The 72,089-nt window shown below is 43.1% G+C and overlaps 1 protein-coding gene across 3 annotated transcripts; it reads right to left on the bottom strand.

Moving 5' to 3' along the window:
* Positions 1 to 55,955: 55,955 nt before the first annotated feature.
* On the bottom strand, positions 55,956 to 69,275 carry Gp2 (glycoprotein 2). Of its 3 annotated transcripts, none has more exons than XM_035441313.1 (10): positions 69,185 to 69,275; positions 66,852 to 67,286; positions 65,687 to 65,806; positions 64,975 to 65,186; positions 64,331 to 64,479; positions 62,617 to 62,862; positions 61,883 to 62,045; positions 60,264 to 60,348; positions 58,594 to 58,638; positions 55,956 to 56,014 (listed from the first exon to the last, which is right to left on the bottom strand). In XM_035441313.1, exons 1-10 carry the CDS (start codon positions 69,270 to 69,272, stop codon positions 55,956 to 55,958), a joined length of 1,602 nt encoding a protein of 533 aa, XP_035297204.1. In that variant the 5' UTR covers positions 69,273 to 69,275. The 3 variants fall into 3 exon arrangements, with proteins under 3 accessions (XP_035297204.1, XP_035297205.1, XP_035297206.1); XM_035441314.1 differs by having other exon boundaries at positions 65,687 to 65,797; XM_035441315.1 differs by lacking the exon at positions 66,852 to 67,286 and having other exon boundaries at positions 65,687 to 65,797.
* Positions 69,276 to 72,089: the final 2,814 nt, after the last annotated feature.

The raw sequence follows: 72,089 nt of genomic DNA, 5'->3' as shown, positions 1-72,089 counted from the left end.
TTTCAATCAATAACTCCGTGTTCTGAAACTTCCGGGCCTAGTGTAATTATGTGCCTGAATCAGAACCAATTATGGTAGCTCTGAGGTGTCTAGCCTGTCTGGTGTGAGTAGATGACAGATTAAAGTCAACTTCTGCTTATAACTGCTTCTGCCTCCAAACCATCATGGAGGTGGCAAACTGTGGGTGTATGAAGCTTAACACAGTTCACTTAGTTCTCAGAGTGATACAATAGACACTGGAGGGGTGTCCATTTTAATGCTGAAATCAAGACTAAGTGAAATGAGATTATCCCTTAGCTCACATGGACTCAAGTCTGAGCCCATCTGGCTCCACAACCTGTTTCTCCTGCTGAATAACACCTTTTCTCTGTGTCTCCTTAGCTTTCTGTGTTTCAATACCCTCATTTATAAAATAGAAAGTGTTATGGCTTGAATCTGACTTGTTCCCCCATAGACTCTGTTGGAGGAGGCTGTAGGACCTTTAGGTCAGGAAGTATGGCTGGCAGGGGTAGGACTGAGGGCATGTGTCTTTTAGGTTATAGCCCAGTCACTTCCTTTCTTAGCTTATGCTTCCAGATCTTCCAAGACACAAGAAACAGCAATCACAGGCTCCCACTGCCATATACCGGGCTGCTCCACCCCTCCTCCCTGGCAGTGATAGATGAGGTCCCCCTAACTGGTGAGCCACAATAAAGGCCTCTGCCCTTAAGTTGCTTCCGCTAGGTATTTGTCTCAGAGAGAGAAAAGTTAACGAATGCAGAGATCTTGCACACTGGGCTCCTGTGAGTGTGGAATGGTGTGTAGTCACAAGTGACAGCTGTCACTATCAGCTGTGCCTGGGCTCTCAAGGAAGCCCACTGGAAGCATGTCTTTCAGCCACCCCAGAAATCTCACAAAGGGGTCAGAGAAGGCTCCTACTGGCAGCTCCCAGGCTTTCTTGTCCTCTATAGACCTTCCACGATTGAAGTATTCTAGAGAAGCCATCAGCTTGCAGGGTTCTGAGAATTCCACTCCGACATCTAGAATGTTGCCTTGTCTAATTTATAGGAGGGGCCACTTGAATACTAAGGACAGCTGACCGGGCTTTGAGGCCTCCAGCTGCCCAGGGAAGTACTGATCGCTAGTTCCACTCTAGTTCCTCCTCCACCTATCCTCTAGGGAGGTGGCCGGCTGTGCTGGAGATTGGCAAATTCTGTCTGCATCTGCCGAACTGAAACAGCATATTGATGACGGCCTGCAAATGTGAATTAGATGGGAGCTGCTTTGCACTTCAATAGAATAACAGGTGTTAGTTCTCTGTGGATGGCAGAGTGGAACTGAGGCTTTTCTTCCCTTGGGATGCAGGGGAGGTGAAGGGCGTGGCCTCCTCACCTGTGCCACTGATGATTTCCCAGCACCTGTTGTGTTATCTACCGCCTGCCTGACATTTTACTTACGGTGCCTTATGAGTCCTTTTCATAGACACACCCTCCAGGAAAGATTTTGTTCTCTTAAGTGCGCTAATCAGCTTTTGTTACCACCATAAAATATCTGGCCCCAGCTTGACCCGCTTATAACAGCTTCTCGGAGCAATTCAAAGGGGGAGCCGATGGTGGTGGAAGATGGCTGTAATCCCAGCTGTCCAGGAAGCTGGAGCAGGGGAATCAGGAGTGAGTCCAGCATGGGCTACCCAGTGAGATTCTATCTCAAATTTTAAATATTTTTTTTAAAAAGCACAGGGCTGTGACTTAGTTGTGGAATGTTCCCTGGTATTTGCAAGGCCCTGGTTTTATTCTTCAGTACAAGAAACAAACAACCTTAAGAAATTTTGTGAGAACAAGCTTCAACAGCATTTGTCTAAAGATTCCCTACTGGGTCCCAGCCCCAAAGAATCTACCAATTCCAAACAGCATCACCTCAAGGATCAAACCTCCAATCACAGTGGGAAATGGGGACAGAAGCCATAGCCAACCCCAGCATACTGTTACAGATCAAGACTGCTGTGTTCCACACCAAGGCAGCTTCTCAGATCAAGAGCTTCAGTGCAGATCTGTTTGATGCAGGGACTGCACTCGGTGCTTGATATTGCTCCATCTGGGCTTTGGGAGATTTTTGAAAAGGAAAACACTGAGTTTGTTCTGGGTCTTCAGCAGGGTTTGGCCAGTATTTCCTGTGAAAGAGCGGGTAGTGAGTAGTTAGGATTGGGGTGTCACATCTCCATTTTCTTCCACTCTTATCCTTACTATTGGAGCAGTAAAGAACCCACAGACCAGTGAACAGACAGCCTGACAGGGTTACAGAAACATACACAGGCACCACCGCCTTTTCCAATGAGCAGATATGAGCCTCCGTTTCCTCATCTGCAAAGGGAACTATGGTACCCCTCAATGCCAGTTCTAAGTGTGGCACTTGACACACTGCCAAGACTGGTAGAGTTTATGCATGAAGAGCTCTAGTAAAACAGTGTCTGCCATAGAAAGAGGGTCAGTGCCAGTTGGCTCCATCTCACTCATTGTCAGCGTCTTCAGTATCGTCCACCTAGAGCTGCTGGATACAATCACAGTTAAAAACTGCTTCACAAGGGTGTTACTACAGTTAGAAAACAGGTGCACAGGCAGTACTCAGTGACCTATGAGGCAACTCCTCCCACTTTTATTGAGATTAAAAAGGGGGAATGACACAGTCACATGCATGTCCTCAGTATACCTGAGACGGTTGGAAATACAGGGCAGTAGAAAAGGTCCATCTCAGAATAGAAAGCCAATACTGCATAGAAGAGAAACCATGAGACTTAAGTGCAAAGGGTAGTTCCTAGCTGGGTTCCCTATAGAAACTAGGTTAGGGGGACAGGAGAAAAGTGCAATGACCGTTTCCTATAGAGACAGTTACATACAATGCCAGTTTGACCCCGAAAAGAGAAGCACCACAAGGAGGAATTGGTGTTCCTTACTGCATAGCCTCTCCTGGGTTTCCTGCAGGTGACCTACACACTGTGAATTTCAATGGGTCAGCTAAAGTCCACAGACTTCAGAGGCGCTTAGTGTATACCGAGTTTATGTCTTCCACCTACCTGGCCTGCTTGAATGTGATGAGAGAGGCACAGAATGAATTTAATGCCTTCTGTAGACATAATCTGCCAAGATGTCTGCATGTGAGTTTAAGCTGGTGCCAGACAGATGGTTAGCTGGGTCTCCAGAGTCAAAGACTGGGTTCTAGCACAGCTATGGTCTTCTGAGAGACCACTGGCAGCCTGTCCCATCAGAATCTGTTTCCTCGCCTGTATGACATGGAGTCCCACAGGATGTGGGTGGGGTGGGGGGGTGACAAGCAGGTGGAAATGCAAAGCATGGTGCCTGACGCACAGGAAGCTGTTACAGTGCGAGACATGACTGGATCTGAGGAAACAGAGAAAAAGGGACCTGGATTTAGTCCTTCCATGCTTGGCCATGCCACTGACTAAGAACGGGAGAACCTGTGGGATGAATACAATGACTGGGAATACAAAGGTTTTCTAGCATACTGGGTTCAAAACTTGACACTAGGAGAGCAGTAGTCATTTGTTTTATTGTCATGGTCCCACTGTTTGTAATCACAGTGGATGGCAGAGTGTGGGAATTTGAAGATGGGGGAGTCCTGCCTCAGGTCTGGCTGATCAGAAGCATCAAAAGCAATAGGAAATGACCTCAACTTCCAGCCTAGGCTTTAAGGCTCTGAAATCAGGGTACTGTCAAGGTCACATTCACTCCAGAATTTTTCTTTGCAGCAGCTCTCGGCTTACAGCTATGTCTCTGCTTCCATGGCCATGCCACCTTTCCCATCATCTACCTGTGTCTTCATCTACCTTGTCTTCACCATGTATCTCTTTGCTTCTCTTGTAAGGACACTAGGATACCTCTTCGGGCATGTAGTAGTTGGCCTTTTTGTCACTGTGATAAAACACCACAACTGAAAGCAACCTGGGAAAGAACAGGTTTATTTGTCAGGTCATACTCCATCACTGAGGGAAACCAAAGCAACTAATGGTAGGGACTCAGAGACAGGAACTGAAGCAGAAGCCATGGGGGAAAGTGGCTTACTGACTTGCTCCTTCTGGCTTGCTCAGCCTTCTTTCTTATAGCATCCGGGACCATCTGATCAGAGGTAGAACAGCCCACAGATGGGTGGACCCTCCCACACCAATGCTCAATCAAGATAATACCCATAACACCCACAGACCAATATAATGGGGCAATTCCTCAGTTAAGGTTGCCTCTTCCAAAGTGTCTCTATTTTGTATCAAGTTGACAAAAACTGACCAGAACAGGGTCCAGCCAGATAATCTGGAAAAACTCTCCTTGTCTCAAGGTCTTAAACTACATCTGCAAAAATGTTACCATGCCAGGCAACATTAGAAGGTTGTAGGAATGGATTCTTATTATCTTTGGGAACCTCCATTCAGCCTATTTCATTTTATGGATCTCTGTAGCACGAATTCTAATTGGTCTTAATAATAAAAATCCTGAATCTCTGAAAGATCAGAGAAGCCAGCCACTAGTTATTACCTCTACTAAATCCTCAGACGGAATGGGTGATCCTGTCTCTAGGCATCCTTAGACTGAATGCTCTGAGCTACTGTCTCCTCCCACCTTATATTCCTCTCTCTACTCAGTCATATCACTACTGTCTCCACTCCCCCAGTGCTGGGATTAAAAGTGTGTGATCCCAAGTGCTGGGACCAAAGGTGTGAATTCTGTTTCTCTTTGGGACTAGATCAATCTAGTGTAGCCCGGGTGGCCTCTAACTCACAGAGATCCACCTGCCTCTGCCTCCAGAATGCTGGGACTAAAGGTGTATGCTAATACTGCCTGGCCTTTGTGGCTAACTAGTGTGGCTGCTAGGATTAAAGGTGTATGCCACCACTGCCTGTCCTCTGTGGCTAACTAGTGTGGCTAGCTCTGCACTCTGATCTTCAGGCAAGCTTTATTTGTTAGATCACAAACAAAATATCACCACAGATCTCACGGAAAGCATTGCACATGGCTCTGGGTCTGTGCACTGAATGTGCACTATGCTACTTCCTCTAAACTGCTGTTCATGGATGGTTTTAAGGAGTTAATGAGGCAGTATGGAGAAAGCACTTAGCCTGCTGGGGAGAAGGAAAGGTGCCATAGAGGAATAGTGGGGAGACCCAGGGCACTAGGAAGGGAGGTACAGTGAGTCTTGAGGATGCTTATTGTGCACGACAAACCGGGACCAAAGAAACTGTTGCTTTTGAGGTTTAATCAGAAAATCCCCATGGTCAAGTCCAAACCACATCTGAGTGATGTGAGCTGTGGCGACCCTTTCTCTCTGGAACTCTTAGAGCTCATCGATTATTGTTCATCCAAAAGCCCCAAACCAGCCAAGTCACATGACATCACTCAGCCCTCCTGACTGACCCCTGGCCTGGGGGGTGCCCTGCTCTGGCCTCTGGTGTCCTCAGCCTTTTACAGGGAGGAAATGACTTCAGCTATAGGTGCTAAGCCACACAAATGAGACTGGCACCTTAGCACAGGAAGTCCCTCTTGGCCTCTTAATCTGCTCCACCATATGCTCTGCAGGCTCTGGACCTGGCGTCCTTAGCAGAGGGCAATGTCCTTTCTGATGTGATTTTGTGGCTATGTCTCCAATGACTAAGGGCTCCTTGAGGTCAAACATAAACCAAAGGCTTTGGGGTCCTTGACTTCCGGGCCAGATGTTTCCTTCACATTAATGCATAGCATTTCAGCAGAGGGATTTTCTGTCCTGCTCACTGTTTAGTCACTGTTTAGTGTTGCCGCTGCAGCCACCCAGGGAGGCTCGTGCTCCAGATATCAGGGGCAGTGTCGAGCTTCGGATCCATTCCTAGGGTTAGCACTTGGGACTACTTGGACTCATAATGACTTTGTGAACCTCAGGTCCTTGAGACAATGAATTCGAGTGGACTGATGGATGGCTCTGAGCTGGCTGGGGAACACAGCTGTTCTGGTAAAAGAATCTGGCTTAGTCTCAGAGAACACCTGCTAGTCTGAATAATATGGAACACTCAATTGCAGATTGTGTAGCAAAGTACATCTAGCAGCACAAGTGTGTTCTCCTCCACCAGCGAATATGAACTATTCTTTTAAACTATGTTAGGGTGTATGAGTGTAGGGGGTGCTTAATATATAGAATTCATTGTGTTGGGCATTATTAGTTATTTTCCTAAATACAACATTAATTCTTATGTATTGAGGTGGAGCCATGGTAGGCTTTCCAGACCAAGTACAACATGGAACACATCAGCAGGTATCTTGAACAAGCAGGAAAGGGACCAATAGTGTTGGCTATTAAGAAAGTACATACAATATATGCCACCCATAGTGTTATGAATATTTATTAATGACTTGTTGAAGTAAGAAGACTTCCTACAAACAGCCAGCCAGGGAACAAGTCAATGCCAGGATGTGAATGGACACTATATTAAAAGGGGAGCAGAGCAGCCAAAAGTCAAGCAGATACTGGGCTGGAGATGTAGCTAAGTGATAGAGCACTTGATGGCATCAATGGGGTAGTGGGTTCAATCTCTAACAGCAAGAAAAAAATGCACATTCATTGGGCATGTTGGTGCATGCCTATAATCCTAGCAGTGGGGAGGTGGAGGCAGGAGGGTCAAAAATTCAAGGTCATGGCTGGAGAAAATGGCTGAGCTGTGAGATCAACAGCTGCTCCTCCAGAGGACCAGGGCACCATTTCAAGCACCCACATGACAGCTCACAACCACAACTATCTGTAACTTCAGTCCCAGGGAATCCAACACCCTTTTCTGGCATTGGTAGCACCAGGCACGCATGTATTGCATAGACATACATGGAGGCAAAACACCCATGCACATAAAATAAAGTTGTTGTTTTTCTTTTCAAAAAAAGAACCCAAGGTCACAAAGCATTGTAAGGTCACAAAACATCAACAACAAACAAACAAAAACAAATAAAACCTCCAAAAATACCACTGAGTTCATTTCATGTTGGCTATCTACAGCTGGGCATGTGGTCTGCCCCTTATGCATGGTTTATATACATAGTGAGACTCCACTGGAGAAAACTGTTTTCTTTTGTAAGCTGTTTCAATTGTAGATAGCTTTTGGGATATGGATGGGGGCTTGAGTATGTTTCACCTCTCAGAACACATAGAAAAGCCATAAAAATAAAATTGCAAACCATAATATTTAAGGAAATGCTCTGTAAGGTAAATAGTAGTAACAACAACAACAATAATAATAACAATCCAAAGTGGTTCTCAGTGATAGTGAGTTTGAGCTAGCCTTCAATACATGAGATTCTGTCTCAACAACTGCCTCTCACAAAAAGCAGGCAGACATGGCTTCAAATAATAGCCATGTTACTTTTCAGATGAGTGGTCTTGAGTGAGACTTGGTTTTCTGAGTCTCCATTTTCTAAACTGTGACTGCTGTTGCTTATTCACAGACTTGCTTTGGGGCTTACATAAGGTTGTGACTATGCATTCATTTTTTAAAATTTCATTTCGTGATTAGGATTTTTATGAAAACGCATATTAGCTCTATCTAAGGCAAGCAGAAAGCAAACTCCAGATAAATGGCAGGTGCATATAGAGAGTCACTACATGGGCTCTCTTTTTCCTTTCACCACACAAGAGCAGAGAGGGAGAAGATTCTGAGGTCTGTTCAAGAACTATAGAGTCAGTGTCTCCAAGCCATGGCACCAGATGTGGTATTGGGATGAAATTCAGGCCTTGCAAGAACTCTATTACTGTGTACCCCTGAGCTTATGAGGTAGCTTTGGAGGAGGAGGAGGATGGGAGATGGAACTCAAATGGCAGATCACTTGCCTTGCATGTTGAACTAGGCCACACCCCTAGTGACTATGCTCCTGTAACTCACCTGATAGCTCGGGATTGCTTTCTGGTGAGTTACATGGTGTACTGGGTAGTGAGTCTACTGAGTCTACTCAGTTCATAGGACTCTGTACTGAGTCTACTCAGTTCATAGGACTCTGACTCCTGAGGACCCTGATGGGAAACGTCATTTGTAATGTAAATCCCCTGTGTATTCTTATTCCCCTCTACATCTCAGAATCCAAAGGTGGACCAGGGTGATGCTTTCAGGGACTCTGCATGGTAGCTAGGCCCCTAAAGGACTTTCATAGCTGACAAGATAAAGGAAAAGATAAGGGAAAAGGTGGTTCACCATGTTGAGAGTGAAGACTTTGTACTTGAATTCATGCAAGTTTGAATCCCAGTTGTTTAGTTACCTACCAGCTTAGTGAATTTCAGCAAGTCCTCCCATTCAGAGACCCCACCTCAGAGACAGAGAGTATCTGAGGATTTAGGATACTGGCATAAAATCACAGCCAGCAAGCCAAGAAGTTTAACTGAATGAAACTCAAGACTATCTGACACCAAAGCCTAGGACTGGCTGCCTCCTCTAACAGTTTATTCTGGATGTTTATAGAGCTACGGTTTTTAAATGCAGGCTATGTTGTTAGAGAGGTTTAGAACACTTCTACTCACAGTTTCCAAAAGGAGTGGCAGTTCCATGCATTTGGGGATTATAGGAGGAAGCATGCACCCCACAAACATTCAGTGTTGGCTAGCAGATACTACAGGACAGGAGGAAAGCCAGGAAAAGAGCATACTGAGGCTTCCATTGGGAGAAATGGTAAGGCAGGATGATTACCCATGCTTAGGACTGGCTGGTTGAATAACTATAGTAAAGTGTGGTGTGGGGCTCCCCTGGTTTGCCTGGCACATGGTCTGATGGTGACAGGGACAAGGGAAAGTTGGCCTATAGTGTTCAAGCCTGTTAAGGAAGGCACACGAGTGTAGTAGGTTGGCTTGCACATGAAAAGCTGTTGATAGGGTTTGAGGTCTCAGGTATCTAGATATCTCCAGAAAGTCTATTTCCTGCTTGGTTAGCAAGGTCTTAAGGTGTCAAACATCATAAAATATAAAAACATAAACCAAGAAACAACAGCAAAGCCCCCAAATGAAATTAATACCCTCATCTGATACCCCATATGGTTCTTATATCTGTCTAGATGAATCTGCATGGCCAATGCCCTTTCTTCTGAGCTGAGATCAAGCCCAGGCCTTGCAAGAGTTCTTCCACTGTGCAGCCCCAGGCTTACAAAGTAGTTTTGGAGGGAGTGGGCTGCAGATGGAGAAAAATGGTAGAGTGCTTTCCAGCATGCAAGAAGCTGCTGGATCTCAGGTTTGATCTCAGAATAAACTGGGCATGGTGGTATATGCCTGTAATCTCAGCACCAAGAAGCAGTGGCATGAGGATCTGAAGTTTGCATAGTAAATATGTAATAAACACATAATAAATTCAAGACCGGCTTGAGATACATAAGATCTTATAGGGTTTTGTTTTGTTTTATTTTGTTTCTCTGTTCTGTGTAATGCTGGGGATCCAACTCTGGGCCTCACACGTGCTAGCAAGTGTTGTACCACTGCCCAAACCCCATCCACAGATTTTCTTCCTGTTTGTGATACAAGCAAATGACTATGAAGTATAGTTTCCACTATACTTTGAGCTCCATCTTAGCCAAAGGCCAGGAAGTGATGCAATGGCATTGGCTATAGCTGCCAAATAATCTTCAAACACAATGCCAAAGCAAACACAGAACACACAAGAATGACGGTTTTGCTGTGGATCAATGACTGTCAACAATAAAGTAAAATTATAACGACACTCTGATCACACTGAAGATATAGGTTACCCAGGGATAAATAACTAAAAATGTGTATATGCTGTGCTGTGTCGAAATACAAGTATTTACTGAGGGACATAAAAGATGAATAGGTGCTGGATATCCACCAATTTATCCAAAGTTAAGTGATGTTATGTATTTCTCATTAAAATATCTTCAGTTTTCTTTGCTGCTTAGTGAAATACTAAATTCCATCCATTAGAATTTGTATTTGACAATAGTCAGAGATTTTTCTGAGAAGGAGATGAACAAAAACCAAAGAATAAATCCATCGAATGTGGTACAAAAGCTGGGCGTGGCTGCAAGTGGCTGTACATGCTTACAGTTCCAAGGTATGACAGCAGAGGCAGCAAGAACAAAATACAAAGCCAGCCTTGGATACAGAGAGCATCTGAGCCAAACTAGTCTATCAGAGACCCTGACTCAAAAACAAACAACAACAAAAAGCAAAACAAAACACAATAACAACAAACTAGCCTAGACTTTCTAAGTGTGGCATTTCAAATCAGCAAGGAAACTGAATCATACATTTAACACTGTTGGGTAGAGAAACTAGCTTTATGTGACAAATCAAAGTGAGATTCCCTACCTCAGAGTTTAGAACAAATTTCACGTTGTTTGAATGTGTGTATAAATAGTAAACAAATTGAAACCTTTGTATAACTATACACATGAAGTTTCTTTTCTCTTTGGAAAATGGAAACAGAAGAAATCACCTGGGGGAAAAACACTGATGGATTTTATTACATAAAATTGTAAATCCCCACAGCAGAAGAGCACAACATTAAAGGATGAAAGATGCAGTGAGCGATGTTTGCAGCATTACTTTTACCATTTAAAATGTCAGCATCCCTAAGTGTGCCAGTGGAGATGATGGGCAAGACATCTGAATATGCACATTGGTAAAACAGAAAGGGAATGTTTAATAAACATTCAAGCTTAATATTAATGGGATATATTGTTGAAATGAGACAGCAAGATAGTAACTGTTTTTTTCTCCCTCTGCTATCCAGTGGTTGAAAATTTAGAGTCCCAGTGCTCAGAACTAGTGATGTGATACAGATATTGACTTTGGCATTGCTTATGTGTCCTTCTTTTTGCTAAAATGAGTCAAAGTTTTTTGTTTTTTTGTTTTTTAAAAAGGTTCGTATCTATGTGTCCTTAGTTGATCTGCATCAAGAAATTTAAACAAAAGAAATTAGACAGGGGCATCTGTCTGGAGAAGAGTCCCCAAGCCTTTAAGATTTTAAAACATTTTATTATGTTGCTTATTATGGTATGAGGGAGGCATGTGTTCAATAGTGTAACTGACAACCTGTAGGAATCTTTGTACCATGCAGATCACAGGGACTGAACTCAAATCACCCGACTTGGAAACAAGTGTCTTACCTGCTGGATCATCTCACCAGCCCTTTTAAGTTATTTTTAAAGAGAATAACAAACTAGTGGAAATAGCTTAGATGCCTAGTGATAGTGCATTGGTTAACTATCTTGTACTTAAATACAACAGGATTTGACAAGGCCAATAAAAATTATGGCACAAGAAAAAATACACATATACACTCTTGAAGACAAGGAAGATCCCACAATTCAATTACTGTTAGGTAGCTTGATGGATGTCAGCAGGGTTAGAGGACATTGAGGATGGACCCTGCCCTCCTAATCAGTAGCTTGTAAAATAAGAGTCAGAACAACAAGAAAGACTGTAATTACTGGGCAGAGGAAACAGACTTGGGTCCTGTCTCTAACCCTGGTGGGAGACTTTATATCCTGCCCTGCCCAGAAGGTCATAAATGGATAACTCTATAAACCTAGTTCCCAGATCATGGCTCTGAAATGATTGTATAGTAGGACTTCTGGTAAAACACGAGGGTGTCCCATAACCCATGCCCGTAAGAGTTCATCCAAAAGAGCCTGTCAACAATCCAGACAGGAAAATGCCACCAGGAAAGCTGTCAGTTCCAGATACTTACAATTTACAGGTCTATAAAGCCCATATGCATTGTAGATAGATAAAATGGTCTTTGTGGCCAGTGTCCACTCTTGCCCCTTGAGGATATGCCCTCCTCTCCTCTCTCCCTTACACTCTGTGTCTTAACCACAAGGACAAGGCAGCTGGAGAGAATCCAGAGCAAGGTCCCAGTGACATTATAATTAGAAAAAGAAGTTTTCAGAAGGGTATGTGAAATATAACCCTGATGTAGCATGTATGTTATATATAATCTCTTTTTGTAAGAAAGTCCTAAAACTTAGACACCAGCCTGCAAAATGTGGTTATCTGGATGGCTGGTGAAGTATGGCCTCTATTTCTTCTGAATGTTTTTACATATTATTCTGAAGTTGCTGCACACTTGTTTTTTTATATCCATAAAAGCAATGCAATGTAATGTAACGCTCCATATACTATCCTCTATTTGGGAGTGGTTTCTGGACTGTTTACTGTGTAAAAAGGAACATGTGGAGGATTGTGGGGAGGGGCTCAGAGGCTGAAGTTGGGTTAAAGGATTCCATCCTTGATGCTACTGAAAATGAGGAGAGAATTGTTCCTGCAGAGAGTGTTTGCTGTTCTGACCTTCACTGCGAAATGAAATCAGAAAGCCACTTGAAAAGAGAATGTTTTCTCTCCAAGTTTGCTATAAATATTTAAAGTGGAAAATATGGATTATGGCAAATGTAGTTGAGGAACACAACACAGAAAGCTGGGTTTATACTTGGACGTAAGTGTGGGAAGGAATGCAGCTGAGCAGGGAGCTGGCCATCAGAAAGCTCAGCTGACTTGGGGTGACTTGGACAGATCGATGATGCTGATGTAGTTGGAGGAATGACAAAGATTTCTGGACAGCCCACATCTTGTTATGTTCCAAGCTCTGAGCTAATGAAGGCATGCACGATTTATTATGTTTGAAATGCAACCAGAAGGCAGACATTTCCACTGGCTACAATCACATTCTAAGGCCCGTAAGGAGGCAGGCTCATTAAGTGACATTTGCTCCCTTCAATAAAAGTCTTCATGGCCCCCTTTTTTTAGACATATCAGAATATCCATGGGGTCTCCTTCTCCTGATCCAGATAAACACAGAGATGTTAAATAGCTCTCTTCTACCCCAATTCATACAGGGAAGTCTGTACATTAAACACTTATTGAAACATGCAGTCAGATAGGACCCTAGAACTCTGGATCTGATCACTTAACTAACTCATATCCTTTGACACAACCACTATGTACTAGGGAAAAGAAATGATAAGAGAAGAACCTTTGTCTGCAGAGGGCGTCTCCAAGTATTTAAACTATTTGTTAATATAGCAAATATGCAGAATCATCCTAAATGACCAGTCATAGGGAACTGCTGAACTATTTATATGTATATACAAAAGCAGTTTTTCAGCCATGAAAAATTATTAAACAAAATAGGCATGGTGGCTCATGACTATAATCCCAGCTTTCAGGAAGCTGAGGCCAGTCTGGACTATATAAAAAGTGTTATGTCACCCTGGGCTACAAAGTTTGGCCCTGCCTCCAAAAAATGTAACAATAACAAATGGTGGGGTAATATAAAAACGTAAAATACCATAAAGAGGTACAAAATATAATTTAAAAATAAGGTTGCAATTGTTATGCATAACTTTCCAATTTTAGGAAGAAATTACATAATCTCTTTTGAAAGAAAGATCTAGGACAGACATGGAATTATTTTAAATGGTTTAATAATTTTTGGAGAGCTAAGGTTCTGGGATGTTGGATGCAAAATAGGGAATAATAACAAGATTGAACAAACATCACTCCCTCCCTCATTCAGCATGCATGTACTGGACACAGACTGTGAACTGGGCACTTAAGTCCCCGGACACACTGGGGGACTGAAGAATGACCCCCCACCTCAGAAGAGGCATAGTCTAGTGAAGGAGAGGAATGTGTGAGAGATACCAGCTGCTCCATAGACAAAGAAATTCAGCCTGTCATAAGCACAGAGAAAAAGGGGGGTGAATGTGTTTTGGTGAAAAGGGTGTATCAGAAAGGTGTTCTTGTAGAAAGGATTTTGATTGGCTCTCAGCAGGTAAAATTGAGGGCTGGAGGCAAGGCAACAGGAAGAAGTTCTGGCAACAGTTTGAAACTTCTGTGTCTCCAATAAGCTTCAAAGACCCCAAGAACCTGGAAGACATTTGCTGAATGAGTGAATGGGCAAATGGGGAATCCAACAGGGGAAAAAGGAGATGAGTGGCGTCAAAGCATGGGGGAAATGTGCAGATTCGAGTCTGAAAGGAAGCTTAAGAACATGTTTGAAATGATTTGTTTTCATAGTAAATTAGGCTTAACTTTTTTATAGCTTTGTTAACTCTTGTTTTAAACAAGAGTAAATGGAAAATCTGATGTTAAAGGAACTACAGTTTCCGTTTCCCTCCTTGCCCTTGTGTTCCAGGTTATCCAAGCAAGATCTCAAGACTTCCATATCATCTTTGGAGGTTCTAGACTAGAGTCTGTATCTGTTAGGATGAGCTAGGCTATGTTGTGGAAACAAAGAGCTCAGAATCTTTTGTCATGATGGTGGTGCTGTGGTTTTGTTTTGTTCTTCTTTGTTTTATACAGGGTCTCCCTATGTGGCCTAGGCTGGCCTTGAACTTGCAATTCACTTGCCTCAGCCTCACAAGTGCTGCTATTACAGGTGTGCATCACCAGGATTGGCTGTCTCTGGAGCTCAGTGCTGAAAATGACAGATTTACTTCCCACTCATGTTCCATGACCTTTCTGAAGCACTGTCTTCATTTATAGTTACAGGTGGAAGGATCCTCTACCCTTGGAGGGTGGGAAGGACATAATTAATCTGTCACTCAGGAGTGTGTAAAGGCTTCTACCTGGAAATGCTTTGGTACACTCCCACTTGGCCACAGAAAATCATGTGACTCTAAGGACAAAGAGATGAACAATTCTACTTTGTACCCAGGAGTGTGAACATCATCAATGACTACCCCAGAGGCAAGAGAGAGTCACCCACTTATTGGCTGTGTTAATTTAGGGAAGTCACTAAAGCTTTCTGAGCTATTTCTCTTCTGTCTTTTTCAGTAAGACATACAGAACATGAACAATTCTAGAATATTCTCTATATATTTCTTGTTGTCTACTTCCCCCTCCCTCCTCCCATCTCTATATACATCTTTACCCCCCTCTTTAAAATACCAGTGTGGGATGGGACACACCTAGGTACAAAAAGGTCATGTACTTTCTTAGAGTCCAAGCCAACATTCTGATGAATGTGGAAACAGGGGACAGAATTTAACCTCAGAGTCCATAAAAAATTTACAGAACTGCAAAGTGCCAAGCAAAAAAAAATACAAAAGAGTTCTCTGCACTACGGGAAATTATTGAAGCCATAAAGATCCCAGCTCTTGCAGATGAGGCTGTTGGTGAGTGGAGCAGAGCAAATCAATAATGTCATACTCCTTGCCTGGATCAAAATGCTCAAGGAAATCGCTGCAAATAAGAAGGGGACAAGGTTCGCCTCAGTCAATCACTGCACCAGCTGATGCCATGGCAGGGCATAGCCTAATTGGCTGGCCCGGAATGTTAAAAGCCAGGAAAGTATTTAATCAAAACTTGGAGGCATTGTAGATTCTAGAAGATAATTACTCAGCACTGTGGTAGAAGAGCAGCCTGAAGGAAGGGTCTGGCATAATGAAATAAATGCTAGTTTCATAATTCTAGAGAATTCTCAGGTAAGACAAGGCCCAGGAGAATTATTCTGTGGGGAATAAGAAGAAAAGGTACCAGAAAGCAATGACACAAAAGATGTGTGTCTCACTGTGCCATTTTCTGCTGTGGGTAGCATGGTGCAGGGCATATCTATCCACTTCTTCATTCACATAGTTATTTATTCATTTACTTTTATTTCCATGCTGGGGTGGCCCAGAGATTTGCATATGCTAGGCAAGAGTTCTATTACTGAGCTACACTCCCAACCCCTACTATTTTAATTTAGGGTCTCAACTGTGTAGCCCAGGTTAGCCTTAGGTTTGCGGTCTTCCTACCTCAGCCTCCTGAGTGCTGGGGTTAAAAGGGTGCACCACATTGCCTGGCTTTTACAAGAATTTATTAAATGTCCACTCTATAATGGGCATAGTTTTAAAAGGTGAAGTTCTATCAGGAGCTAGAAAAACTGGGTCTCTGTTCTTGTGGAGGTGACACTGAGTAGAGAAAACAATGGAAATAAGAAGAAGAATTTAATTGTGTCAGCTCATGCTCATGAGTAAGTCAATGGACAGACATACAGAAGGTTCAGGAAGTCTTAAGCTGTTCAGCCTCTTCTGAGTGGAGATATTGGAAAGAAGCCTGGACAGACAGGAGGACTTCTTGAAGGAAGTACCAAGGCCAAACAGGAGCACACTTGGTATACTAGGGACTTCCAAAAGGCTAGTGTCAGGATGAAGGAGGAGCAGAGTTGGGAAGTGGACATGGTAGAGCCTTACAAGCCACAGAAAGAACTCATAGGCTCTGAATGACTAACCAGATGGTCCAAGTGGCTGAACATAGTGATTCATTGTAGGTTAGCATATACTGATCTCCAGTAGCTGGATTTACCCAGGACCTGAGCAGCTTTGTGATCCTGTGGAGCATCCTGGTGCCCTGGAGTAGCAGCAATGAGATTCTGATGTGATGAACATGTAGGTATCAAGCCCTCATATGCTGACTTCAGCCTCATGTTTGACCTGGACACATCTCTGTTCTTTGCTATTATTACCCTCTTGTGTTTATACACATTGTGTATGTATGTGTGGAAAACTTCCAGATATTATGTAATAAATATCAACAGTAATTTTTTAAATCACATTTCTTTTAAATTTAAAATATTCTATGTAGGGAGAGCAAAACAGCTCAGTGGGTAAAGGGTAAAGGGATTTCCTGATAAGGTTAATGACCTGAGTTCAATCCCTAGGAACCACATGGTAGAAGGAGAGAGCAAACTTTTGCAGTTGTCTTCTGAGATCCACACACACTGAATGAAAAAATAAACAAATGTAGTAAAATTATATATGCTTGTGGCATAGATCATACTGTTTTGATATATGTACACACAGGAGAATGACTAAACAACTGTTTTATGCATACATCACTGATTTTATTGATTCTTTTTTTGCATGAAAATATATTTGAAGTATCCTGCATGCCTAGCAATTTTCAAGAATAAATATATGGTTAATAACTGAAGTTGTTTTTAATAGATTAATAAACTGAGGCTTGGGAAGTCTGAAACATTGGTTTCAGTGACCACCAGCTGTTACTGTTTTGGTGGAAAGTATTTCCAAAGTCCCATTGGGCTAATGGCTGGATCCTTGGGCTTGTCCTGTCAGGAGATAGTATATCCTATAAGATGTGTGGCTGAAGTAGGAGGCCTGAAGAGCACTGGGGTCACATTCCTAAAGATGATCACAGGACCTGCTGTCTCTCCTTTCCCTTCTCTTTTCTAGCTTTAAGGAATGTAGCTGGCTCTGCCATATACTCTCTGCTGTTGCCATCAGCAGCCTCCTCCCCCACAGAGACTGAGAACAGTGATCTGCCCCATACCAATCTGAAAACTACAAAATAGTGGATCCAAGTAAACCTTCCCTCCTTATAATGTGATTATCTGGGGTATTTCATTAGAGAGATAGAAATCTAGCTACCATTCCAAGACAGAGTGGTCCATGGGCTGGTGGTGATAACCTAATAAACTGTGTTTGTTTTGTTCATTACTTGGTCCTCAGCTTTGAGCATGACACTTGAAAAATAGCAGTCACTCAGTAAATTCCAACCACTGTTGAAAACTAACAACAATGCACGTTGTCAACAGAATAAATGAATCTTATTTTAACAGAAGTAAAATTGCAATACACGATTTGTTCCCGAATTTAGTTTTTCTCATTATGGAGATTTTCATTATCGGAGAAAGGCTAAAATTGTTCTTTCTTTGGGTGTGCATGTGGGTATACATATGCATGTGTGTATGCATATTAAGGCCAGAGGATAACCTCAGGTGCCATTCCTCCAGATTTGTCCATTTTAGGTAGTTTGGTTTGGTTTGGTTTGGTTTGGTTTGGTTTGGTTTCTCACTTGGTCTGGAGCCCACCTTTTTTATAGGCTGAAAAACTCCAGGGATCTGCCAGTCTCCACCTTCCTAGTGTTGAGATCACAAGATCACTCAGGTGTGGGGAAAGTTGGTTTTCCATTTTATTTCCAACTGCATTGTTCCTGTCCTTGTGGTGCTCACAGATGCAGATCAAACAATAAAACAGAGTGTGTATAATAGCAAAGCATAAATGCAATGAGCAGGGAGTTCCTCTTTTGGATGCAGTTTGTCCCCAGAGCATCAGGTTTTGAAAGCTTGGACTTCCTCAGAGGTGGAGCCTGGTGGGAGAACCTTAAGCCATTGGAGATATGCCTTCCAAAGAGACCATAGGAGCTCACATTCGTTGGCTTCTTACTTCATAATGTCATCTTTCCTCCAAGATATGTCTCCACTGTGAAGTAATAAAAATAAAGAGAATCTATTTCAGAACCTCTTTGGGCATTCAACATCTAAAACTGTAAGCTAAATAAACTTCTGTTATTTATAAAATTACCTGGCCTCGAGGAGTTTGTTACAACAGCGAAAAGGACTAATAGAGGAGTTTTAGAAGGAATAACTTACTAGAGTGAGCCTTAGAGAGACTTACATGGTTACTGTAGATCTAGAAGATTCCTAAAGATGAGCCGAAGAGTCCAGGCAAAGGTGGTAGAGGGAGGTGCTACAGGAAAAAGGTGTGTGTAAAGACCCTGGGATAGCAGAGGATGTAACATATTTAAAGATTGAAGGAAGTCCTGAGCAGCATGTCCACTTCATCCTAAGAATGGCACATGGACTCTGCCTTAATCTCCAACATGAAGATAGCCACTAAAATTTAGGTTTCAAATTCTTGGGCTGGAGAGAGGGCTCAGCCATTAAAGCCTAGGCTCACACCCCAAAATATAAGAGTTCGGTTCCCAAATTCTTACTAGTAACTTGAGGCTGGTTTCTATAGACCCAAAGCAGAATATTTCTCTGTGGCTAGACAGGAGCAGTGCATCCTCTGCTTGTCTACCTGCTTAGCTTCAGGTTTCTCTCAGCCAGCTTCTCCACCGCCAGGCCTGAGGACCATCCTTCCCTCACAAAGAGTAGTTTTGGCCTTTCTGCACTGTGGAGTTCAGGTCAAGCCACTTACTAACAGTGTGGAGACAGCTTCCTCCTTCTCATTTAAGGTTCATTTTTGTAACCTTTATCTCCTGCCCAGGCCTGACCACCCTCCAGGGGGTTTTGCTAGGAGAATCTCCCTTCCCTTCATAGAAGCCACATCTGTACCCATGGGGTGTCATCTTCCCTGCCACACAGATAGGACATTCCAAGTATTTGAAGCTGTTTCATATTAAGGTATGACCAAGGTAGAGACCCTTGGTTTAGATGAAACTATGTCTCACTCTGACAATTTGATTTTCATCTTATTTCTTGTTTTTAACATAGTTACAAAAGCCTTGGAATCTGGTCTCATTTAGGATCACCTTTTTGTATTGTGGTGGCATGTGTTGCTGGTGGTGCCCAAATGATTCCTTTCCTCTCCTTATAGTGATAAAACATCTGATTTCTGAATTCATGTCTCTTGGACTAAAGATTACATTTCCCAGCTTCCCTTGCAGATAGGTAAGGGCAGTCCTATAAGTTCTGACTCTTTGGTTGGGGGTAGATGGTATATAGCTGTGCTTCCTATAACTTCCTTAAAGGAAAGTAGCATTCCTTATCTTCATTCCTTTCACAGCTGGCTGCAATGCCATGATACAGCATTTTACATATGAGTGAAGGCTCAAGATGGCAGAGCAACGAGACAGAAGGAACCTGGGATTTATGACACTGTGAGCCTCCATGTCACCTCTGTTACTGCCACACTGTTAAATCAGAGATTAAAATGCACTTAACCACCATTAAATGTTTCAGCAACCAACTTGTCTTCTAAATCACATAATTTGCCATCACATATGTTACAGTGCACATAGTAGGCACTCATGAAGTTGTCACTATTCTAAATTTTTGGAGTTTCCCAGCTGAAAGTGGGGATGAAACTGAAGCCACTTAGGGAGTGTTCTATAGAGACAGTCTTTAAAGGAGGTGCCTTAATGGAGGTGGGGCAATATTGGATTAAGATAGATCTTTACAGAAAAGACACACGCAAAATCCAGTAATACATTTGGTAAATCGGTGTGGATGCAAGAGACATATTTAATGATGCAGTGGGGATTTAAATGTGATGTCCAATTCCAGCAAGAAAGAAAGCATTGATTCTCTTGAAGGGGAATGGGACTGGGAGATGGGCATGGTAGACTTTCTGGAATTTTAAAACTTGAAGAAAGTCAGCCTTTTTTGTGCCATATCTGATGTCAAAGCCCACTGCCTTCCCTGTTTGAGGCAAATAATTGTAGCTATGAAGTGATGTTTTGTTTGCCCCAGACTCTGCTCCTCAGTATAGGAGAAGAATATGGTGAGACCTAGGTTTTCCTTACAGACCATCGCCTCCAAGAGAAGGAAAGAGGAAGGGAGGTTGGGAAGGGATTGAGGTCCTCACATTTCTCTAAGCAATCAAACACACCAAAGCATTCTTGGTAAAGAGAAGGCAGGCACAAAGGCCCCATGGTGTCAGGAATGTAAGGTGTCAGAAGAACTGATGGAAAACAGGGTGGCATGCCTACCTTACCCTAAGGATGAGGCAGGTATTGTGCCTTTATCCCAGAGGAGATTTCTTCTGAAGCAAAGGAGTATTCTCCCTCCAGAACTTCCTGGACAGTGGTCAGTCCTGGTCAGGAGCTGAAGATTCTAAAACTAAACTTTAAACATGACCATGGGAAGTTGTCCCCGGTCCTAGCTAGTAACTGGTTTGGCCCGGACTCCACAGTATAGCAAGGCCAGAACTACTTCCTGGTGAGGGAAGGATGGGAGTTGGGCTTGGCCATGGAGAAGCAGGCTGAAGGAGACCTGAAGCTAAGCACTTAGGCAAGCAGAGGATGCAGGAGTCCTGCCCAGTCATCTTAAACCAGCCCAAGTCACCAGTAAAAATGTGAGTTATATTTTAGTTTCTATTCTCATAGCAACTTGGTAGGGAGCCTTGAAAACTACTGAGTTGTCCCCTCACCCAAACTAAAACTTTCAGTCTAAGAGGCCATCTTAGAGGCAGAACACAAGACCTCCAATGGGTCACTGCTTCCTAAGCAAAGCCTTATAATACCCCAAATCCCTTTTTGGTGGGTAAGTGCATGGGGTTGAGATTCCAGAAGACTGTTGCACTCTATGATTTTCTTGTCAGGTCTGTGAACACAAGTAAGTTTATCTGTTGGAGGATCAGTTTCCTAACTTATATGTAAGACTTTTCTTCATTTGTATGTAGGATTCATATCATCTCCAAGCTACCCTTGGAGTGTTGTTTATCAGCCCCTGCTTTGTTTTAGAAGAATGATGTCTTGAAATGAATTGATCAGCTCCTTGAAGATGAATATGCGCGCTTGATGGAGGATGTGCAGTCAGCCACACAGCAAAATTCTTCATTGATCTGCCCTCTGAGAACTCTAGTGGAAAGGGGGTACTGGATTTAGCAGAGAAAATGGTTTCCAGCCTGATTCTATTGATAACTTAATATTTGATGTTGACAGTGTCTTTTCCCTTCTTCTGCTGGCCCAGCGGATGCTGGGCATTGATGGCACAACCTGGCCGGGGTCCCGGAGCTGATCAACAGAAGCCCAAGAGAACCCGAGTCTTGATCTGGAGAGTGTCTGCCTCTTCCAACATTCTATAAACACCAGCTGAGTGCTCTTCCAGTGGGGAATGGTAGAATGTGCTGTGAGTACAGAGGTGAAAAACTAAGTCCCCACTCTCAGAGTGTACAAGTGACTGACTTGAGACAACACAGACAAGACCATTTACATATGTTCCACATGTCCCTCTTACTCATCATTGTCCCATCTGTGAATGGACCCTGAGTCACCCAGAAGCTCTTTAGTTCTCAGCACTATATCCTGACACCATGACTCCCTGCTGGTTCCTGGGGCTCTATCCTCTACTCCCTGCCCCTGAGCCTTTGCACATCACACTCCTTCATACAGGACCCTCTGCCTCCTAATCTGACATACTGGTTAATTGCTGGTCTATTTGAGGACTTAGTCTGATATCTCAATCACCATGAAGGCTTCTTTGGTGCCATAGAGCCAGGTTACGGTCCACTTTGGGTGCCCCCCAAGTCCCAGCATACCCTTAGGTCACCCCTTACTGCAAACAACGGTAGCTGCCTGACTCCTGAATTTGACTCCTTACTGAAGATCTGTAAAAACTGTGCTTGCTTACTACATGAAGTGCCGGACTTTGAGAAGTGGGTAGGAATAGATGAGAAGGCCAGAAATAGTAAGGGTCCTCTGTCTGAAGATGTGCACATGTGCTTACATGTATGTATAGTTGTGTTTCAGCAAATGTACAAGAATTGCAGGGGCAGGTGGCAGGAAATGAGCAAGATGCAGGATGAAGCTGTCATTCACTGCACAGACCCTCCAAGTCAATTTCCATTTGCTCATAGTCATTAAGAGGTTCAGATTTGTTACGATAAATCTTTCCACCAAAAGCCACCCAAACCCTACAACCATGTGGGTGCTTTCCACCAGCCACCCAAGTTCTGCCCTCCGAGTTAGGGCCCCAAATAATATACAGAGACTTCTATTAGGTACAAATGCTGCTTGGCCAATGACTAGAATTTCTCATCTGCTAGCTCAGTCTTAATTATCATAAATATATATATTTTATAAGATTTATCTTATTTAGGATGCCTTCCACTGGCATCCTCATCCCAGGATCACATGGTGTCTCTGGAGGAAGAGAGAAGGGGCCCACTTCCTTCTTGCCCTTGTTTATATATGAGTCTCCCTGCTATGTCACTTCCTGCAGATTACCACTTCTTTACTACATTTCCCAGAATCCTCCTTGACTCCTAGTCACACCTAACTTGCTGCCTCATTGGCCAAACAGTACTTTATTTATCATCCAATAAGACAAACACATACTCAGAAGCACTTCCCCCCATCATCTCCTCTTTTGTATCTAAATAAAAAGGGTAACTTATCTTTTATAATAACTGAAGAAAACTATAAGCATAAATGGAGGCAGAATGTTGTATACATAATAAATAAATAAATCTTTTTAAAAAAGAAAGAAAAGAAAATTGTTTTAAAAAAAAGGTTGGGTATCTAAGCCAGAGTCTATTAAGAAACTCCAAAAGGAAATTAATTGACATTCTACTCTGAACACTTACGTAGAATGCTTACTATTCTTACAAATCAAGTTGTAGACTTTAAATGTCATCACACAATCATTTGACTGAGATCTTTTCTTTTTGAGGCAGGGTCTTGCTCCGTAGCCCAGGCTGGCCTCAAACACATGATCCTCCTGCCTCTGTCTCCTTTAGCAAATCCTACCAGCGTGTACCACCAAAACTGGTTACTCTATTTCTTCCTGTTATTTTTTCTCTCACAAGCCTACATATATTTTTTAATGCAGTGTAAACCTTTAGAGGTTTTTCTTTATCTGAATCTGTCTTTATCATCTCAGGAGTGCAGAGTCCATCCCCCAAGAGTGCCGGGACGGTGCAAGCATATGGAAGCTGCTCCAATGCCTCTTAGCAGCCCGACAGGGCCGGTTGTGGCAGCAGGTTTCCTTCTTCCTCTGGGAACCTTGGGGCATGTGGTCTTCCCACTTCTGACACCATTCTGTTATGATAAATCTTTCTGCCAAAAACCACCCAAGCCCAACCGCCACGTGGGCACTTTCCACCAGCCGCCTTAGTTCTGCCCGCCAAGTTAGGGCCCCAAATAATATACAGAGACTTCTATTAGGTACAAATGCTGCTTGGCCAATGACTAGGATTCTCATCTGCTAGCTCAGTCTTAATTATCATAAATCTATATATTTTATAAGACTTATCTTATGTAGGATGCCTTCCATTGGCGTCCTCATCCCAGGATCACATGGTGTCTCTGGAGGAAGAGAGAAGGGGCCCACTTCCTTCTTGCCCTTGTTTATATATGAGTCTCCCTGCTACAGATTGCCCACAAGAAGGCCGAGTCACAGTATTCAAAAGGTCCCACACCAGTAACCTCCTACACTCATTTCTTGAGAAGTCTACTGTGCATCCACCTTCTGAAAGCTGTGTGACCAGACTTCCTTGGGGCTTCATCCTTTAGAAGAGGAGGCAAACTCCTCGGCAAAGGCCTAGCATGCTTTCCTGGCCCCCAGTTTTGAAGCCATTGCATTTTGGTAGTGACTACATAATGCTATCATTATAATGGGAATGCTGCTAGAGATGAGCTATAGACAAATGGGTGTGGTTATGTTCCAATAATACTTTATTGGCAGCACAAACACCAGAATCTTTTCCATTGTGCCCAATATTAGCGTAATGAGCTTATTCAGATGGGGGACTCTCAACAGCTGCAGGACTGTGTTTGAGCACCAGATAGCCCAATGTAGGTGTAGTAGGGGACTCACTCGTTCCCAGCCCACTTCTCCTTTTTATTCATCTTGGGACCTCAACCCATGGGGTGACTCTGCCTACATTTAGGGTGGGAATTTCCTGCTCCTTTCTGGAGATAGCCTCACAGCTAAGGCTACATGTATGTTTCCAGGTGCCCCAACTCTCATCAAGTTGACAATCAAGACGACCTGCCACTTGAGGCCTCTAATCAAGAGCTTTCAGCCTCGAAAACTAAGCTAGTAGACTCTCTTTCCCTTACACATTAGCCAGCGTCAGGAATCTGTCACTATAGCACATGATGTAGAGGCAGTCCTTGGGGCCTCAGAGCAGTATTGCCAAAACCCCTTCCCCTGGGCAGTCCCTTCCTCAGGACTCAACCCCACAGCTACCAGGCCCCTTTCCCCAATGCTCCCAACTCTCATCAATCAATTCCCACAATGAGTCATCAAGAAGTTGCAAGCCTCCCAACCCATCACCTCTGCAAGGCAGCCTCAATTACCATGTTCTTAGCTAGAACCTCTATTACATTTCTATTCTGAAATGTCAGTCCACCTGGCCAATCATTTTCTCAGTGTTCCTTTTCTTTGTAGAGGAGGTGGGAGCCCACAGCAAGGACTGTTTATTTACTCCAATTGCTGAGAAGCTCTGCCTGCAATCTGAGTTTTTTACTTGTTTGGGCTTTCTTGTTTGTTTGCTTGCTTGTTTGCTTTTTTCCCCCCTTCAAATTCGGCTTTGTTCAGCCAGGAACATCAGGGATTGACTGTTGAAGCCAAAATTATACCCTGAGACTGATACCGATTTCATGCTGCAAAAGGTTTCTAAGGGCAGAACCATAGTTCGTTCCTTATTTTCTCATGTGGATGAGGAAGTGGGGCTGAGAGAGTCCACTTCTGGAGATCGACCCTCAGTAAGTGAAGGTTTTTACAGGCAGAGCAAAGTAGAATGCTAGGAGCAAGCAGGATGCTCTCCCTAAAGGATGCTCAAGGCCATGGGGTGGGGGGGCGGGGTGAGCTTCATTATTGTAAACAAGATTTGAAATCCGAAGTCAGGACTTCCCAGGATGATCTGAGCTATTAGGTGCGGGGGTCCTCAGGACCTCTGCTGTTGAAGATGGTGACAGAGAAAGAGGAACCTTGGCAGGAGCCAGGAAGCTCTCTCCCACCCTTTGAATGAGTTCACTGGCTGTTAGTCTCTCACCTTTGGGTGGCGACTATCAATCAGTAGAGAACATGTTCCTCCTCACATAATCAATTTCATCAACTGCTTCTCATTCAAATCATTGTTCAAGAAGGAACTTCTTCAGAGTCATTGGGTGAAGACTTAGGCTCAGGTGGTAGTTTGAAGCCTGGAAGATTTCACTGCCTCCCCACAGACAACACTCCATGCAGCCATCAAACAGTGTTATAGTGAATTGGCGATGCACTTAAGACTTGGAGACAAGTTTTCTGCTCAGAGTTTTATCTACATTTTCTTATATCCATTTGGAGCATTTTCTTACCTCACTTGGGAAACTCCAAAAATATTCTAAGGATATAAAATGTTTCATATAGTTATCATATGACTTACAATTTCTCTCCTAGATATCTACTCCAAAGATCTGAGAACCTATTTTCTCACCAAGCCATACATATGAAAACATGCTTAATACCCCCAAATTGGAGACAATACAGATACCTATCAACTTAAGAATGAACAATTGAGATGTAGTATATCCATAAAAATGGAATACTGTCCAACAACAAAAATGAACAATGGCTGCTAAAGCATGTGATGACATGGATATACCTACAAAGAGCATGGCAGACATTGTGGTGATGACTGACAGGAAGGAAAATGTAACATATGATCGATTTAAATTAAAATTTTAAAATGTAAAGTTATGGTCAGGAAGTTGACTAGAGGTCACTGGGGACTGGTGCTTTGAGGAGGGATGCGCACCAGCTTAGAGAGAACGTCAACAGGGAAATATGTTGGATCATGGTAGTAGTTATGCAGCTGTAAAATTTTACCAAAATTTACAGATGTGTATGATTACATATTCTATGCCATGTTAATTATACTACAGCAAGGAAACATGAGACCTAAAATTGATCCTCCTGGCTTCCTTTTTCCTTCCCTTCCACCCTCTTGCCTCTTCTTTCAAATGCTCTCCAAATGTGTTGAACCATCTAGGTATCCCTAACCCTACAATTTTAGCTCTTCATTTACCACCCAGGAAATGTTTCTGCTTGCCTGTTTATGTTTGTCTGTTTGTCTATCCTGGATGATGCATGCATCCCAGAACATGTGTATGGAGATCAGAGGAAAGGTTTCAGGACTGAAATTTCTTTTTCCACCAAGCAGGTTCCAGGGATCAACTGGAGTGAGCAGGCTTGGCAGCAAATGCCCCTACCTGCTGAGCCGTCTTGCTGACCATGCACCCAGAAAATAGTTTTGAGTACTTACTATATACAGACCCAGTTCTGGGACCAGGGATACACTGTAAATAATGTTTCTGTCCTTATGAGACACAGTTTGGCAGAGGAGTGAGACAAAAATAGACAATGAATATTCTTGTTTTTTAATTGAAATTTATTTATTTTTTATAAAATACATCAAAATTTTATTGCTTGGAGAATACAGCATAAGAAATCACAAGAACATCAAAATGAAAAGTCACTAGGCTTCGAACACATAATATATTACCAGATGCACTAAAATATTAATTAACCTGAAGTCTACATCAGAAAGAAACAGGTATGGAAAAATACCTAATTGTTTACTTGAGAAACATATACTTAAAACAAAGTAAAAGAATGTTCCAGTACAAATTAAAAAAGCCAACAATGACTAACTTATTTTTTGTATTTATATATATATATCTATATATATATATATGTATATCAATAATGGCAGTATGTTATGCATCAATAGCAGCAACAGCTTTTCCAGGTTCTGCAGTCATTTGAACAAAATTGTAGAGACATCCAGCACTCTCCATTAAAAAAAAAAAGTAAAAAACAAAACCCAGAAAAACAGCATAGTTCTGTTACTCTTGTAGTACCTGGCACCATTTTTTTTAAATTAGCTTGTCAATCATCATCTGGAAGGAAACCATTCTGAACAACATCATTAAAAACAGCTCTGATAAAGCATGGTCACTACTATGTATCATAAAGCAGGTCCACATATGAGTGAGTACATATCATGTTTGTCTTTTTGTGATTGAGTTACCTCACTCAGAATGGTTTCTTCGAGTTCCATCCATTTTCCTGCAAATTTCAAGATTCCATTGTTTTTTTCTGCTGAGTAGTACTCCATTGTGTAAATGTACCACATTTTCTGTATCCATTCTTCAGTTGAGGGGCATCTAGGCTGCTTCCAGTTTCTGGCTATTACAAATAATGCTGCTATGAACATGGTTGAACAGATGTCCTTGTTATATGAATGTGCTTCTTTTGGGTATATGCCTAGGAGTGGAATTGCTGGATCTTGTGGTAGACTCATTCCCATTTTCTTGAGGAGTCACCATACTGATTTCCAAAGTGGCTGTACAAGTTGGCACTCCCACCAGCAGTGGAGGAGTGTTCCTCTTTCTCCGCATCCTCTCCAGCATAAACTGTCATTGGTGTTTTTGATTTTAGCCATTCTGACAGGAGTAAAATGGTATCTCAGAGTTGTTTTGATTTGCATTTACCTGATGGCTAAGGATGTTGAATACTTTCTCATGTTCGACAATGAATTTTAATGGCACATGTTCTTTGAATGGAGAGGGACATTAAAGCAATGGTCATATAGGATGGAGCAATGGTCATATAGGAGTCAGAGAAAACCAGAAGATATGGAAAGTGAGCAGTACTTAAATGGGAAACCATTGATGACCTGGCAGAAGAGGGGACAGAGGGTCTGGCTAGTACAGAGCTCTGTGGGGAAGCTATGTTTTATATTCCTGGAGAGTGGCAAGGACAGTGTGGCTGGAGAAGCAGTTACAAAAGGAAAGCCAGAGGCAAGGGTTTCTCTGGGGCCTCCTTCACCAAGCAGGAATTTGGGGTTCAAGTTGGAAATGAAGACAGGGCTGGAAAGAGTGTTAAGGGTGCACGTGCTAGCCGTGCAAGCATGAGAATTTGTGTTCGAACCTCCACACCTATGTTCCAAGCTGAGCATGGTCACACATACAACTGTGTGGACGTGGAGACAGGAAGATTGAAGGATTTTTAGGACTTTCTGGATGCCAGTTTAGCTTAAAGTTCAGTGAGAGTGCCTGTCATAAGGGAACAGGTGGAAAGTGACTGCAGGACCTGACATCCTCTGGTTTCCATGTACCTATATGGATGAACACCATACACACACACACACCATATTTGCACACATACACATAAAATTTATTAGTTGATCTTTTTCATAAAAAATAAGGGATGAATCTTGGCAGACCAGCAGGTAGAAAGATGTGGAGACATTGGTTCAATGATATGCAATTATAGTTGGATACCTGACAACAAAAACTATATGTCGACCAACATAGAGGCAGGGTGGCAGGGTACAGACAAGTGATTGTCTGAGGCTTGTGGATGGAGAGGTAGATGGAAGAGAAATTGGGACTGGAGTTTGCATCATAGGTGGTGTATATGCATGTGTATGTACACTGTGTGGAAAGATAGTTAAGTCACTGACAATGGTGGTTCTTTCCAGAAATGAGACCTGATTGGTAGGGTAGGTGGAAGAGATTGGCTCTACAAATACTTCTCTAAATCTACTACAGGTTGAAAATGTTAGGTTGAAATGTATTTAACACACCTAACCTATGGAGCATTTTGCATGGCAACATAGTACACAGTAGAACATTGGAGATCAGGTGATTCACTGGGGCCTGCAGCTGGGACCACTGCCCAGCATCTCTGGAGAGTGCTAGGCTACAGAACACTAGCCTGGGGGAAAGATGAAAAACATTGAAGCATATGGGCCTGATAAGGATACCCTTCAGTATGTATGTTTCTCTTATTGGTTGATGAATGAAACACTGATTGCCCAGTAGCCAGGCAGGAAGTATAGGTGGGGCTATGAGAGGAAGGAGAGAGGAGAGAGAAGCCACAGGGAGAGATGCCATGTAGAGACCAGGAAGATAGGATGCACCAGGCATTCTCTGGTAAGATAAGGCCATGTAGAAATACATAGATTAGTAGTTATGGGTTAATAATTAAGAGACAGCTAGCCACTAAGAAGCCCTAGCCATCAACCAACAGTTTAATAATTAATAAAGTGTCTGTGCATTTATTTGGGGCTAATCAGCTATGGGACCAGGTGGGACAGAAACCTCCATCTTCAGGGGCCAACAAAATGTCTCAGTGAGTAAAGGCACTTTCCACCATGCTTGATGACCTGGATTTGATCCCCAGAACCCACATAGTGAAAGGAAAGAACTGACTTCTTCAAGTTGTCCTCTGCACAAATACACTGTGGCAATTCAGGTACACACACACACACACACACACACACACACACAGAGAGAGAGAGAGAGAGAGAGAGAGAGAGAGAGAGAGAGAGAGAGAGAGAGAGAGATACACACAGGAACATTTACACACGCATACCCAAGAAAGGAAGAAAGGAGAGAGAGAGGGAGGGAGGGGAGGGAGGAGGGAGGGAGGGAGGGAGGGAGGGAGGGAGGGAGGGAGGGAGGGAGGGAGGGAGGGAGGGAAGACGTTTTTAAATGAAGTGTGCTTTCTGGTGAAGGCAAATTGTTTTGACATCATTACAAGAACTTGTGAATTGAACTGTACTGTGTCACTTTCCTCCTTCATAGTTCTTGCATTTTCTTATGTGTACATAACTTCAAAATAAAATCTAATTCTTTGATATCAATCACCATATGAGTAACATACAGCAAAGCTTATCATGGCAGCACGTGAAAAGTGAGTGTTTGGTCCACAATGAGTGTCACTGTCGAGTGGAAGGAGTGAGAAGTATTGTGTGATAAAACTTCACTAAGTTAACTGGCAGTCCATGGTACTTGCCATCATCTCCTTCCTCCAGTTTTTCACTTTTAAGTCCTTATTTTCTTCTTAAAAAAGTGCTTTGGCATGGGCTCCCTCTGAGGAAGTGAGCATTGTCCTTCTGAATAGATGTCTGTGGCTCAGGTCTGAAAAAGGTTTGCAGTGTAAAAGGAGTTCTTACTTGGTCTAAATAATAAAAAGCTGGAATCAGATATGGAGGAAAATGCTGAGAGATCAGAGAGGAGAGGCAAGCCACACCACACCTTGCCTTTTTAGTGTCTCAGCAGACAAGAGAGCGATTTCCTGTTTCTGACCTGCTTATATCCTCTTTCGCCCCAGGCATCTCACTATCTGTCTCTAGACCTCCAGACCTCTATGGTAAGCAAGTGGAAAGCTCCATTCTCTGACCTTTAGACAGGCTTTATTTGAACAAGCAAGATATCACCACATTGCAGTGTCTGGATGCTGAGTTGTTTGCTGCAGCCATTAGCTTTTGAGCATGGAATAAGACCACAGCGAGGAACAGCAGTGCCTAGATGTGAGTTCAAGCCTCAGCCCTGCCTCTTCCTTTCTGTACAAACCTCTTCAAGTTTTTGCTGCCCTGTCTTCACCCTCAGTCTTTTCTGCAGAATTGAAAGAACAAGACTACCTCTGTCCCCAGAGGTGTCATAGTGAGAATTCAAGGAAGAAAAACATGAAGAGCACTTAGCAGAGAGCAAAGACAAGATTAAGGACTGGATAGATCCCAGCGCTTGTGGTACACAGGCATGTGAGTTAATGAACCTTCCTTCTAAGAGCTATGTGAACAGCTGCTGTGAGTGCTACAGAGGTGGCGGTGCTTTGCCCCAAGAGACTTTGCAGTTTTGTCAGCCCTGGCACCCTCCCCAAAGCAACAGCAACAACAACAAAATGTAGCCCTCACAAGCCACAGCCACACAAAAATGTAGTGTACCCTGGAGGATCGTGATATTATTTAAGATGCTACACAGACAGCAAGAGAAGCCAATGAGACAAAGTATTTCATATTCCCTCATCTCATGTGTTTTGGAGGGCTTCTCAGTTCTGACACACCTTTCATACCCTTCTGCAACTCACTCACTTGTCTCCTTTTATTGAGACAGGCTCTCACCATATAGCCATGGCTGGCATTGAACTCACAGAGATCCACCTTACTCTGCCTCCCAAGTGCTAAGATCAAAGGTGTGCACCTCCAAGCCTGGCAGAAGCAGTTGCCCTGCTAGCTACCATTTACCTAGGGCATACTTATGGCATTGTTTGCATATGGCTTTCCTATAAAAAGTTGAATAAAATCTCCCCTTAAAATACAGTTCTTGGCAGGTGTGGAGGCCCACACCTACAATCTCAGCATTCAAGAGGCAGAGGCAGGAAGATATGAAATATAAGGCCAGCCTCAGCTATATAGTAAGTTGGAGGCCAATCTGGACCACATAAGATGGTCTTAAAATAAAATAAATTTTGTAAATACAATCAGAAGCATATAATCAAGCCATGTCTGGTGTCTCCATTCCCTGGGTATAAGAGGCTTGTAGGTGGGACCCAAATGACAGAAATCAGAAGTTGGTCATTACAATAGGTGCTGAACCATGGACGTTCAGAAGGTGAATAGGTCAAAGGGGTCAGGATGGGCCAGATATGCATCCCTAACATGCATCTCCAGTTAGAGTTCAGATGGCATTTCCCCCAAAATGTTCTTTCTAACCTGACCGTAGGCTTAGTCCCATTGCCTGCTCTTATATCCTTTGCTCTTCATGACACTTGTTAGAACACTTCATCTTACTACTACAAATTTATCCATGTGATAGTTGGGCCAATGTCCCAGCCTGTCCATGGCCCTTCCCCCACCACACACATATGAAGCTGTAAGCTTTGACATGGCAAAAACACGCATTTTTCAGGAATTTCTTTGGACTTAGTAATAGGTTTGGCATAGGTATGAGCTCAACCATTTGCCTCATCCATCAAGCAATTGATGAATTAGTCAGTTCATTAATTTACTCATTAAAGGCCATGTTTTCCACTGAGGAGTCCACAGGGTGAGGAGAGGGCCTTGGGACCAAGGGTGTAATCCAGAACTCCCAAATTTAAGTATAAAGTGCTTCTGAAACCTTTCTCTTGTCTAAGCAGTATATAAGCAGGTGGTGTTCTGTGTCCTAATACATCTGTGGGTTTTAATCTAACTGTCATGTTTCCTACTCCTCATTGGCACCGTAATTTAACTTTTTTCCTCCTAAAACACCTTCTGGTAAATTGACTTTTCAAGAAGACACACCATTCTTATTCTGTGCTATCAACCCTTCCTGCTGCACTCCTTGATTTGACCCACGGAAGACTCTAAATTGTTTGTGTATGTGTGTGTGGGGGGGGGGTGGATACACATGTGTCCACATCAGGGGTCAGTCTCCAATGTTGCTTTCTCCTCACTGATCTGGAGCTTTCTCAATGGGCTGGGGTAACTGGCCAGGTTCTGCCTGTCTCCACTTCCCTAGTGTAGAGATTACAAGTGTGTACCATATATCACACCTGTTTTTTTTTTTTTTCATGTAGGCTTTGGGGATCAAACTGAGTTCCTTGTGCTTATGCAGGAAGCAGTTTATAGATTGGATTTTCTTCCCAGTACCAAGCCTTTCATTTCTTAAAAGCAGGTTTCATAGCATGCCAAGCCAACACACTTGGAGAGACCACGATCTTGGCTGGTTCTTTGGATCTTCTCCACCTCCCTTGTTTTTCTGTTCTGTGCACAACTTCTCCTGTGCTTGCACAGTTCCTTTATTTTGCTTCTCCAATGCCTATGACCTAAAAAGTAATTGAATTTAGGGTTGAATTCTGTGGTCCAAGAGCCCCCAAATTTGGATACACACCATATGTACAGAGCTTGTCTGGAAAGATTGCTTTTATCATTCTGATTTTTAAGAAATTTCTAAATGCCCAAAGATGTGTCATTTCTAGAAAATTCCAAGGTGGTGCTGCTACTGCTGGTTAAGGAACCCTTCTCTTGTGGCATTTTGACTCCGAATGTATATCCAGTGTATCTAATGAGCTGAAAAGAAAACAGATGTGCAGGCCTCCTCCCAACAAACCAAATGGAAATCTCCAGATGGGAGGCTCATGTGTTTCCCTAGTAATTCTGATGCTCTAAAGCCCAGAGATGCTGTGGCTTAGCCAGGATTAATGTCTTAGTGTTGTTTCCCATTACTGTGATAAAGTATTCTGACAAAAGTAACTTAAGTGGAGAAAGGGTTTACTTTGGCTCACAACTCCAGATTACAGTCCATCATAGCAATCAATCAAAAGCAGTAACTGGTTACCTGTTCATCATCAGAAGAAGGGACCAGTAAATGCATGCTCAGCTCCCATCCTTATACAGTTCTACCCGATGCTTAGGGAATGATGCCACCCGCAGTGAACAGATTTTTCCCATATCAGGTACCATATGTAAGATAACCGCTCACAGATGTTCTCAGAAGCACTTCTTTCAGGTGTTTCTAGAGTGTTTCAACTTAATAATTAAGACTAATCATAACAGCCACATAGCAAGCCCAGTCAGAGATAAGACTGGAATTCAAGCTCTCTAAAATGTATGTTGCCAACACCTGACATTGGGAGGGTCTCTTCCATACATTATCACATCCAATCCTCAGTTTCCAGGTGAAGAAGCAGACACAGATAGGTAAAGTCTCTTGCCTGGGGATACAAAGGTAGATCTAGTCTCTAGCAATGCCTGTCCTCAGCAGCTGCCCTCCCTGGGGGTATTATCTATCACACACCCCTCCTCTCAAGGCTCTGAGATCATTTCAGAAGAGCAGGTGGAAAGACTGTAAGAGCTGGAGACAGCAGATAACAACAAGAAAATGTGTTTTCCAGACACAGCAGGGGAGTTGCACATATGAACTCACAGTGTCTTTGGCAGCATGGACAAGGTATGAGTAAACTCAAGCCAAATAAAATCCCAGCATGGAGTGGGCAGGGACAGGGAAGTGACATGCAGTCCATTCCTAGCTGAAGATCTATGATAATTTTTGGTTTCAGGAAGAGGATGAGATAGTTTCCTTGAAGAGTACAGCTCCCAGTAGGTCTAACATGCTCCATTGATAGCCACACACTTAAGACTATATTAGGCAGCACTAATGGAACTTTATGGATTAAAAAAAATGACATAAAGTTGGGTGAGTATAGGATGGGGTGGATCTGAGAGAGGATGGAGGAAGAGGATAAAAATGTTCAAACTACAATGTATAAAATTTTCAAAAAAAAAGCAATAGAAACATTTAAAAAAAAACTGTAGGACTAGAAAGTGAAATGCCCACCCTTGCAATCTAGTTACACTGCCTGGTTCAACTTATGGAGCAGATGAACTTGAGTAGTTCAGTTGGTTTTCTATTTCAGTGTCCCTCATCTGTAAAAATAGAGCTAATATCATCTTACCCATGGAAAGGGAACATTGCTCTTGCAGGATGCCACACCTACTACCATCTCTTTGCCGTCTTTTCTTCCCGGCCTTAATGGTGTGTCTTTGAATGCCACAGAGCCTATTCCTTGCCTAGGAAACACAGTATCCTAGTAGAAACCTCACAGAGCATTTCGAATGCCAGAGATGTCATTAGTTGTTTCCTGCTCACACTTTATGTCCTTTTCCCTATAGTCATCCAAGGAGGAAGTTCCTACTGCACACTTTTTTTACTTTATTTTTGAGGATAATTCCAATGCCTGGGGTTTAAACAGCTAACAATAGAATGGGTCTGGAAGCAACCACAGGATTGCTTCTAATTCAGTTTCAAAGTAAAAATAAACCCTCATTATTTTTTTTAAAAAAAGCTGCATTTAGGGCTGAGAAGATGACTCAGTGAGTAAGAGCATGAGGACACCAGTTCAAATCCACAGCACCCATGTAAAAAGAGGGCATGGCTGTGTATACACTGAGGGAAAAGCAGAGACAGTAAGCTCTCTGGCCAGTCAGCCAGCCTAGACAAATGACAAGCTTTCTTCTGGTTTAATGAGAATTCCTGTCCTGGGAAAATAAGGTAAAGTGACAGTGGAAGAAACCAGACATACTTCCCTAGCCTTCACAGGTTCACATACCTACACACTCATGAACATGCACAACACACACACACACACACACACACACACACACACACACACACACACACTCCACATGTACTCATGCTAAATTAATTGACTAATTAAAACTATATTCATTTTCAAGACAAAGCAGACAGCAGAATGCTGAATTTCCAGCACTATTAGCAGAACTCACTGTCTTCTTGGTGGTAGCCCTGTTCCTAAAGTTCCCTACTCTTTCCCCTCAGGGCCAGGGCCTGCCCATAGCTTCCTGTGCGTTGTTCCAGGCTGGCAGCTGGAGAGTCTCTACTTGGCAGCTTTGCCCTTCCTGGAATTTCCTAGGTCCCCTGGCACGTGTGTGTTCATTCTGGCAGGAGATCATACTCCCTCCCCACCCAGAAAAGCCTTATTCTCTGTCAGCTTCTTGCCTGGCTGAGAAATGCTCTCCTTACCTGGCACTCCATGAAGACAGACCGTGGCAAGTTGGAAGTGACTGGTGGGAAGTGGTTTGTCTCCGATTGCTCACATGGGACTATTGGAGAAAGTCTGTTGGCCTTGGAGTAGATAATGGAGAGGCTTGTTGCTCTGGAGCAGGCTGTCTGTTTCATCTACCTTTCTCTTCTTTCTTTAGCTGAAGTCAGTAGCAAACTGCTCATGGGTATTTAACCAGAGTTTGTGTGTCCCGTGAACTTGAGTTCAATGAGAATTTGTATTAATGGAGGCCCTGCAGGGGAGATGGATAGAATCAGTTTCAGTGCCTCCCTGGCCTGTTCTCTACTACCTTCCTTGATGAAACTTACATCTTTATGCCAAGATGGTCCTGAAGCCTAACCCTTCATGGGCAGGAACATGTGCTCTGCAACTGTACTTTCAATGAACAAGCTGGAGTCAGAGAGACCTGAGATCACTCAAATCTTAGGCCCATTCCTAGCCTTCAGTGTGACCTTGGCAATAAATACACTTAGTCTCTCCAAGACTCAATTTCCTCATCTGAAAAATGAGGGAGACATGCTTTCCAGGACTGCAGAGGAACACAAACCAGATGATGCTAGTACAGGGCCTGGTGCCCGATGGCACCCTAGCCTTTCTTCTGTCTTTCAGAAAATTTTTCCCAGGCAAGTCCACTTCATTCAGGTGTGACTGATAAGTTTCCATTACTTACAGAATGAGAGCTGCCTTTAAACATATTCTTACTTCTAACTCATGTAATGCTGACAGTAACCCCTGTATTAATATTCTTCCAACCTACTTGGCATAGGAATAAATATAAAAGCCCCATAATTTAACCTTGGCATGGTAATTCGTGCCTGTAATCCCAGCACTCTTGGGGCTGAGGCAGGAGAATCACCATGAATTCCAGGCCATGATAAGTGTCAAGAACACCTGGGCTACAAAGACCCTATCTCAGAAAGTCAAAACCAAACCAAATCAAAACAAGGTGCAAACACAAACAAACCGGAAGTCCAATATCATGCCAAGGCTAAAGAAAGGAGCACTCAGATTCCTTTCCCTGAACTCCAGCCTGCCTTCCTGTCATCTGGGTAAGATGTCAACATGCAATCTTGCCTTGCAGTACTTGTACTTTTATAAGCTCAAAAACATGACCATTGAATGGAGGTTTGCTTGTTGAGGCAAGCAGGGGCTAACACGGGATCCTTCCTGTGACCCTGTCTCCTGAGGCTGATGGAAGACATCCTTGCTATGTTCCAAAATGTTCCCCTCCTACCAGAGAAAGTCTCCTTGCTGCAGTTTTCCAGGTGGAGGAGTCCTATAAAGGTTTCAGAATTTGTCTTGCATCCCTTAGCAGTTCTCTTTGCATGACTAAGAGAAGAAAGGTAATGCTTGGCTCCTGTGACCTCCAAACTTAGTGACAGCAGCCAGGAGGTTTCCCAGCTCTCAGGGTCTGGGGAACTGTTCTCCATCTCATCTCTCTCGAGCCAGAGGGCCAGGAGGCAAGAGGATCACATCTCAGACCTCCTAACTCTAGAGAGAGGGTGAGTATTCCTTAGCCAGGGCTGCAAAGACCCACATCGCGGCTCCATAGGACTCTGGGAATTGTGGTTTCCCCCTCCTGCACGCTCACTCTCACACTCTGCACTTCGGGGAGAGAAGAGGGAGTTGGCAGTGACTGAGAGCTCCATCCAAAGCCAAGCATCGATCTGCCTCTTGATGTTGTCATAGCAACAGCTCTTCCACATGGGGAGAAAATCAGCTGGGCACCACTGGGCTCTCTTTACCCCCTAGCTCCCTGCCCCCTCCCAATCCCAGATGCCTTTCCTTCTGTTCCTGACAGTTGTCCAGAGCTGTCACTGGCCCCTCCTCCCTCACCCCTCCTCTTTATTCCTGTCCTTCTGCTTGACAAGCCCCCATTGCTCACTCTTTCTGCATTCTGCCAGTCACCACTTTCCAGGCCATGATGTCTCAGGCCCCTGTAGCAGCAGCCTGCTTGCTGTCTCCTGGACACACACAGAGATTCAGGATTCGGGGAATGGGGAGGATGGGATCTCCTCCTGAGCCTGGCTACACAAGTCAGGCCCTTTCCCTAACTCACAAGAAGTCCATTTATTCCTCATTCCCCATACCCAAGTCTCTTCGGGGAGAGGGCACAATGTCACTGAGCCACTTGGCCTGAAGGAAACTGGCGAGGGAGGAGCTCAGATCCTGGGTCCTGCTCTCCCAGTTGACACTTAATTAGCCGTGTATCACCCTGCAAAGCAAAGATTTCTGGGGACAGATTCTTCTTTTAAAATGGAAAATACAGAAATAGTGATCACTTTACTAGGTTATGGTGAGGGCAAAATATGATGCTAATAGCAGCTTACATGAGCTAGGAACTGGTGTCTTGTGTGCATAATTCAGTCCTATGATGTCATCACATGGTTATCTCCAATTACAGACAAGGAAAGGGTGCTCAGAGAGGGCAATGGCTTGCTGGAGGTAACTGCATGGTGTTCCCTGGGCATGCTTTGATCACAGCAGGAAAACTATAAGGGTTCTTGGACTTGAGCTCTGTAGTTTCTTGTCTTAGGAGAGAGTAGTATGTCTGGCACATAGTGGGTCAATATATATATATATATATATATATATATATATATATATATATCCTGATGGTCAGTTAAATTATTATCATTTTTCCTCAAGGATTAGAATCACAATGATAAATTGGATACCATTCTTTGCTCTTAAAAACCATGAAGTTGAAAAGCTCTCTCTCTCTCCTCCCTTCCTTTCCTCTCTCCTTTCATTCAAGGTGAGAGAGAATCAGAAACATCATTAGAGAAAGTGGTGGTGGATGGACAGGTCACAGGTGAGATGTGACACATAGGTGCTAGGAGACAGACATGCAGGCAGACAATATTATCTGCTCAGTGACACTTGGACCCAGAGGAAGAAGTGGTCAGTTCTGTTAGAAAAGACTGAGAAAGGACTTCTCCAAACTTTCAAGCCTCCTAAAGAGGCTTTGAGGGACAAATGTTGGGAGAGATATGTCATTTAAGGCAAAGGATTGATCTGAAAGAGAGATGTTAGACAGGCCAGTGGTGTGTGTGTGTGTGTGTGTGTGTGTGTGTGGTGTGTGTTTGTGTGTGCATGCTTGTGTGCATGGATGCATACTTAGCTGCATGCAAGTCCCCGCTGTGGCTCAAAGTCCAGAGGCTGTCTATCCTGGCTGCACATTAGAAAGATCTGCAGAGATTTCTTCACTCTCTTTTGATATGAGTGCTGGGTTGCAGCCTGGAAGATTCTTACATAAGTGGTCTGGGGTGGCCCAGCCATTGGTATGTTTTATAAAGTCCTCGGGGGATGCTGACATGGATCCAGCATGACATTCTGGATTAGGTGTTTTAGGAGCACTAATTCATTTAATTTCCATGGCAACTCCATAAAGTCAATGCCAATGCTAAGACTTATGGATCATATGGCAAGAAGTTGTAAGGTTGGGACAAGATAGCTCTCTCTCTCTCTCTCTCTCTCTCTCTCTCTCTCTGTGTGTGTGTGTGTGTGTGTGTGTGTGTGTGTGTGTACATATGTCTCTACGTATGTCTGTATGTTTGGTTATATGTATGATGCATGCAGGTATGTGTGTATGTCTCTTCTACCAAGGTAGAGAGGAAGTCATTAATAGGGAAAACAGAAAGAGCAGAGAAGGTTGTGGATGGACAGACTGGTTACAGGTGACATGTACCATCCCACGAAAGGGGCTTTGAGAATGGAGCAGACATGGATCAAGTGGGCTTCATGTAATAGAAAATCCAAATGACATTGGCTTGTTAAAAACAGAATCTAGGTGGTGCTGGTTGTATAAAATGCATAAAATGGTAGGTGGTGCAGAGGTGAGTGGTGCAGTGCTGGGTTGTACAGACCAAGGGAAGAGCTTATGGTAGGTTTCAGATGTCACTAGTATTCCAGACTCTAAATTTGGCATCCCACTCTCTCTAACACCCATCATTGGCTTCTGTCATCACCATTGCTTTAGGGGCACAGAATGACCACCATAGCTTTGGTCTCCAGGATTGCATTACAGAAGCATGAAGGGAAGGGGTGCAAAGGGTCTGCTTCCAAAGTCAGAATATCTCTAAAGGAGATAGTCTGGAAGCTGCCTCTACCCAAAGCTTTCTCACACATTCATCCCTCCCTGAAAAGGATGAAGAAATGAGGTTTTGTTAACTTATTTTTTCTTTATTTTAATGTTTAAAATATTTTATTTTTATGTTAATGTCCAGGGATGCCCATAGGAATCAGGTCCATTGAATCTAGAAGTATAGACAGTCGGGAGCTGTTAGATCTAGGTGTTATTTTTTAAACCTGGACCTATCACCACCAACAACAAAATATGGCTCCTGCTTTTAAGAATAATGAAGAAAATGGTGATTGATGATGTAACCAGTTGTTTCTTCCACCCAGGCACTTCCACTCTCATTTTGTTATTTCTCCAAAATGAATTGAATTTATTGATCAGAGAGATCATAACCAACTCCCAGATTATCAGACTTCATGATTCTGTAGCTGAAGGTATCCATAGGTGATGCTCATTGACGGGAGAGAGGCCAAGCTGTGGCCCGTGCTGCACTCCAACTGTGTTTCATCATACCTTGATGACATCAGAACATACCATACCTTCATTCATCCAACCATCCATTCATCCAACCACCTGCTAAACATGAAGTATATCCTAAGTACCAAGGATACATCGATGAGCAAGACAGACATGATCCTGCTGTCCTGCCTTCTTCATGCTTACCGAACAATCATGAAGATAGCCACTGACAAATAATGTTGCAAATGTTCAAGTGAGTGCTGTAATAGTGTAGAGAGGCACAGAAGGGCTGTGGAGAAGATGAGAAGGATATGGCTTAGATGGAAGATGTGGGAAGAAGCTCCCCCAAGAATTTATTTCTTTGAAACTGAACTACAAAGAAGGAAAAAGGACACTATTTGAAGTCAAAGGAATTGCACCCTAGACAGAGAACAGGAGATTTAAATGGGTATGGAGGCAGGGGAAAACTGGACTCATTATGGAAAATGAAAGATGGCTATGATGCCTGAAGACCTTTAGTAAGGAGAAAGGTGGCATACATTAAGGCTGAAATACTCAAAAGATACCACACTTTGCTGGGCTTTGGAAGCTTTGGAAAAGAACTTGGATTTTATTATAAAAGTGATGAGAAGTAACAGAGATGGGGCATAGCTGACATAATATGAATCTTTGGATAGTTACCTGGAATAATCACTTGCCTATCCATTCATCATCTCATGAATCCATCCACATACCTATATATCATCTATCCACCTATTCATCCACCCACATATCCTCTCAGCCATCCACCCACCACTCCTTTCCCACTTACCCACCATCCACTTATCCATGCATTCACCTATTTATTGATGCACCTCTAATCCACCTATCTATATACCTACCTCTCTGCCCATCCTTTCCCCACCCATTTATTCATAGATCTATCCATTTGCCCATCCATCTATGCACACACCTACCCATCTAATTACCTGTTCGTTCTTTATCCAACTATCTACAGAGCATCCACCCATCTCATCCATATACCCATTTAATTATCCACAGATCTATCTATGAAATTATACTTGTCATTTTTTAAATCAGCTTAACACAAAACAGAGTCACCTGAGAAGACAGAACCTCAGGTGAAGAATTGCCTCCATTACTGACCTATGGAAATGTCTGTGGGAAATTATCTTGATTGATATGGGAGGGCTCTGTACTAATTAGGCAGATCTGGGCTGCATAAGAAAGCAAGCTAAGGAACCCAGAGGTAGCAAATAAGTAAGCAGCATTCCTTCTTAGTCTCTGCTTTAAGCTCCTGCCTTAGGTTCCTGCCTTGGCCTCCTTCAATGATGAACTGTTAAGATGTAAGATGAAACCCTTTCCTACTCAAGTTGATTTGGGTCATGGTGTTTACCATGGCAACAACAAAAAAAAATAACTGGAAAATCACACCCATCCCTTACCTGCCTATCCTTGTATGTTCATCTATCTGTTTAACCATCTACCTTCCCACCAGTCAATCTCCCTATCCTTCCAAGCATTTATATAGTATCTTTAAGTGTCAGATTCTATAGTAGATGCTTGAGGGGAAAGATGGTTCACTCTCTATTAGAGATTGTAATTTACAGGGATAAGAAGATGCATAGACATCACCTCCGTTTAGTGCAGAACATAGCAGTGAATTTTAAGAGTGTGGAGCACTCACCCATGGTGATCAACAGATATAAAGTGCTGGGAGAAAGTGAAAATCCAATGAGTTATTTATGGCTCTGGCTGTTGAGGCTGAGGACTTCTGGCCACAGGGATCATGTTTGCAAGGAAGAGCAAGACAAGGGGAAGTGACAGCCTTGGGATTTAGCTTGGGCACAGAAAAACTCTCCAGAAGATACCAGGAAGTAGACACATAAATATAACCAGAATGAATGGAGCTCTCCCATGAGGCTGTCCTCCAGGATCCCTCTGCATGAGTTTGAAGACTCCCTGGCAGCACATTGGTAATTTTTCATCTGGATTCCAGGACTGTCAGTGAGAGCAGGGTAGGCTGTTCCAGGCATGAAAACAAATCATAGTACAACATCTGGGGATTTAGGACCAGGCTTTCCTCAAACTGTGTCCAGGTATGAGAAAACAGTGCAACCTCTTTGAGGCTTGGCTGCTTCCGCTATAACATGGTGGGTAATGCTGAGCTTGAGGTACCCTAGTATAAAGGTAGCTGAGATCCAAATTCAATGGTTTGTCTATTGTAACTAGATCAGAGAAGTTGAGGGAACACATGTAATTAATTTTTTAAAGGTAATGGTCAACAACAATGTGGATGCTGGAACACATCTCCTGGAATTGAGTCTTCCCATTTGCCTTGATTCCATTTGTGTCTAGAAAACCATGACTTCATGGTAGGGGTAATGTCAATATACTCTCCTTGCTCCCCTCTCAGTACTTCAGATCATTTGGTAGAGGGGTGCTGGGAATTGAACCAATGCCTTACTCATGTTAAGTATAGACTGCCTCACAGAATCCTATCTGAAGCTCTCCTCAGAGCACTTGACTCTTCTTCCAACAGATGAAACGGATCCTTCTCTCTTGGGTTTATTTCCCAGAGACCAAAGCAATCAAGAGCTAGCTAGGGCTAAGCTCTTTACACTTTACAAACTTTACACACTTTACAGAGGGAGGGAGAACAGCTTCTGGGAATAATCAGAGGCCATATTGCTGGTAAGCACACAGTAAGTTGGAGTTTGAACTCGGGCTTGTCTAATTCAGATTCTTAATCCATAGAATTTGGAGCTGACTTAAAAGACAAGCATTGGAGCATGTCACATAAAGGCAGATGAGTAAATAAGTAGAGTGATTGTAAAAATAAGCCTAGAGCTGTAAAATGGTAGGGGCTATAAAATGGGTGATGGGGACAGGAAATGGCAGAGGTCTGTGAATTTGGAGGCCAGAAGATTCTTAGAAAAGAAATAATCAAGTCTCAAAAATCACTCTACCCAGCACAGTACTGGGACCTTAAATGTTCCCCCATAATAAAAATAAATAAATAAACAAAACTCTTTCTAAAAAATCATGGAACCAAAGAGGCAGGGTCTGCCCTGTCCCGACTCCAGCATCTAGCTCCTTTCCCTGCTGGACTAGGAGGAAGGTGAACACTTTGGCATTGGGGGCTTGGAAACAGGCTGTGGCAGGCTCAAGGCTGCAGCTCCAGGGCAGCTGTCTCACTAGGTGCTTGGCAACTCCTCCTCAGAGTGGAGAATGCCAAGGGACTAAGAATCATCGCCACTCTCCACACAGTAGCCATATGACCTTGGGCAAATCATGTCTCCTGTCTGAGTATCTGTTTGCTCATCTGTAAAATGAAGGCTTGGAACTAGATAGATTTTGCAAACCCCTTCTGGCAATAGTTGTTGTGGAACTGGTACCAAGACTGTGCTCCTCCTGTGGCCGTGATCTCACAGTGCCCTCTATTGAGCATTCAGTAGAGTGGGGTGAACAGACCTCAGAAGTTCTCTGCTGGAGGCCTGTGGAAAATCAGCTTGGCAGCTCCCCCCTCCTGTTGGGGGTGTTTAGAACCCCTGTATCAGAGTTGGGAAAAATGACTTCCAGGAATCACAGGAGTTTAGGGAAAGAGACTTAGGACCATTGCATCAAAGCATTTGCTTTGCAACATTTGCTTAGGGATAAAGAACTCCCAGACTAGCTGCTGTCTATAAAGTGGCGTGTATAAAGACCCCAGGGCCTGCTTGAGAGAGGTCGTGTCTATAGGAGGCTACAGAATGAAGACTTGTTCATGTGATAACACAAAGAAAAAGGCATGGAGTCTGCAGTTATTACTGGGTGCTGATTAATCTTGGAATGCTCAGGTTATCATGTCTAGCAAACATTTGGGCGAATGACTTGGCAACAGATTTAAAGCTGAATATACACACCACAACATAAACAAGTCTGATGAGTCCCTATAGCTGAAAGCTGGAAATAACATACATTACCATCAACAATAGAACAGATCAATAAACATCAGTAAAGTGAGCTCTATTCTTCCAATAAAGATGTCAGCAATTAGAATGATCAAAGTGTAATTAAACACAACAAACAGTACAACACTTACAAAGGTAACTTTGAACGTAAAAAGCTGGCTCAATGATCCCTATTGTATGATTCCTTTTGTAGAAATTTCAAAAATAGACAAAGCTGTAGTAGGAGAAAATGGTTATCTTGGGGAGGTGTAAAGATGAGAGGAGTAAAGGATAGCTCCTGGGGAGCATCTGCTCTATTTCACTTTCTGTGAGACAGGGCTTTGCTATGTAGCCCTGACTGACTTTGGATTCAAGATCCTCCTGTTTCACTGGGATAGGGTTATAAATGTGAATCACTGCATCTGCCTGATTTCAGAAAATCAGTGACAGGAGTGTTCACTTCATAGAGAGACATGGGCATGTGATGTGTATTATTGCCAATAAAATAGAGCAAAGGTATTTCGTGGCTGTAGACTGACCTCGCTTTGTTCATCACAGCCATGCCTGCTTCACCACCAGCAGGAATAACACAGGCATGGATGTTTTGAAAATGAGATCCTAAATGCTTATCTTCTACCTCATGAGCCTCAGCTGGACAGGAGAACATAGCAGGGCAAACCAGTTGCCCTGAGCACCTAAGGAGTGAACTGCCTCACTGGGTTCCTCAATTAGGGCCAGAAAGAATCAAAGAAGGTCAAGTCCTCTTTCTATTTCCCTTTGACCTTTATCGTCCTTTCTGCCTGGGCTTTTCAGGATTATAGAAGTATTCTTTCAGGTTCTGATCTAACTGGAGGGGTCTGAGGCCAAGGTTATCAGAGGGAGTTTGTCTTAGGACAGCCCTGGACCAAATTAAAGGGAGCTGTACTGGAGAGGAGAGTTTGAAATGCACAGCTTATCAATGGTAGAGTCATATTGTCAAGCATCTTCATTTACAGTGACTCCACGCAAGGCAAGCAGGGTGCTTGAACTTTTACATTATTGGAAATAATACCGAGTGTGAGTCGCTGTGTTGCAGTCCCATTTCACTCAGGGTGTCACTTTCCTTGGGTACAGAGAGGAGGTTGGATTAGATCATTAGTGACTTTCTTCTGGGTTACTGAGGTCCAAGGTCTCTTGGAGTGAAGGAGTGCTTGGAGTGAAGGTATCTTAACTATGTCTCAGAAAGAGTGGTTTTAATATTCTTCAGCCTTGTCAGAACGGGTGACTGTTGCCACACACATTCACAAGCACATGGGCACACATATACATGCATGCAAACATGTATGTATGTGTATCTGCACATGTGCATGTACACAGACAACTTGGCAAAACTCAGAGGCAGGGTTTTGCTATCATAGACCATCAAGGGACATGCAGGGAGGTAATATGTCAAGGAAGATCAACTGAGTTACATCTTTATAGTTGGTCTCCTATGAACTGTGCTGCCTTGGGCAAGTGAAATCATGCTCCTGAACCTGCATCTCAGCTGCAAAGTGTGACCTTTTATGTACTGTCCCACATACAAGCACCAAATAAATGGCAGGCATGTGATATTTGTACGACAACGGGGATATTCCTTAAGTTTCTCTGTCACTCTAATTCTTCCTATATAAAAATGGAATAACAGCCCCATGGTAAAGGACTATTTTGAGGACTGAGTTAAAGACTCAATCAAACAATATGTAATATGTAACACACTTGTTTTTACATGCTAAGCATTCACAAACTATATGACATGTGTTAAATGATTGCAAATGTGATTTTTAAAATTCAAAGCATAATAATCAAATGCCATGCTTTCCTAAGAAGCTTCCATCTACTAATGAAAAGACTGGAAGTCTCTTGGGGGAGGGAGGGAACATTGTGACTTATATTAAAAGGAAAGTCAGTCTGCGCAGTGTGTCAGTGTAGAGTGACACAAACCCCTCACAACCAGAACGCCCTTTGTTGTATAACACCATGTCTTAGAGAAGGTAAGAAGCAGCCACCCTGGGAAGTAAAGCACCACAAGCATCACCTGAAGAGCTTTCCTGAGCCAGCAATTAACTCACCCTTTGTCCTCTAGAAATAGGTCCAATGTAGATTCTGTAGCTTTCTGGTTTTAACCAAGTTCAGGAGGAGGGGCAGTTTAATTGGCATGTATGATGGTTAGTGTTGATTGTCAAAAAAAAAAAAAAAAACCTGGGATCACCTGGGAAGACAGTTGCAATGAAGGGTTATCTGGATCAGATTGGCCTGTGGTCCTGTCTGCAGGGCTGGGGATTGTCTCAATTATACTAGTTACTGTGGGAAAGCCCAGAAGACTTTGGGTGCCACTAGTCCCTAGGCAGGGGGTCCTAGACTATGTAAATGTAAAGAGTAATAGAGAGTGAGTTGAGCACCAGCAAGTGAGCATATATTCATTTCTTTCTCTGCTTGACTGTGAATATGATGTGATCAGTAGCTTCAAGTTCCTGCTTGACTTCCCCAGAATGATGGTCTGTGACTACAGTCGAATAAATCCTTTCTTAAAGATGCTTTTGTCGGGTATTTTTATCACCACAACAGAAATGAAACTACAATGTGCATAATGTTAGACTCATAAAGGATATTCAATGTACATGATGATGGGCTCATAAAGGATATTCAAAGTATGTAATAATGGGCTTATAAAGGATATTTAATGTACATAATAATGGGCTCATAAAGCCTTCTTCATTTGATCTCTCCTCTTGCTAGCCCCATGTCTTTTCCTACAAAGTTTCACTTCCATTTTTATATCACATTTATAAATGATTTACAGGACCATTTGTGAGAGAAAATATGTGATATTTGTCTTTCTGGCCCTAGCTTATTTTGTTTACACAATGATCTCCAGTGCCATCCACTTTCGTGAAAACAGCACAACTTTATCTTTATGGCTCAATAAAACTCTTATACATACCACATAGCCTTCATTTAGTCAACTGCTGATAGCTTGGCTAGTGTGCATAGTACATAGCACAGCAACAAACACTGGTTTGCAGATAGCATTCTGTGGTGTGCTGACTTTGATTCCTTTCTGACCTAAAAACCCTATTTTCTTTTTTTTTATTTACAAGGTTTTTTCCATTTTATATACCAATTACAGTTCCTCTTCCCTCCCCTCTCCCACCTTTCCCCTATCCAACTCCCTATTCACTCCTCAGGAAGGGTAAGGCCTCCCAAGGGTACACAACAAAGTCTGGCATATCCAGTTGAGGAAGGACCAAGCCCCTTTCCCCTGTATCTAGGCTGAGCAAGGCATCCCTCCATAGGTAATTGGATCCAAAATGTCAGTTCATGTATTAGGGATAATCCTGGTCCCACTGCCAGTAGCCCCACAGACTGCCCAAGTCCTAGAACTGTCACCCGTATTCATAGGGCCTAGTTCTGTCCTATGCAGGTTCCCCAGCTATCAATCCATGGTCACTGAGCTCCCACTAGCTCCAGTCAGCTGTTTCTGTGGGTTTCCCCATCATGATCTTGATCCCTTTACTCAAATAATCCCTCCTCCCTCTCTTCAACTGAACTCCAGGAGCTCTGCCCAGTGCTTAGTTGTGGATCTCTGCATTTGCTTCCATCAATTACTGGTTGAAGGTTTTATGATAACAATTAGGTTGATCACCAATCTGATTACAGGGGGAGGCCAGTTCAGGCACCCTCTCCACTATTGCTAGGAGTCTTAGGTGGAGTCATCCTTGTGGATTCCTGAGAGTTTCCCTAGCACCAGATTTCTCCCTAATCCCATAATGGTTCCTTCCCTCTAACAGATTTCTCTTTCCTTGTTCTCACTCTCTGTCCCTCCCCCAACTCAACCATCCCATTCCCTCATATTCTCTTCCCCATTTCCCTTCCTCCTGCCTGCCCTCCCCCCACCACCATGAGCTCCCAATTTACTCAGAAGATCTTATCTATTTCCCCTTCCCAGGGGTATACATGCATGTCTCTCTTAGGGTCCTCCTTGTTACCTAGTTTTTCAGGGGTTATGGATTGCAGTCTGGTTATCCTTTTCTTTACATCTAATATCCACTTATGAGTGAGTACATACCATGTTTATCTTTCTAGTTCTGGGTTACCTCACTCAGGATGGTTTTTTCTAGTTCTATCCATTTGTCTGCAAATTTCAAGATGCCATTGCTTTTTTTACTGCTAAGTAATACTTCATTGTGCAAATGTACTAAATGTTCTTTATCCATTCTTTGGTTGAGCGGCATCTAGGCTGTTTCCATGTTCTGGCTTTATCCATAAGGGCGCTATGAACATAGCTGAGCAAATGTCCTTGTGGTGCATCCTTTGGGTATATGCCCAAGAGTGGTATTGCTGGGTTTTTAGGTAGAATGATTCCCAATTTTCTGAGAAACTGCCACACTGATTTTCAACGTGTCTGTACAAGTTTGCACTCCCACCAGCAGTGGAGGAGTGTTCCCTTTACTCCACATCCATGCATGTCCTCAGTGTTTTTGATACTGAGCTGTCCTTAATATTTTTTACCTTAACCATTCTGACAGGTGTAAGATGGTATCTCAGAGTCATTTTGATTTGTATTTCCCTAATGGCTAAGGATGCTGGGCAATTCCTTAAATGTCTTCTGGCCATTTGAATTTCTTCTGTTGAGAATTCTCTGTTTTTTAATGGGATTGTTTGGTATTTTGATGCCTAGTTTCTTGAGTTCTTTGTATATTTTGAAGATCATCATTCTGTCAGATGTGGTGTTGGTGAAGATCTTTTTCTATTCTGTAGGTTGCCATTTTATCTTATTTAACTTGTCCTCTGCCTTACAGAAGTTTCTCAGTTTCAATAGGTCCCATTTATTAACTGTTACTCTCAGTGTCTGTGCTACTGTTGTTATATTTAGGAAGCAGTCCCCTGTGTCAGTGTGTTCAAGGCTACTTCACACTTTCTCTTCTATGAGGTTCAGTGTGATTGGTTTTGTATTGAGGATTTGTATACATTTGGACTTGAGTTTTGTGCATGGTAATAAATATGGATCGATTTGCATTCTTCTACATGTTGACATCCAGTTATTCTAGCACCATTTGCTGAATATGCTTTCTTTTATCCATTGTATAATTTTGGCTTCTTTGTCAAAATTCAGGTGTTCATAGGCCTGCGAATTATTGTCAGGGTCTTCAATTTGATTCCATTGGTCCACCTGTCTGTTTTTATGCCAACACCAAGCTGTTTTTATTAATATAGCTCTATAGTATAGTATAGTATAGTATAGTATAGAATAAGTATAGCTTGAAGTCAAGGATAGTGATGTTTCCAGAGGTTCCTTTATTATATAGGATTGTTTTGACTATCCTAGCCTTTTTTTTTTTTCATATGAAGTTGAGTATTCTTCTTTCAAGGTCTGTGGAGACTTGTGCTGGGATTTTGATGGGGATTGCATTGAATCTGTATATTGCTTTAGGTAAGATTGCTATTTTTACTATGTTGATCCTATCTATCCAAGAACATGGGAAATCTTTTCATTTTCAAATATCTTCTTCAATTTCTTTCTTCAAAGACTTAAAGTTCTTGTCATAGAGGCCTTTCACTTGTTTGGCTAGAGTTACCCCAAGATATTTTATGGTATTTGTGGGTACTGTGAAAACCTGATTTTCAAGGATGGCCTTTTGATCATATATAGGGGATAAGAGGGTAAATAAAGAGTCTTGAGAAGCTGCTGTCACTCATTCTAATGAGAATTACAATAGTCATGATGATTGATGGTGGTGATGCTGCAAATTGTCTTGTCTTCCTCATGATACATTGCAAAATTACATCATAGTTTTTGTCTCTGGCAACCTTCTAGTTGTAGCTAGCTCCTTTTTATGTGTAAGAAAGGGAGCATTTGCATGGATAGCCTGGGGACTGGAGGACAAAGGTTCAGTCCCTTAAAATTAGCTCTTCTCAATCAACCTAGAGCCAATTTAGAAAGTGGATAAAACATATTCAAACAGGCCTATTTACCCCTTGCCAGCATGGTCAACTCACAAGATATTTTATGAAAATAAAGCTAGTTTTGCTTCTAGACAGGATCTCCAAGAATATAGTATGTCACTTGGTCCCCAACAAATATTTTTATTTTTAATTGAATATATGACCTTGTGCATTCTAGACAAGTGTTCTATTTCTGGGCTATATCCCAAGCCTCCACATGTCTTTTCTGATACATATGTACCTAAAAGCATCATTGTATACTTCCCAAGATTTGATTGCTGATTGTCTGCTGTATGCATTAAGTTCTGGACCAAACTTAAGTTTTCCAAACTCTTAGTAAGTTTATTCCCTCCCTACTTTGCAAATAAATATTAACTGCCCTTGTGTTTCTCTTGACTAGCTCTCTACCAATAACTACTCTTCTGGCCTGAACCTCAAGCACTCTTCCATTTAATTATAGACAGGAACACAGCCTTCCTCCTTATTCACTCACTCTTCCCCGATTCAGTTCCTGATGATGAGGCTTGCCTTGCCTGGGAGAGCTAATGGTAGATAGTGGATTGAGAGCTACTGGAGGAAAGGAAGTCATGGTCTTTAGTGAAGCAGCTACTGGTGAGTTACTTGTGCTCTGGTGGGTAGCTTCCCACCCATGCCTGTGCCAGTGCCATGGTTAAACCCAGTGGGTCACAAAACAGAAACAAAAGGCATGAAAGTAGAGTGGGGACTTGATGAGAGGAAGGCAAGGATAGTGAGGGTACAAAAGAGGCCACAAGAGGATGGAGGTAAGTCTGGCCAGAATGTGATATATGCATGTTGGAAATTGTCAAAGAATAAGTGAAGTATTTTTTAAAGCGCCCTCAAACTTCCACTCAGCCTCTCCCAAAGCCACAGTCAATGGGAGATAAATGTAAAAGAAATTCACCTTCTATAAGGCAGAAGTGGAATGAATGTCTTTAGAAGAGTGCAGAATTCTGAACTGACATTTTACAATAATTATCTAATCGAGTAGGTCTCCATTATTTCTAAAATTAAGCTATATGGTTGTTTGTCCTCCTTACAGAAAAGGACAGCATGATTATTTAGGAGGTGTGAAGCAGGGAAGAAAGCAGCCTGCCTCTTCATTACTTCAGCCAAATGTGTTTGAATACATAACGTCCCTATCCTCAAGAAACCAGTAGTCTGGGATGGAGGGTGGAGTGTGTGGGGCAGATGATACGGATGATCATACATAAGCATTTGTAGAAGAGGGGGTCACAAACTCAGCAAGGTGTCAGCTCTAAATTACACAACAGGACAAAGGATCCCCAAGTTACATCATGAAGTTGGCACTTCCAGCATGGGGAAGGGAGTAAAAACAGGACTAGCAAAGTAAGATGGCCTGAGACAGGATAGCTCTGGAAAATGCCTGAAGCTACAATGTGGTTTATGGAGGGGGTGAGCATAAGAGGCAAGTCAGGGGAGTCAGGCAATGGCCCAGGAGGTAGCCGGCTTGTTTGTTTGTTTCAAGTAGGCAAAATTCTTCCCATTCATGCCATAGAAGGTGGGGAGATTGAAATAAATAAATTTGTTTTAAGTGCTTATGAACTGTAGAGACTTCATGGGAAGGGGTAAACCTGGAGAAAGAGCAATTAGGAAGTGATTAGTGTCCCAGGGAGGAGATGGCAGCATCTCAGGAAAGAGCAGGGCCACAGTGCTGAACGAAGCGAGTGCATATCACAGAGTCTTAGCAGACGAGTCTAAGGTGATGAGAAAGAAAAATAAAAGACTGATCCCAGCCCTTCACCGGAGGAAGAGGCTGAGGGGAGGGGAGACTGAGGGGCAGGGACTACAAAATGGGGTAGGCTGAGTGCAACTGATGCTATGAAGCCCTGAATCCACATCTCCTCCAGCACACTAACAGTATCTCTGCCCATGCTTCTTTTATGTCCACCTTGTCATGCATGTTTTATAAAGGATAAAGAAGGGACAAACTACTTCTCTTCTGAACCTCAGTTCCAACCTACAGAATGAAATGACCAGGCTCCCTGGGACAGAGAAGTTTCCTCCTCCACAAGATGAACAAGTTTGCCACAGTTTTGCTTAGCTTTGGTCACCTGTAATCTGCATGGCTTGTTTTGCTAAGGAGACTCTGAACCCCCAGAGGGTAAGACTGCTCTGTGCCCTGTGCCCTGTGCCCTGTGCCCTGTGCCCTGTGCCCTGTGCCCTGTGCCCTGTGCCCTGTGCCCTGTGCCCTTGTGCCCTGTGCCCTGTGCCCTGTGCCCTGTGCTCTGTGCTCTGTGCCCTATGCCTGGTGCTCTGTGCCTTGGTATTTTCCACCAGCTGTTGAGATTCCATCAGGACTGTCAGTTTTTGTGACTATGAGTCAGATTTCTTCTCATTATCCCCATCATCCTTCTACTACAGAGCTCCCAGATGCGGGACACAGAGCCCATTACCCCAAAACACATTATCAAGTGTGCCATCTTGGACTGGACATTTTCTTATTCAGTACCTCACTAGGCAGCACTTGGAATCAAGGAGGAGAAAGAAAGTTAACAGGAAAGAACACATGGCTGGAGTCCACCTGCCTCTGAATTTGAATCAAGAATTCTGGTCCTGTGTCTTAATAAGTGTGGTGTATTATGATGTGGTGTGGTGTGGTGGTGGTGGTGTGTGTGCGTGTGTAAATATACATTCATTCAAGAAGCTCAGCTATGAGTCTCACTGTATGGTATATGTCTGTGTATGTGCTTGTACTTAAAGAGCAATACATATGATAATATACATGTTAGCATTGAATATCAACACCTGCATGCATGCTTCTGTTTGCTAATTCATATCTGTTTATGTGTGTCAGTGAACATTGAACACATGCACATGTTTTCTTTAGGCACATACATCTATGATGTAATATATATATATGTGTGTGTGTGTGTGTGTGTGTGTGTGTGTGTGTGTGTGTGTGTGTGTCTATGTGTCATATGAAGCTGTGCTATTCTGTGTGTACTGTCTTAATTGAGGCAGAACAGATAATTTAACTAAGAGCATGTGCTCCAAAGTCTGCCTACCTGGGCAAAATGCCTGACCTCAGCTTTTTAAGTTTATAATTCCCCACCACAGAGATGGTTTATTCATCTTTAAATTGAACAGAATAATTATGCCTACTTTTGGTATTTAATGTGAATGTAGGATTTCCTTAGTGCATGTTAAAAGTTTTGATCATTATAAAGTTATTCATGCTAGTAACAAATATGTAAATGGTTGCTCTAGAGAATTTAAGTATGGCTTTCTGTATGTGAAGATATGGCCTTCTGCACATGACCATAACAACCTTAGTATGCATATCTATTAGAATTTGTATGATAGTATGGACAGAAGCAGTGAGATGCACAGGACTGGAAAACAAGGATGGGCATATAGTACTTGAGTGTGATATTCTCAAGGATGTTCTTGCAGAACCCATCTGAGGGAAAGAACTGTGTCTCATTTATTATCTTAGCTAGAACCAGGGCCTGAGATTTAGCAGATTTGGTGACCAAGTGACCAAATGAACAAAGTGGAAGGACTAATCAGAGACTATTGCTCAAATAGCATGTTCATTTGTAGGAAGAATAAAAAACAGGTCCATTTAGTTACGGAGCTAGCTGTATGACATATAGGTTGATAGATAAGTTGATAAGTAGATGAGATGGAGGGCTGGATAGATGATAGATACAGACAGCAGGTATTTGTACATCCAAGCTTGGATCTAGTTGGGTGGAATTCTGTTGACTCTTGAGATACTCAAGTTTGTATTTCCCAGGAAGCCCCAACATTTTTTTCTTGGTAGCTTTATGTGTTATTTGGGACTATGAGGAAAAGGGAGTCACACATAGAAAAGCTAACTCTCCTACCTAATAACAAGAGCCTGTTTTGCCTCTATTGGTGTTCATGTAGAAATATACTGAAAAGAAGAATTGTACCACTTAAAAGATTTAAGAACCTTTCTCCAGCCCTAAACCTTTCATTCTACCAAGTAGAGAAACTGGGCCATAGAGGGGGAGATGTTTATGACGTCCAGACCACTGATGTAGAACAGTTCATACCATACCATCTCACTTAGAATGCAGCAGATATGGACCTTGAAGCTTACAGAAAAACAGAAGGTGCTATCATAGTGGCCTGTAGGATGCTGAAGAAACAGACTCATTTGTTTGAGACACACCCATGAAATTAGTTTCATAGGCTGCTTAGTGTCAATTGGTCCCACATCCTGACTCAAACAGCAAACTGAGCTGTCCTAAGGCCGTGTGAGTATGGGACAGCAAGATACTAGGCCATTGCTGCTGCTCTCCGAACTAGGAAGTTATGTGCAACTGAAATGCAGGAGACACACAAAGATGAGCAGGTGTACCAGCTATGTAACTCCAGAAAAACTGACAGATGGAAAGATGGACAAACTGGTGATCCTGGGAAGACGATGCCAGTGGAAGGCATCCTCCATAAGGGAAATCTTATTATTATGGTTGATAATTAAGACTGAGCTAGCATATAAGAAATCCTAGTCAATTGGCCAGCAGCACTGTAAACTAATACAAGACTCTGTGTGTTATTCTGGGTGCCCATGTGGCGGCAGGGCTCAAGTGGCTTTGGTGGAAAGACATCGATACAAACTGGTGTCTCATGGCTTCTCCAATCTGACTCCTAGTGTGTATGCAACTAGGATGTACTCCTTGCCCCTGTGCTTCTTGCTCCAACATCATCACATTATTTAATATAATCTCTAGAAATCTAAATCAGTAAGGCTAGAATCTGATATACCTATAATTATTCTCCCCTTTGCCTGAGTTAGTTGGAGTGAGTCTCTGTGTTTTGGAACCACATCCTGTCTGAACAAGGCTTTGCACTGGAAACTCAACAGATAGTCATGCTTAGCACCTAGGCTCTGACTCTGGCTTCTATTGTTCTTCCAGAGACTTCATGTGAAGCTGTGAGGAAAGGAAGTATTCTTCATTGGTCAAGTATTTGTAAAGTAGTTGTGCTAATCCATTACAAGTCTTCCAGAAGGGACATTACCTATCTTCTAGGTTTTGTCACTGGAGTCCCACAACAGGGTTTGATGCATCATTCTCAGTCTAGCTTAGTCCTCCCGAGCAAGCACAATGATAACAGCAAGTGCTGTTCCCCAGGGTGATGGCAGTGCTGCATCAAAATAAAGTGGTTCCTCCATTATTCAGGCCCCAAGTGTAGAGATGTGTGTAGTTCTAGGTACCATTGGTGGAGGGCATAGAGGAGTAGTGGTACCAGTCTCCCTTTTGAGAGTCCTCACTTCCCTCCTCACAATTACATGTCCCCCACGCATCTGTTTAGACCAGAATGAAACACATCAGAGAGAATCAATGCAAGGGTCAATGTGTTTCAATTCAGCAGCTGTCAGAACAGGAGACGTATAGGAAGAATCATGGATACCCCACCCACTAAAAGGACACCTCTGTCCAAGAGTTACCAACATACATTGTACTTCCACTAATCACTAGTACCAAAGAGGCACCACGTGGATTTAGGTTCTCTTCCCAAGCCTCACTAATGAGTGAGGAAGTTGGCAGTAAACAAGCTGGCAGGGCCTCAGCATGAGGAAAAGAAGAGTATAATCCAGTCTAGCCTTGAACCAGGGCTGTTCACATGATACGCAGAGGGAACCAGCTCTACCAAAGGGTGGATAAGAGCCATTGCCAGAAGGAAGATCACAAGCTTCTAGGCCAGATGCCCAGCTTGTCTCTCAGAAGAGCTGAGCCAGGAAGACAGGCAGGAAGAGCATGGGCCAGGCCATCAGGAACCCTGAAACACAAGAGACATGAGTCAAATGCCTAGCTTTGGAGCTTAGCAGCCAATGCCAGCTGGCTTCCTTCTACTTGCTGTAGAAGAAGAAGGCAGCACAGCCCCAGATTTGGTTGGGACAACAACTGTTTTGTTTTTGTTTTTGTTTTTGTTTTTTTCATTTTCTTCTGGGCACATGGGAGGCAGTTTTCTCAGCCTTCTTTGAAGATAGGTGGTACCACATGACTAGATCTTGTCTAGACATAAGGATCGAAATTATAAACTTCATGTGTAGGACTAGTCATAAAAAGCCTCCCCCATGCTCTCTTGTTTGCCAAGTTCCAAGATCTGACTCACAGAACACAGTGATATTACCAGGAATTACCAAAGGGTAGGAAGAGCCTGGTTTTCTAAGAACTTCCTAGATCAGAGATGTATCCCCTAGTACAAAGGCATAGAGGATTTGGGGTTATTGTTTATAGCAGCTAGTGTTACTTACAGTGACTAATGATGAAGATTCAGGAAGGATTGGAATGCATTATCTCTAAGGCTTGACTATTTAGCTAGGAATCTCAGTTCTGCAACTACCTGGGTAGCCCTGAACAAGACATTACACTTCTCTGTGCCCAAATTTCCCAATGTACAAAATGTAACTATTAATGGCACTCATTGATTTATCAGATTTCATAAGGTTTAAGTGAATCAATTCATATCAAGCATTTAGTATAGGATCTGTGGCCTAGGAACTATAGCTCAGTGGCAACAAGCTCACATGGCAAATGTGTGGCTTTAGGTTCAATCTCTAATGCTGTAATAAGATAAAATATAAAATATGTGCCTAGCATGTGATGTGGTATTATATATGAGTGTTGGTTTTGAAAATTAGACTTTGATATCTAGGAATGTGTGTGTGTGTGTGTGTGTGTGTGTGTTCTCTACACTGTTAAATGTTCAGTATTAAGGAGGGGGAAATATTGGACGACAGTTTTCTTGTATAAGCATGTCAACACCTTTGAGACCACTACAAATTACAGCATCATCTCCCCACCCCAACAATTCAAAGTCATTGATGATGTCCTAGAGAGTGGAGAAGTAAAGGTGTGATTTTCAGAAACACAAATGTGTGACAGAGTTTTTACAATGAGACTTGGATGGTTGCTCAGCTAATCCTGAAGCATCAAAAGTGATTCCAAGTGATTGCAAACTATGAGAACCACAGAGCCCTCTTGTGGCAGCTTGTTCCCTCTCCGCAGCTCCATTCCTCTCTTCTAGAAGGCTCCAATATCTGCATCCCACCCCAGAAAGTTCTGGTCCATGTGCCAATCTAAAGGAGTAGTGTAATGAAGGAGACTTGAGGCCCCTGACTTCAAGGCACTTTTACTCTATGCTCTGTGCATCTTACACAGTGAGTCTTATTTTTCTGAATACCATCTGAAGTTACCACTGAACTGTACTTATTTGGGAAATATTTGGAGTGCCACAGAGTTGAGGGTTTGAACACAAAAAGAACATTTTCCTGTCTATGTTCACTAATATCTGTCTTCCAGGGGATAGAAAAAATACTTTTCTCACCTTGTCCAAAGCACATTCTTCCATATCTCTGGTCTTAAATTCTAAGTCATTCATCAACACCCCACTTAGATATCTGTGCTATGTGAAACTCTTGACCATCTCTGGTATAGTTAATTAGGTTTCTATGAATTCCTGCTCTGTCCACCTGTTTGTCACCTAACAGCTTATGCCCTGTTTCATTTATTTAGTCAGCAATTATTGCCTCTGCCTGTAGGTTTCCATTCACCTAATCCCTATCTAGGAACATTTTCTTTCTTGGCCAAATGTCATTTCTTCTAACAGTTCTGACCCACTCTATCCTCTCACTTTGGTCATTAAACCATCAAACACTGTTTGTGCACATGGCCATCCAAAACAAAGATTTCATTTCTTTTGCAGCCAGGTGTAGTCATGTAGATAGATAATAAACAATGAGATATAAATGGAGGTGTGAGATTCCAGCTGTCAGAATTTTCTATAATACTCATTGAGTTACTTCGTGGTCATCCATCTTGAAGCCTGACTGTTATCTCGGACCATAAAGATGATGGCCACACCTGAAAGAGCAAGCTGGAAGAAGCTTGAATCTTTGATTGATGGCTAAATCATAGATTTTCTTATACAAAGATTTCCCTTATGTGTTTGAGAAATAAACTTCCTTTTGATTTAAGACTTTATTACTTATACCTGTAGCCTCCTATCGAGCCACTCATATTTTATTTCTAATTGAATTTTGTTTTTTAATGTCTATTTCTTACCCTGGAACATAGGCTCTATGAGGGCAGGCCTCTGGCCTACCTTGACCAGCAATGCATTATCAGTCCCTAGAAAAGTTACTGGCACAGAGCAGCACTTGGTAAACACTTGCTATTAAGCAAGTATCTCCTCTGCTAGATTATAGAACCGTTCTTGGGTTAGCATCATTTCACTAGCCATGGTACAGGATCAGGGCCTGGCACACTGAAGGGGATGCATAGATGCCCAGAGGGCTAGAGGATGGAAGGAAAGAGACTAGGCAGTGCTGTGAGAAGCATAAGGAGGCCATGTACCTGCAGTGCTGGGAGTGCCACTTGAGGTATCAAGAGTCTGAGCACCTGTGGGCAAAAGAAGAAGGTGAGCGTCTCCTCGGCCATGCTCCGATGACTGCTCCCATCCCTCCTGGGACATGATCAACACCCCACCAGCTATCCTTACTGTGGGACCTTTGTTATCTGGCAGGCACATATCTAAGCACATTCAATGCAGCTTCCACCTCATTTCCCTAATGGATTTGTGAAGAAAGCATCTTCATCTCTCATTTGGCTGGTGGGAAGACAAGCTCAGTGATGTCAAAGAACTTTCTACATTGATTTTTTTTCAGACACTATCAGAGCTGGGATTCCAACTCCAGTATGATGATTACTTTCCATAGTCAACTAGAAAGGGTTGAGAGGTGCCTAGGAGATGGCAAAGTACAGTTGTGGTTGTGTCTGTGAAGGGTTTTGCAGAGATCAACTGAAAGAGTAAAAGACTTCCCTGAATGTGTGTATACTATTCTATAGCTTGGAAGTGTTGGTGGGCTAAAGGGGAAAAGGTGAAAGCTCCATGGACTCTCTACCTGCCCCTGCTTCTCTCTCCCTCCCCTTCCCCTTCCTGATTGCAATGAATTGAACAGCTTTGTTCTACCTCATTCATCCCCTGTGACATTCTGCCTGGCTAAAGGCCCAGAACATGGAGGAAAGCCACCATGGACCAAGACCTCTGAAATCATGAGCCCTAATAGATCTTTCCTCTTGAATTTCCTCAGCAATCCAGTCACAGCAACTAATAGCTAACAAAACTGTGAGTTTGTTTCCACTCTGGATGCCCATAATCCCCCTTCCTCAAGCTGTCCTATGACACTGCATAAGCCTAAGTTGTCCTGTGACATCACACAAAACTTTAAGTTGAGAGGTCAGTAAGGGTCAGGACCACTCAAGGCAGATCTTCTTCATGAGACAGCTCAGCTTGTTAAGTCCAGAAGTAGAAGAGGGAACAGTACTGACCTCTGGAGGCTGCCACAAGCAGCCAAGCTGATGATACATATAAAGCTATTCAGCACAAAGAGCAGGTAAAAATATTATTTAACGAGAATTAACATCATTACATCTTAATTTCTTCAAGGCAAATTTTTTTTTCTTTTTTGGTAGGAGGATTTCTTGACTCCTCCATTCATGTGGAAATAAAAAGCATAACAGTACTATCCATACTTGTGTAGATGAATGAGGAGTTATAGAATGGTTGTATAGCTTCCTCTGTATCCTATCTCCAGAGGATGGTGGCTAAATTTTGGAAAGCACATCTGCCCTAATGAATTACAGGACCCTGTGTAAGCTTCAGGGAAAAGCAGTGAAATCCAGACTCATCTGGGTTCCTTCTAACTCCTGCCCCTCATAAGCAAGTAATCTTAGGTGAATCTATTGATCTCTCTGAGCCTTGGATTCTAACCAACTAAATGGACAAAGTCATGGGAGGATTAAGCATATTGATGAATGCAAGAGTTCCACCTAGTTTCTAATACATAGGCACCACCATAAATGCAAGACAGTTCCACCTCATATAAAGACACATTCTGCAGTGATGGGCTGAGTGAGAGAGCAGAAAAACCCAGGGTGGCTAGCATTGGTGATCCCAAGCATCTATAGTTAATTATCAGCATTTGGACAGCTGTCCTTGCACCAGGACTCATCCACTTACTTACCTGTCTTAGCGATGGGTCCTAAATCTAGAACCTGGGCTAAGTTGATGCCTGGTCCATTTCTGCGGAGTTGACTTGTAGAGCAAGTCTGTGGAGACATAGAACTCTTGTTATATCAAAATGTAAGTACCCAGTCCCTATGCGCAGGTTGCCATGGGTATGGACATCTGTGGTTCTGTGGCCTAAGAACTTGGATATCCCACTGTATGACCTTCTCTTTGATGCTGATGTTTCTTTCAACCATGAGAATTCACAGTCATGACTTAATATACCTGGTTTGACTCTCATCTCTATCTTCTATTGCATAATTGGGGACACATGTCTGTTTATGATCAAATAGTTCATATCTGGTTTTCTTTAGCTGTTCATTCATTCATTCATTCATTCATGTATGCAAGCATGTGAGGAGGTCAAGGATTGACATCAAGTGTTTTTCTATATTGCTGTCACCTTACTTTTTGATACAAGGTCTCTCAGTGAACCTAGAGCTTGTTCTTTTGTGTAGGCTGGCAATCTAGTGAGACCCCAGAATCCTCCTGTCTCTACCCTCCCAGGACTTAGATTATAGACACATGCAAACATCCTAGTTTTCATATGGGTTCTGGGAATCCAAACTCAGGTTCTTGGTCTTATATAGAAAGCATTTTACTATTCAGATCTCCCCAGTCTTATACATTTGGTTCTAAACATTAAAATGAAATGTAACAGAAACATATAGACACATTGTAAGCACCCAAGAAACATCAGCCATTCAAACAGTGCCCATTAGTAGTAAAAGTATGGGCATCTGAGTCACAGCTCAGATGGGGAACATCCCAATTTTGATGCTCTAGCCCTGTGTGCTGCTGTGTGTTTGGGACTTCTCTGAGCCTCAGTGTCTTCATCTGCATAGTGAGGCTTGATTAAAGGCCAGTGTGAGAGCTCAGGTAGATAGAGAAGTGGGAGCTTTGATGCAGAGCCTGACACAGAGAAGGGACTGAAAAGCCCTTACACGGGGTCACATTCATCCCTCATTGAAAGCCTGAGCTCCAGACATATTCAGCATTTGGGAGTTTCTCAGATTTTGGAACATTCACAGTCTTTACAAGTTAGTCATTTATAATCTGAGAATCTGCAACCCAACTTTTTCCAAAGTCTGAAAAATTTTGAGCTTCATCTTGTTCCTTAAGAATTTTAAGAAGTTGGAACATTTACTTTAGGCTAAAATATCAGCAATAACATATTTGAAATATTTGAATCAATAATGCTCAACCTGTAATATGATAATTATTCATAATAGATGTTATGTCAAGGAAAGCTAATCTGCTAATTGTTGTGAAGAGACAACAATTGCTCATAAATGGGCAATTGGGCATGCTCAAAGTCTATCTGTCCATCTTTACTCTCTTCTCTTCCTTATATCCAGTCACTCATCCATCTGTCTTTCCACCTTTTCAGGCATCCATCCATCCATCCAACCAACTTCCTTCCTCCTCTCCATTTTCCCTCCATTCTTCCTCTCCTCTTTCCCCTTCCTTCCATTTATACATTTGTCCATCCTTCTTTCCATCTATACCTCCATCTGTTAACCCAATAAATGTATGTGGGGAGCCAACAGGGGACCAGTCCAAAGAGACACTCACTGGTTCACACTCTTCTTTAGTGGAGTCACACAGGTAAACCTCACAATGCAGGAAAACTAGGTCATAATTTCCAGAAAACATGAACATCTGTACTGAGAATCGGCTTTCTGAGGATACTCCATTCTCCTCCACATTGATGGTGGAATCACGTTGATTTGGGCAGCTAGGAGAATGAAAAGGGAAAAGGTGTAGCTTTTGATATGAGCACTTAGTGAGGCTACTGTGTGCATTTCTCATTACAGATCTTGGCACACAGCTGAGATCAGGGATGAATATTAACAAGTACCATTAATATTTGAACTGTGACCTCTGGTAGACATTTTCTTTGTTTTATCATTAAATGACATTCAGTAATATCCTGTCCTATGTTATTTGTAATATCATGTTCACTTTAATCCATGTAAACATCTATATAATGGTCCATTAACTCAATTGAGCTATATTTTAACAGTAAACTCAATGGAAAAGCTATGAAGAATACTGAAATGGAAAATGATTTGCATTTCTGTACCCCCATTCATCCAGTTTGTTTTAATACTTTTGGCTAAAATATCAGGAATAACATTCCAAGATCAAACAGAATGCTTGTAATATGTTATGGCAAATTATTTCTAAATGAAGTGAACCAATTTACACCTCGGCCAGCAATGGATGAGATAATATTTTTACCCAAAACTTAGCTATGGAAAAAAACAAGTAAACAAAAACCAACTAATCCTGGAGTCTCCTGATACCTGTCTCTAATGATGAAGTACTTCACGGGGTCATTCCTGTCGTTTGTCGGGGTGGCATAGCAGTTCCTCAGCAACAGCTTGAATCTGGAGGTGTCTCCTTTCTCCAAGATGGCACCCACATAGAGCAGAGACTCCACTGGAAGCACCACTTTGGCCCCTTCGTACGGGTGTGTGTAGCTCTGGTCTTGGAAGAGGGCCATCCTGACAGTGAACTCTCCTTCCCCACTCACATCAATATTCAGAGAACTGAAACAAGGGAAGCAACAAGAGTGGAAACATCAGGCTTTAACCAGAAAAAAAGCGAATAAACCAAGTCCTACACTAGTATAAATTTATGGGGTGGGGGGAAGATGCATCTCTGACCTCTAAATGAACTAGTTGATAATCCATTGAAACAGATCACTTATTGGCATCTAAACTCTGAGCTTGACAGGCAGGCAAGCCTGTGTCCAGAATTTGCACCCATCCCCTCCCCACCCCCATGTGGCAGCTACATCAAGCTTTTACTCAAGGAACACAGGTTTGGACACAGCACCATCCTGTAATCTAGGCAATGGGACTTGGGATCAGTTCTTAACAGGCTCACAATTTTTAGCTTTATGTCTCTCCTCTCCACCCCGCAATCTTCAGCTGAACCAGTTTGAACAAGATAAATGACTTTCATCTTTATATTTATGAACATGGGCTCCAACTGATGTAACCCGAAAACCTCTGAACTTTGACATTTTTAATCCTTCTCATCCTGCAATTCTGTGAGCCCAGGAAGCAATCAGGGGAAGGCACAGGCACCATGGATTTCTAACTGACAGTTTAGAAAAATCTCTTGGCAATTATAGAGCTGTATAAAACCTAGTTCAATAAGCCTCATTCCAGGCATAAAGGTGCAGTGATAAACAAAGTGCAAACAAAAGTCTTATCTGGATCCAATCACACCCAGACTGCTGTTCCTTCCTTCCTCCCTCCCTTCCTTCCTTCCTTAACTTCTTTTTTTTTCTTTCTTTCTTCCTTCCTTCCTTCCTTCCTTCCTTCCTTCCTTTCTTTCTTTCTTTCTTTCTTTCTTTCTTTCTTTCTTTCTTTCTTTCTTTCCTGAGACAGGATTTCTCTATTTAACAGCCCTGGCTGTCCTGGAACTCACTCTGTAGACCAGGATGGCCTCGAACCCACAGAGATCCGCCTGCCTCTGCCTCCTGAGTGCTGGGATTAAAGGTGTGTGCTGCCAGCGCCCAGCTCTGTTGTTTCATTTTATTTCGCATGAGTATAGGTGCTGCTTCTTTAAAGATAGATTTGGCTTAAATCTCAAGCCTGCAGGAAAGTCTCCCTGCCCCCTCTCGATCTCTGTCCCACAAAAATTAGGTCTGGGACCCATGTCCACTGACCCGAAGCACCTCATGCTTCTCCTACATCACATTGTCTGATTTGCAAATGATTATCAATTATAACTATGACTAGTTGTTTGCTGCCTTTCTCTTCAAGATGAATGAACTTGTTTGAAGTTTTGTTTCCTGATCACATTTTAAGTACAGCATCACTTCATAGTAAAAATCTTTACTGTCCACAGTGCCTTGATCATGTTGAATGTTCTTAGCTACAATACAGAAATTTGGTAAGTGGAAGCTCCCCAAGTGGGGTGGTAGCACTGTGTGGGCATCATAGAGTGTGTGTGTGTGTGTGTGTGTGTGTGTGTGTGTGTGTGTGTGTGTGTGTGTGATCATACCTTACAATAGGCTGCAGCGCAATTTGGAGGCTGGTCTTCATGTCCAGTGGGTAGGTGCACTGGAAGTTGACATTGACGAGGAAGTCTCTGATAATGAAATCAGTGGCCAAGGAGAGCGTATTTCTATAGATGGCATGGGTCCCATTGTTCTTTGGCATAAAAATGAAACCATATGTGTTTATAAGATGTGTGTAGGTGTATATCAAACTCAGATCTGTCTGTTTCCATAGTCAATGTTCCCAGCCATGCAGCCACCCTGAATTCAGACCCACCCCACCCCACACACACACCCCCACCCCCGCAGAAAGTGAGGTGTCCTTTCTCCTGCATCGCTAGCACTTACGGGAAGCCTAGGGTAAGCACTAGAAAATGAATGTTTAATACTGAGGAAGAGTCAAGGGCTGACATGCTTGCTCTTCCCATACAACCAACCCTAATTAAGATCATCATAATCAGAGCTGACTTTATGAAGCTCAAGTGTTAAGCCCAGCCTAAACTCTTTACCATGGACCTGCATGTGTAAATGCACATAACCCTGGAGGCCCAAAGAGGATAAGACATTTGCCTATAATCTCACAGCTATGAAGATGCTCCCACTAACCCAAATCCCACCCTCTACTAGCAATGGTGTGAATACCACCTACCTCCAGAATGTTCCCACAGGCACTAGCCACAACAGGGCTGGTGATGGACACCCAGTTGTTGGGCTCATTTTGCATGATTTCCCTGCAGTTCCGGTCATTCAGGTAGGCAACGATATTCTCCTTGAAACCCAGACCTCCCAGCAAACACTTGTCCAGATACACCTTGATCTCATTAGGTCCACAGTCCAGCTCAGGCTGCAAACTCTGAATATCTAGGAAGCCAAGGGTGCGGTCAGTGGAATGGACAGGGAATCACAAACAAAATAGAGCATCTACACTCTCTGTCTTTTGGCAAATCCACCATGCCCATCAAGTTGCAGAATAGACTAGATGGGATCTGAGAAACCCACAGAGGTCATACTCAGGCTGATAGAGGTCTCTGATTGAAAACTTCCAAGTGTCTTGGGTATAGGACTGACTTAGCTGCTCTTGGGAAGCCAAAGTAGTCCTGTATTCTACACTAGACAAAGCCGGATCCCGGTGCCAGAGCCACCTGTTGATACAATGTTTCAGCAGCTGACCTAAAAGTTTGGTCTGGCCCCACCCTTTCTCACCCTTGCAAACCCACTGGCTTCATAACAAGTGGCCCAAATAAATCTCAGGATTTCCCCAATGTCAGTTCCATGGTCCCTGACTCTGGTCCCTGCCTTATCCTAACCCTCTGAAGTCTCATTCCTCTTGCCTTGTCTACTCAGCCCCAGGCGCTGCTCACCAGAAACATTGAGGCCCTGACTACAGACACAGGTCCAGTTGCCATCTTGGAGCACACACTCCTCCTCAGGTCGACAAGTGATCCCACAATCCTTTGGTGCAGTGGAGGGGTCTAGAGGGAAGAGACAGAGGAAGAGGATCAGGATGCAGAGAAGGGCGGGTCTGCGTCCTCCGGAGCCGACTCTCTCACTCATCCATTCTTTATAAAATATGAGGTGCTTGCCAGAAGAGCCAACCCTCCGATTTGTATCTTCCGATTCCCAAATCCAGAAGAGTGAGTAACATCCCTGAAGCTGCCAGGCCAATGATTTTAAGTCCACAGTCGCCAGGATAATAGGGCCTGGGTTTAAATCCTGGCTCTTCTGTATTCCAGCTCTGTGATACAGGGAGAGATGTTGGACCTCTCTGTGCTCTAGATACTAATTTAAATGGCTACATAGACCCCCATCTCATGGACTGAATGGGGAAATTCAGTGCATCAATATGTTTAAAGCAGAATGGTAGCAGGTACACTGTGAGCAATGTGAGCTGTTACTTTTGCCTTTTTGTTTCAGATCAGAAAACAGGTTCTAAGAGGAGTAAACTTTGAGAAAAGTAAATTTTGAATGAGCTTGGGTTCTTGATATTATTCATGTACGTGTGTGTGTGTGTGTGTGTGTGTGTGTGTGTGTGTGTGTGTGTGTGTGTGTGCTCTCACCTATACACAGAAGCTGGAGGAGGACATCAGCTGTCCTGATCAGCCACTCCTCACCTTGTTTCCTGAAGACAGAGTCTCTCACTGAACCTGGGTCCAGGCTGGCTGCTAGCAAGTCCCAGCCTCCTGTCTCTGATCTCCACAGTCTTGGGGCAACAGGCATGTTTAGCTGCCTTCAGCTTTTAACATGGGTGCTGGGAATTGTCCCCATAGTCCCCACACTTGCACAGCAAGAGCTGCTGAGCCTTCTAAATAGCTTGACATTGTGCAATATGCATTTATAATTTGGGCTATCTTACACTCAAATGTGAATTTCTAGCGTGGGTCTGGCAGCTCCCCAATTACGTTTCTATGTGTATTTCTGACAGGATCCCAGTGGTGGCTGCCTTGCTCAGTGTCCTCCTGACCACCTCTGCTGGCTCCACTGAGTCCTGGGCACTAAAGATCACGCTTCCCTGCAGCTGCTGCTCACCTGTGCAGTATCTCAGACTGCATTCAGGGGTGCCCTGTAACCTATACACATAATAGTTTCCTGTTTCTTCTGAGCAGGTCTTCACCTGGACCTCAGACTCCCAGAAGCAGCAATTTTCACTCCAGTGGGCACAGGCTGTGCGGCTGACAATGCCATCTCCCAGGAAGGGGTGAGAACCATTTAGCCACATGGGAGCAGAGGTATGGCACCGCTGTATATCCACACAGGTCTCTGGCATCTTCACTCCTCCTTCACCCACAAAGCGGTACCAGCCTTGCAGGTGACCATCACACTCCTCTGATACCTCCTTGTTCTCTGTGCTTCTGGTGGGGTCATCGAGGATGGTGTAATTCTGGCAGGGGTCGAAGCATATACCAGCTTCTGGAGTGCCAGGGGCTCCACAGTCTAAATCACTGTTTCTGGGGCTTCCATAACCTGGGAAGAACAGAGAGCACATGGGTTTATTGAGCAACTACACAGCCTTCAGGGTTTTTATCCCTTTTCTATTCTTCTTTGAAATCCTAATATCCCAATGAGGCCAGTAGGTGCACATGGCAGTAATGAACACCGGACTTTGTCACTCAGGGTGCAGAATGGCCAGTGAGGACATTTCATGGTATTTTGTTCCACCCAGGGTTTCGAATAGCTTCTACCCACCCAATGCCAGTACCTGCTTCTGAAGACTCTGGGCATCTCTGTTGATGAAATTAACTCCACTGAAAACTACTCATCTTACAGAACCATTTCTGTTGCTGAGTTGGGGTGGGCAGTGAGCTATGACGTATGAAAAGGCAGAGAAGTGATGAAGGGGATGGAAAATGGGATTTAAATACAGCTCTCACCTTCTGGCCTTGAAAAGTGATTAAGCTCTCCTGAAATTCCTTTGCAAAACCACCCCAAGAGTTCAAGGTTTCCAAACTCCCTTCCCATGCCTCAGGTCCTGTCATTTGTGCCTCTGTGTTCTTGTTTCTATGATTGACTTTAGAGATTGTTCTCAGTGATTCGCTTTAAAAACTAATTTCATGGGTACTGAAGAGATAGCTCAGTTATTACGGCACTTTGTAAGCATTAATGTTTTTTCTTCCATTACAGAGAGCTCACTTTAAAAAGCTGGGCACAGTGGCATGAGCTTCTAATCCCAGTGCTGCAAAGTGGGAATAGGCAGGTCCTTCAGGGCTCACCAACCAGCCAAGCTGGCAGCCAAGCTGGTCCTAAGCTCTGGCAGAAGTGAGAAATCCTGTATTAAAAAGCTAAGTGGATGGCATGTCTAAGGTTGTTCTCTAGATTCCACAAGTGCATCTATGTGCGAGCATACTCACACATGTGTACATATACACACAATTATAAATATATAGATAAGTAAGTTTCATCCTAGAGGAATACTATCTTTGATAACATAGAAATGTAGGTATGGTTATCTTGTTATATTATTTAATATTCATAAAGTAAATATGAAACCATTAAATTTTTTGAGGAGCTTTCCAGGCTGCCAGGGTCATTTTGGGTAGGTGTGCTTCATTTGGGAGATAAAGCCTTAAAGATTAAATGAGACGGTTACTGTATGATACCACACCCAACACCTAGATCCAGCCAGTTAGTTACCTCTAGAATGATGAACTAAGCACACCTTTGTGCTCACGATCTTATACATACCAGTGAGACTTTTCTTTAAAAAAGAAGGAAAAAGCCATTTTCCAGTCTTGATCATGTGTGTGTTTGCTCTTAGGAGAGGAATTGTGGTCCTTGTTATTCTTGGATCATTTCCCGAGCACCCTGTGCTTTCCCACAGGAGTAACAACTCAGGGCAAGCTCAGTTTTCTCCATAACTTCTCACCACAGGGCTCACATTTGCACTCCCATCTGGGAACTTTTTATGCAAGTGTCTGGGTTGCTCTCATTCATCAGTTTTAGGAACTAGGTGTGGTGATACGTGATTTTAATCTCAGCACTCTGCATTCTGGAGGCTAAGGCGGGAGGATGGAGAGACAGCACACACACACACACACACACACACACAGAGAGAGAGAGAGGGGGGGGGGAGAGAGATCTTTGGAATACAGAAATATTGTTAAATCTAACACCTTCACTTTTACAGATGAGCAACTCGATAGAGAAGGAGAAAGGAGGTGACAAGTGGTCTCCCTTATCTTCTAGTCTGTGCTCTCTGATCACACTGAGAGATTGATGCCTTCCTTGATCTCTCTAGCTCTGCGCCTTTGCTCCCAACTCCTTGTTCCTGGAACCAACCCAAGTAACCTTTTCTGCTCCCTCCCTCTGCTCACACTCCCTAAATGTTGCTGAACATCTGGGATCCCTGGTGAGCAGACACTCACCTTCCTGTATTGTAGATGGAGATGCCAGCGTCAGAACACAGGAGGCCACAGCCAGCCACAGCAGGTCACAGCCCACCATCCTTTTCATAAAGTGAGGGTTGTAGGTCACACTGTAGCCTGAAGATTCTTCATGCAACTATGGAAAAGGAAAGGTTCACATCAGACCAAGCCAACAGACCTCTGTGCCTGGAGGTGAGGTTGAAGTTCAGTCCAGTGCCTATCATGTGACTAAATTTGCTTGAAGCTCCTTTCGTGGTTTGCCTCACTTAAGTCTCTGAACCACTCCACAGGAAGGTGATGTCATGGTTCCCATTTTGTGGTGAAGAAGTTTAGTTTCAAGAGTACTAAGCTCCACAGAAAGGTACTGTTCTGGTTCCCATTTTGTGGCTGAAGTTTAGTTTGGAGAGGATGTTAATCCAAACAATGTCTATTCAGCTGCTTCTCTGTGCAGTTAGGGGCAGTGCATGGACCTGGCAACAGATCCAGGTTTTCAGAACCCAAACTACTGGCATGATGTGCAGAAACGGAGAGGGTTAGGGTTAGGGGCTTTCCAAGATGAAGTCCATAGCAAGCAAGCCAAAAGTGGGTGCGTGCTGCAGGATGTCCTAGAGAAGTGTTTGGAGTACCTGTGCAAGTGGAGGTAGACTCTTTCTAGAATTCAAAGGCAAGGATTTTAATACCTGTTGGTACCTATGGGCAACGGTGCTGTCTGTCTTGATTACATGCATCAGGCCCTCTGGGATTTCACAAGCATAGTGCTATGTCAGACTAAATTCTAAGCCCCTTTCTCCCAGTACAGAGGATGGTACACAGTGGCTCCCAGAAAAAAATTACACAATTGAATAATGAATGAAAAATCAAAGTAAAAAAGTGAGTAAATAATAGGTAGACAAAATATCTGCTGACTTCAGGTGACATTTACCCTTCTGTGCCCGGAAAGGAGACTCATGAGTGATTTCTTGCAACCTCTAAAAGACATAAATTGGAGCTAGAAACATGTTTCTGATAGGGTATCATGAGTCCATTAATGATAGAGCAGGGACAGAGGTGCCAACCCAAGTGGAGACCTGTGTCTTCTCAGTGGAAAGGGAGAGGGTATCATATATAAGCTGGTCAGAGTCAGCAGGTGACTGAGACCATGAGGTTAGTCATGGGACATTTGACAATGGTTAAGGTCCAGAGTCACTTCTGGGTTCAGAAAGCAAGTTCAGTTGGTAAAGAGGGTGAAACTCACCTGTAGGTAAGGAGAAATTTCACTGGGTCTTGGAGCAGGACTTACCGTAAGGGAAGAAGCAAGAGCCTCCTTCCTCCTCTCCCAGCGTGGGAACATAACCTTCTGTCTGCTTCATTTATACTGACACTCCCCAGTCATGTGGCTCTTCATGATTGGTGCTGAGGTAGGACTGGCACTAAGTTCCCAGGTATTAGGGCCTGTTGGACATAGGTAAGATAAGACATTTACCGTAAAGGGTAGTGAAAGAAGGGCTTTTATGCCACCTGCATGGAAATTCTTCCAGAAGGTGCAATTCCCCATGAATGTTTCTCTGTAAGCAATTGCAATATGTACTTAAGGTTGGCTATGCCAGACATTGCTAAGACCTGGCAATCATTATTTCTCCCATCTAATCTTGCAATAAACTTACAAAGCCAATGCCATGTTCATTCCCACGGAGCAAACACTAATGAGAAGGAAGCAAAATTGCCCAAAGGAAAGTAGACAGAAACCAAATAGGCTTGTTTGCTCAGTAGGTGTCCAGTGTAATGTCTGTTCCCAGCTAATTGCATTAGAGCATTTCCTCTTGATTCACCTGGTGCCAGGTAGCACGAGAGAATGAAGGAAGAGAGTTTGAGAACTTAACTGTTCTTAACACACAAAGTTTACCCAATTTCTATTGACATATTTAGAAATGTTGAATTGTAGAATGCAAAGAAATGTCTAAGGCTTTTGTACAAAATCAGTATAGCCTCCCCTCCAAGTTCTTAAATTAGTGGGCTAGCCTAGGCAACAGGATGCAGAGAAGTAGGAAAAAGACTTTAAAAGTTTGGTCATATCCAGTCCCTTCCCCAAGTCTTCCAAGGTCTAACCCCATTGTCCCCTACCCAATATCTACTTTTTCCTCTGAGGCTAATTTATACTGCCCAAATATTGTTGGATGTGTGGACATCCCCTGGGGTGTAGTTGACTTACCAGGGTCTACACTCTTAAACACAATGGTCTCTCCCTCTCCCAGCAAATATTACAGAAGCATTTTCTCAATTAAAGCTCCTCTTCCCTGATAACACTAGTCTGTATCAAGTTGACATAAAACCAACTGGAATGGAGAGCTTCAGTCCATGATGACCTGGAACACAGTAAAGTTTAGTCCATGGCAGTGGAAGAATGTAGCAGAGGCTATTCACATCATGAAAGACCAGGAAGTAGAGAGTAAGACAAGTGAGCTCAGGCCTGGCCTTGAATGGTTTGTCTCTAGTGATGGACTTCTGCCAACTGCACCCCACCTCTTAGAGGGCATCCACAGCATCCAGATAGCACCACCAGCTGGGGAAAAAACTGTGGAAAGAAGGGACTGTGAAGACCACCTCAGATTCAAACTATAGCACAATTTCAAATTTACCCACAGGCTGAGTCCCAGTTTAGATGACTCTCCTTAGCTTCATATCCAGTCCTCAGATCCTTCTGAGCTTCTCCTCCTGAGTACAGACACCTGAGGTCTCTCAAACTCAGCAGCTTCCAATCTGAGCTCACCAGCTCCTCTGACTCCCCTCCTCTCCATCTCTACCATCCCCCTGGGTCGATAGCAGTGCTGCTCACCAGTCTTCCAAACTGGAGACTTGACTGTTTCCTTTCCTCCTCGGACTCAACTCCAGGAAGCTTCACATCCTATCTTTCTGCATTTCAAATACC

The sequence above is a fragment of the Cricetulus griseus genome, chromosome 3 (genome assembly GCF_003668045.3).
Source record: "Cricetulus griseus strain 17A/GY chromosome 3, alternate assembly CriGri-PICRH-1.0, whole genome shotgun sequence".
In the NCBI taxonomy this organism is placed as follows: Eukaryota; Metazoa; Chordata; class Mammalia; order Rodentia; family Cricetidae; genus Cricetulus; species Cricetulus griseus.
The sequence above is the reverse complement of the archived record's forward strand: the minus strand, read 5'-3'. Positions and strand labels throughout refer to the sequence as shown.

Excerpts from the sequence above, each read along its gene's own strand:
- Gp2 (XM_035441313.1), bottom strand. The coding sequence starts at position 69,272 with ATGAAAAGGATGGTGGGCTGTGACCTGCTGTGGCTGGCTGTGGCCTCC. Across the intron at positions 65,807-66,851 it reads CAGTCTGAGATACTGCACAG|TCCCTCTAGACCCCTCCACT; the intron begins GTGAGCAGCAGC and ends TCCTCTGTCTCT. Across the intron at positions 60,349-61,882 it reads CTAAAGAAGAGTGTGAACCA|ACTTGCTCTACAAGTCAACT; the intron begins GTGAGTGTCTCT and ends ATGTCTCCACAG.